Genomic DNA, 72,089 nt, shown 5'->3' on the forward strand with positions numbered 1-72,089 from the left:
TGTGTATATTGTGTGTAATCCTCTCATAGTCTACACTAAGAAGAAATAATGCCACATTTCAACAAGTATCATCAGTTAAACCAACCTGCAGGTCTGAGGGTTGTGGACGGAAGCTGCAGAAAACCCAGAACACACACACACACACACACACACACACACACACACACACACACACACACACACACACACACACACACACACACACACACACACACACACACACACACACATCCTGTGATGTTTTGTCTTCATGTTAAGACCCTCGGTTCCTGTTGTTGTGGACTCAGTCTTGTGTTGAGTCTTGAACTTGATGATGGATCGTCAGGCATCAATCTTCTTCCTCTGTTTAGGTGAGTTTCTGGTTTGCGCAATAAATGGAGAGGAAAATGTTGAACTTTATGAACATTTTCTCCTACTTTACACTCAGACTGTTTTCTGAAATAAACGAGTCAATAGAAGCTTCAGAAGTTACATCAAGTCGAATAAACAGCGAGAAAAGCAGGATGTTTCATTAAAGGCAGCAGAGGAGATATTTCTGTTGTTGTTTCCTTTACAAAGAGGCTGCAGTCATGTTTTATCTATTTATGGTGGGAATCAGAAGGATGAATTATTCAATAAGTCTTTAAGTGATATAGGTGTATTAATAAATTTTGTTTGAAAAGGAAATATTTGTGTTTATGTGTTAATCATTCCCATATCATTCTTTGTAGACCATAAAGACTGATTTTTTAATAAAATGTTAAAATATATATTTTTTTTTAAGAAAAATGTATGTATAAATAGACCAATGAGTGAATGCAAAAATGTATCAAATGTAAAAAAAAAAAACCCAACAACAAACAAAACCAAAACATCCCCACTTTTACATTTTTTTATACATAGTTCATTCATTTTATTTTTAATTTCTCCACATAGTTACACAAATAAAACACACAAACAAACATTTTCAGTTTCAGGGTTAAAGAAGATCGCTGATGTTCAAATGAGTTTTTTCTCATCTGTGAGGTAAAAACAAACCTAAAGAATAAACCAAAGCAAACATGGTTCCAGAGTGTTCTCCTGTTTTCTACTGTGCAAAAACTAAATAGTTCTTGTTTTCTACTGTGCAAAAACTGGATAGTTCCTGTTTGTCTCATCAGACTGAAAGTGTTTCCAGGAGAGAACTTAAAACCTCATTTTAAGGAAACGCAGAGAATCACAACAGAATCGGTTTAAATCGTTTCTACTGACAGTCTGAAAGAACAACAACAAAAAAAGCTTGCTCACTCTTGTTATTCATGATCTTATGCTGTACTAAAATGTGTTTGTCCATTTGCTTTTCACTTGTTTCCAATGTACTAAAATTTAGATCAAATGTGTGTGACATGATTCCTGTAGATAAAGTGATGTGTGAGGTTTTGCTAACAGAAAGAGGTTGATGATCTTCCTGCTGTGAAGGATTCAGGTTCTTCAGGTATCTTCACTCAGAGAGAGCAGGCAGACAGAAACAGACTGAAATGGATCATATTTATAAGTTCACCTCCTCTGATGGAGGATTTTCTTCTCTCAGACATGAAGAAAGTTCTTTGCTCCACTTTGACCTGCAGAAGTTTCCAGGCTGATGGAGCTTTTCTGACAGTCTGATTCACTTCTGGTTAGACTGCAGCTAATGTTCCTTCTGATGGGTGAATGTGTTTTTATTCCACAGTGATAATCTCTGCTGCTGCTGATCCACTGAAGACCCTGAGAGCCTCTGTAGGAGGAAACATCACTCTGCCCGACCCTGTGGAGGAGAAAGGATTTCTGATATATGAAAGAAAGAATTTAGCTCAGGTGGATGAGAAGAAACTGTTTAAGATATATGGAGAAAATTACAAGGAGAGACTTCACTGGAACCAGAACACAGGATTTTTTACTCTCACCAGGCTGCAGAAAAGTGACTCTGGGATCTACACAGTTGACTCGAAGAAAGGAAGACGTGTTTTTGTGAAATACAAAATGATCGTGTACGGTACGTTGGATCTGTTTTCACTCCTGTGTTCAGCTTTTCTTAAAAACTTTTTGGGAATTTTCAGTTTTATCCATACACATACAATTAAACAATCAGAGGAGACTGTATAGAAATGTGTAACAGCACAAAGGAACTCATGAACAGGCTGAACTCACCTCAGTCTGTGGTCCATGGCAGCAGAGCGAGTCACTGTCTGGCAAGAGATTGAGATTTCCAGTTTGCCAGAAGATTGTTGTTTTCTAATGAGAATATAATGAGAAAAATTACTCCAGATCTCGAGAAAACCACTGAAATTGCCTCATTACGGCAAAACGGATGAAATAAAAACGTATTTAACCATATCCTTTTAGTAAGCACCAGTAACATGTTGAATAATGTAAAGTAAATGATATTTTGTGAGAAGAACCTGGAGGCAGAGTAGAGGGATTCAAATCTGCTCCTTCTGGGTTGATTTCACTATTTAACAACCAGCTCTCTCTGGTTATGGATTAGATGAGCCTGGGTCAGTCTTTCATCCTGGATGTATGAATCCTACTTTGGACAATACTTTGGAAAACACAAAATAAAATTGAAAAAAAAATAGAAATAAAACAACAACAAAACATATATGTGGACATACACGTACACACAAATGTACCTACATAATATACAACACATATATACACATTGATGCATCTACATACACATACATAGAAGATAAACTCTTGCTGCGGCCTGTGTGCATCAAGTCAGAGCGAACTCTTTGATGAAGCACAGCTGACTGTGATCCAGGAGTGGACTTTGGCTTGTGCCGTTGGGTTTCATGGTGAAAGCAGACCCTGTCCTGGTTTTCTCTGCTGCTGGGGCTCGATGCTGGTAGCTAGCTTCTGTTCTGTGCGGTGGATCAGGGGTGTATTCAGACATCCAGGATGAATGACTGATCCTGACTCATCCAGTCCAGAACCAGAGGGTTCAGACTCACTTATTTACACAAGAGACCAATCCAGGATCAGCGCACATGTTTACTTAAAGAGACCTCCACGATCAATCACAGATTCATGGATTCACCATGACAACCAGAGTGGCGTCCTTCTCTCCACCGGAACAGGAAGTTCTCATGGAGGCAGATGAGCTGGAGCTCCACAGTCTCCTCTGCTAATATGCTGTTTGGAGCAGCTATGCTCCATTTCATTTGGAGACCAGAAAAGGAAGAAAGAAATAAGACAAAGACAGGCGCCAAGTCTATGTGGCTGGATACCTGAATGACACTGCATCAATAATGACATTGTGTTAATATTGACATTGTTTCCTGACTGTGATGTGATTCTGTGTCGTTGCTCTACAGACTCTGTAGCGACTCCTACAGTCAGCGTGTTGAACAGAAGCTCTGAGAGCTGCTCTCTGAGCTGCTCTGTGGACTCAGCTCAGGAGGACACCACGCTGCTGTGGTCCAAAGACCAGGAGATCCTGAAGAAGAACCGCTCTGCTGCTTCTCTGTCTCTGACTTTATTCCACTGGCAGGACCTGGACTCTCCTCTTCAATGTGTGGCTGAAAACCCTGCAGAGAATAAAACAGTGTCAGTTGATGTGATGACAGTCTGTCCACTGAACCATAGAGGGAACACCAGCAGCTCCACAGGCAGGCATCGTGAGTGACCTCTGACCCTGACCTGGAACACAATAACTCATACTTTAAAGTCTGTTTGGTGAAGTGTGGTGTTTTTGTCATTTTAACAGATCTGATCCTCATCATCCCCATCGTGTGGAGTATCATCTTCATCCTCTCTGTTTCTGCCATCTGGAGGTTTTGTCATCAGAAGGATTCATCAGCAGAACAAACAGGCAGGTTCCTCATTTTTCTTCATCATAAAGTACACTGACAGAGCTTTCTCAACTTTCAATCTTTTGTCCTGTATGGAAGCAGCAGAATGGAGGTCTGGCTGCTGTAATGTGCCCGACAGATTTGCTCCAAGAGGAGCTTCTCAGGCTCTTCTTGATGACATGGTTTCTTGCTTCATCTTATTTATTTTGAGTACTGATACATGATATTGCTGGACCTGACAGGGAGCCAGAAGACAGGAAGAGAGACAGAGAGTGAAAGAAACAAACAAGAGAACAAATTAAAAAAAAGAGTGGAGAGAAGGAAGAGAATGCAAAGATACTGCACCTGCTTAAAGATATGACAGAGGACATCCTACAGACTGTTATTGGAGAACACAGCTGGTAGTGAACTGGGACGTGCAAGCTGAAGATCCAGGTATCAAATTTCACAAGAGCATCAGGAGAGACCTAATACAGATAACCATTAGTCTAACCCTCAATTCAGTGTGGAGTTCCACAAGGATCTGTTTTGGGTCCAAAACGTTTTATTTTATACATTAACAATAATAACAATAATAATAATAATAATAATAATAATAATAATAATAATAATAATAATAATGATAATAATAATAATAAACTTTATTTGTATAGCACCTTTCAAGATCATTGAGTCACAAAGTGCTTTACACATCATAAACAACAAAGGATAAAAAAACAGAACAAAAACAACACAAAACGGGAAAAGAAACAACAGAATCACAGAAAAGCAAGACTGTAGAGATGCGTCTTGAGCTGCTTTTTAAAGGAGTCAACAGTGTCCGCTGATCTTAGATTAACTGGGAGGGAGTTCCAAAGAGTGGGAGCCACTACCTCAAACGCGCGGTCACCTTTAGTTTTTAGTCTTGAGCGAGGGACTACCAGCAGGCCCTGATCGGAGGACCTCAGGGACCTGCTGGTAACATAAGGCTGTAACAGATCTGTGATGTAGAGCGGTGCCTGGCCGTGCAGAGCTCTGTACGTAACCACAAGGATTTTATATTGTATTCGAGACTTAATGGGGAGCCAGTGAAGAGCAGATAAGGTTGGAGTTATGTGGGACCTCCTGGGAGTCCTGGTCAGCAGTCTGGCAGCGGCGTTTTGGACCACTTGCATTCCATTAACGATCTCTGTGAATTTTCTAATGTGTTACGTTTTGTTCTTTTTGCCCATGATACAATTTTTTTTGCGTCTGGGAAGAACTTGAATATATTAATAAAAACAATAGAGGAAGAAATGATCCTGTTTCAGAGATGTTTTAATAAAAACAAGTTATCTTTAAATTGAACTCAAACCAAATGTATGTTATTTTCAAATAAAAAAAGCCCCAATCATGTTTCTTTGAATATAAATGGAAGTGTTCTTGAAAGAGTTTCTGAATTTAAATTTTTAGGAGTATTAATTGATGACAAACTTAAATGGAAGGAGCATATTGCTCACGTAAAAAAGAAAATTTGTAAAAATGTAGGTGTGTTGTCCAAAGTGAGGTATCTCTTAAATTGCAAGGCACTAAGAATACTATATTGCTCTTTAATTTTGCCGTATTTTATGTATTGTTGGGTGGTGTCGGGTAATTGCTATCTGACTCATCTAACGCCATTAGTCATTTTACAAAAAAGGGCCATCAGAATAATTAAGGAAGCAGCTCCAAGAGAGCCCACTACAAAACTGTTTCTGAAGTCAGGACTATTAAAATTAAAGGATTTAGTTGATCTACAAACATTATCATGTATAAGGCAAAGCAGTATCTGTTACCTCGTCAGTTGCAAATGTTTTTTTACATTAAACAGTGAAACAAGTAGAAGAACCTTGGACTTTAAACCTAGAGGTGTAAGGACAACTCTCAAAGAAATGTGTGTCTCAGTGATTGGTGCCACAAAGTGGAGTTTATTAGATAGGACATTAAAATGCTGTTCAAACAATCAATTTAAATGCAAATATAAAGAAAAGACATTTATCTTATATGAAAAGGAATAAAATGCGTAAGCAAGTCCATATATGTTTTGAATGCATGGAAGTATGTTCTTATTATTAGGGACCGATGCCTGGAGGGCAAGGTCTCTAATGTTATGTTATTCGTCCATTTCTCGTTCTCCTCTATTATACTAACGCCCAAATAAACGCCAATTTGACCCCCTAAACATGCACGAAAACTCACCAAATTTGGCACGCACATCATGACTGGCGAAAAATTTCATAAAATAGAAAATTTTTCCCAATCTGCTCTCTAGCGCCACCTAGAAACAGTAAAATAGGCGCTGTGGCCCGTAGGAATGTCGCAGAGAGATCAAACCAACGTTGACCGGTTCGTCTCATCGAGATCTAAAATTTACGCGCTGACACCCCAGACCGAAATCCAACAGGAAGTCCGCGATTTCCCTTTCAAAGTAAAATTTTGCTCAAAATCATTCCTCACGAAAAAATTATCTCCTCCGAGACTGTTTGTCTTACAGACATCAGAGTCACGTGACGTTATAGAGGACAAATTTCTCGACAAAAGTTGTGAACAACTTTTTCAAAAGTCTAACGGTGTGGATTTTATTAGCGTTCAAACCATAGGTGAAAGTAAGCCGGAACGCACAGGAACGCCGTGCCGGTAAGAAATATACTGGCCTCTTCTACTGGAACGCCCCGGAACGCCTCTGAAAAGCAACTTTCCCTCATGCATACAAAGCGAGCCCTTTTTTTTCCAAGCAAATTTTACCGAAATAAGTGTAAAATTGATGAATACATAAAACTAATCTCCAGACTAAATCTTCTGTGACGTGCTGAACAAGGTTAATGCGCCTGATGAGCACTGGAGTACTCGCTTACCGTGATAAGTTGCAGCTTGTAGCGGCAGTCACTCGCTGTAGCGTAACGTTAATCCAATGTCCACTGTTGTGTGTTTTTTGCAGACAACAGGGTAGTCATTTTTGCAAAATAAAAAAAACATAAATCCACAAGTAATAAATTGTGAGGGTTCACGCATCATAAAATATTCTCCATCTGTCTGTCATGCAAGCAGCATCACTCCTTCCGCAAACAAGCACACGTGGAAGTGAGGTAAACTCAATGCGTTCTTTTCATTGGATGGCTGGTTGCCTAGGTGATGTAAGGACACTCCCCCCGTCCCCGTCTCAAGAGACAACCAGGACAGGTCAAAAATGCAAAGAAAAAAAATTTAACTAAAATTTAACTAAAAACAACATGTGTATATATACATACATATATATATGTATATATATATATATATATATATATATATATATATATATATATATATATATATATATATATATATATATATATATATATATAGATATATATGTATATATATTATTGTTGCGGCGGAAGGCGCCCTTGGGGGCCGCCATACTGTTTGGTGCCGCAAAGCATCGTGGGAGGGGATTGTTTCAACATGTATTTTGTGTTAAAATTGTTAAAATGTACTTCGTTTTGTTGTAGGTGTGTTAAGTTATTGTTTTTCTATGTGTTGATGCAGTTTTTCCGGTCTTTTTATGTTAAGTTTCATTTACGTTATGTTGGACCAACAGTGAGAAGGGTCGGTGTGAGATTGACTTGGCCTCTGTGCAGTCTTGGGCATGTTAACATGGACCACGTATAAGTAGATTGTCTAGCGGATTGTAAAATGTGTTATGTAAACGACCGAGTGGATCCACTTCACTCGGAACGGATTGTAATTTGGAGCCGATTGGGAGATGGTCTATGCAGATCGACAATCCGCTCCGTGTCCCTTATAAACTAATCTGACAGCGAGCGGATTGTACTGGGGGAGTGTTTGTTCTGCGCATGCATGTAGTGACGTGCCAGTAAAAGGGAAGCAGCACAGTCAAAAAAACCAGCAGAGAACACCACGGTGGTTGAAAAACACTTTTTTAGTAAAAAAAAAAACCCGACAGAAAAAACATTGGAGAGGCGAGATGGAACCAAATCGCGCAATAGGAGTTGTATAAAGAGCTCTATAGCAGAATACAAGCGATCGCCGGCTGGTGTTATGGATTAACTGGTTCCCGTGTTAACGAATAACGGCGGAGGTCTATGTAAACACATTTTGATTACAGCAGTTGTTAAAGTAAGACTCACAAATGATTTTAAACGTATACACTCACTGTAACTGTCGATAACCGACGTTCGCAAGAACGACTACATTTTTCAATCATGTATTGGTCACAAGTTAACACGGGCACCAGTTAATTCGAAACATCGACACGCGGAGCAGAGGCAGAGCCTACAACGAGACATGCCGCTCGGTGCAGCGGTGCTGCAGCCAGGGGAGCAGCCGCTCCTTCAGCAGCGTATCATGGACTTTTGGGACATTATTTGAGCAGATGTCAGCAGATAAAAACTCTCTGCTCGGCGCTGAGGACTGCTGCTGCGGAGCTAAAGACCTGCAAGTTCCTCGTGAGACTTTGTGCGCATGTCACAGGACGCTGTATAATCCGCTTCACCAAGGGTCCTTGTAAACGAGGATTCATCGTGGATCACTTCATGAATACACTCCGTTTAATACGATTGTTTACAATCCGATTGAAAAAAACACCCATGTAAACTGGGCCATTGTTAGGTGTGAGTAACATGCTCCCAGTATATACTTGTTGTTATAACAACAAAAGCCTTGGTTGAGCAACAGGGCTGCAGTCCTCGTCAATTGTCGCCTCCATCATGAAGAGGCCGCCATCTCAATATGTATTATATTGACACATTCAAAATAAAATTGAAACGCTTTGCGCGCAAACTAAAACATTTTTTTGAGTTGCACAGTTCCTGCAAGAATCTTATCTTACTTTCACCCCTGGTTCTGAAATCCTGCCTGCTCCTGCCCTCCTCAGAAATTATTTAAATTTTCGTTCAATTTCAGTAACCACTAACCAGATGGCGATGTGACAGGCTAGCTCAGCAGGAGGCATCAGGGCTAATGCCGAGGCATTCGCCGGAGTTCTTGCCCAGCGCGGTGAGACATTTTGGGCCAGTCCTCACCGCCACCCGGTCAAAGTCATGGTTCTCTGACTTTTCAGTGTCAAGGGGGGGATGCTCTGGAGGTGTGTGGCCGCCCATGGTACATCCTCCCCTGTCACAGAGTGAGCCCCCACCCGGTCAAAAATCATGGTTCTCTGACTTTTTTTCAAAGTGTCAATGGGGGATGCCAGGGAAAATGAAAACAAGATTTTGACCAGGTGGTGGCGCTCTTCAAGGCCTGGGGCATGTTAGGTAGTGGCTGTATGTTATCTACCTGTGCATCAATACATGCAGAATGTTGAGTCAAAGTTGTAATTTTCTCAGGAAATGACACTGGATTGATTGCAAAAATAAAAGGGGATTTATTAACATACAAAACATGAAAAGAAATAAACAATGGATGCTGAAATCTGAGGAACTGGTGTCATGGAGCTGAGGAAAGAAATCAAGCAGCAGGGAAGGAGCCAGCCCACAGCCTTATGCAGGTTTACACAATCACACAATTCAGATTAACTTTATTGTCCTAAAAGAAATGTCTTGGACAAAGTGCCACATCAGATCACATCACTGCAATTTCAACAACAGCAGTTCATTCCATTTAAATGATTTATCAATAAAAATGCCTAAATACTTAAAGAACAGACCTGTTTAATTGAAAAATCATTTATTGCTACCAGTTCATGCATACAATCACATTTAGGATCGAATATCATCTCTTTTGTTTTCCTTGTATTCAAAGTAGGATGACAGTTATCACACCAAGCCTTAAAGGTTTTGATTTCATTGTGGTACATTGATGGGCACTCACTGACACGTAAAAGACTTAAAATTGCAATATCATCTGAAAATGAAGTTATTAGATTGAGTGCTTCTATAATCATGTGTACAAAGTAAAAAGAAGAGAAATAACAGCTCCTTGAGGAACCCCAGTACTGTAGTTCTTAACTGTAGAAAGAACGCCGTTCACATTCACCTGTTGTGACCTATCAGTCAACAAAGAAAATAGTCATTTAATTATTAAGGGATTAACTTCTCATATCAAAAGTTTTTGTACCAGCAGATGGGGACAAACTGTGTGAAATGGGATTAATAACAGATATAAAATAAAATTTAAAAAATAAAATAAAAATAGCCCAGACTGCACAACTGACTGATTTTAGCACATTTGGCTGCAGAAGTGACTGCAGTAGCCTGGGTTCCTCTCCTCTGAATAGAAGGCTAGCACTTCTCCTCTTTTCCCTCTGCCAACATATCCTGTAGAAAAAACAGAACAGAAGAATGGCCTCTGAGCGCTATTTTCTTCAGTGAGATTTTCAGTATCTGTAATGACACAAATATAAGATTATACAGTTAGCATACCTCGTGGCATTTCTTTGTATTGCTCTCCACATTCTTGGCAGATCTCGATGGTGTACATTCTCCAGTACTCCTTTCTGTAATTTTCAGAGAATCTGCTCCATGTGCAAACACCTGTGGAAAGGGAAAAAACAAAACAAAAACAAAAACACATACATGCAGCTAGTGAAAAATATGTGACAACAGCAAAAAGTAACTGAATTTATAATTGTATTATTTAATGAAGTACTTACTGTGAAGCCACTTAAAGTGCGCTCGCCTCCTGAAATGTTCAGTAGACACAAGGTCTCTCAAAGTGGAGCACACCAGAGCCAGTCTGCAGATTGCGGCGTCACCTTCACTGAGGACAACTTCTTGAAATATGTCCATTAGGACACATGTTGGCAACTGTAAAATGTAGATGAGCCGACGATGATGATACAAAATTTGTACATTAAGTTCCAGAAATGTACACACTGAAAATGCGAAATGTACTGAATTGTGTGTTTCACAACAATTACTTCACGCACTACACAATAATGCTGCTTTCTGCCCTGATGGAGCTGCCTGTGACTGTACTTACTAATTCAGTTACTTCCAGTTATGTGTTTCAAGAAAAAGGAAAATTAAAAACATTACCTCCAACAAGAAGCACCTGTCAGCCTCAGCCTTTAAAGGAAAACATGAAAATCACATTACAAGGACACCATCCATCCAAAACTATATAGCAACAAATAGTCCCACCATCAACATTGTGTGGTTACATTTCTACAAATGGTTACCTCATTGTTGTCCTCTTCCACCTGTTCCGCTGGACTTGGCAAAGGCTTGGAAGAGGTTGCCTTCGGCACCCTGAAGACAGGCTGGAGAGTTCCCTTGAGGAGAAGGGATGCTTCCTCTGTCCAGAAGGCAAATCGATGCCCATGCCTATAAAAAGTAATATCATTGTGAATGCACTCCACTTGTATACTACCTCTCTGTTCAGACCGTCCAGTCACAGGGTGATCGATACAGATGACTACAGTGAGCAACGTTCACTTGCAACTGTGACTATGATGCCAGCAGGGCTAGCTTGTCTTTAGCACCAACCATACCCTTCTGTGCAGAATCTCTCCATCAGCTGGATGCACCACCACAGCCGAATTGCTGGCATTTCCCACTAAAGAAGAATACAATATAACCTCAATCAAAAATTGGACATTGGAATTGGTATTTTGGTGGTACACTCTAAAACAGCTTACCTCTGTGAATGTCAGCGGAGACGAGGTGCAGATGCAGAGAGCGTACTGTAAAATAAAAATAAACCTTTAACAAGTTGAGACATTATATTCAAGCAAGGGCAAAAAAAAAAAAAAATGCTCACCATCAGCATGAAGATGCCACAGCAATTTCCAGAGGACTGATGAGGAAACAACTAAAAAAAGAAAGGCGTCCTTAATGAAGACAGCCCACATAAACTTGCATTTTATTTTACATTAATATGTACCTGATGTGCTTGCAAAATTTTAGATTAAAAGCATACCTCGAGGTCTCTTCCCATTTTTTCGGTCTAGGATCCGGGGTCAATGAAGGCCGCTACCGATCTGGCATTGTAGATAATACATATAAGACAAAAATCTAATGTGTGCACGAAAAAACAAGGCGCCTAAGAACAAGACTCACTGCTGATCTTTAAGCCTGAGAACGAAGCTCATTGCTGATCTTTTAGCCTGAGAACGAGGCTCTCTGATGTTCTTTTAGGACAATCTAGCCAAAGAACCCACTTGGCCATTGAACAAGGCCAGAACAATTTTTCTTTTTTTTAGTGTCAACCTAAACACGACTCGGTAGAGATCATCTCCAAACCCATCAGGGCGAAGTGAGTCCAGAAAGAGTATCTGTCTCTCAGCTACCAATATAGCCTGTAATAGACAGTTGTTGTTGTCGTTATCATCCATGAAAACACATCACATCAATCTCGGTTATTTTCTATCAGATAAAGAAACAGGGTTAGAAAGACCAAGTGCACTCACACAGAGCAGATAGTGGTCAGTTCCACCCGCCTGCCTGCTCCAAGCTGGAAACAGCAGGATGTCTTTGGACCTAAAGTCATCCTACAGGTATTGGCAGAAATAAGTACACATGCATATACACAGGAGCACAAACAAAAAGAAACATACAGGCAAGCAGCGCAGCAGGTCGACTTGTTGATCCTTCCAGGTGGCCACAGCATAGAGGTCAGCAATGTGAACATCTTTTCCCTAAAGATAACACAGTTAAAGATAATCAATAGATATCCACCATTATGGTTAAAAGTTAGAAAAAGGTGTACTGGTACTAGGGCTGGGCGATATGGTAAAAAAAATGATCACGATTTTTTTTTTCATATCATTCAATCTCGATTATAATCACAATATGCTATATTGTTTTTAAACCAGTTTTAAAGCATCTGCACTGAAAACTAGAACTATAGAATAGTTTAACATTTTATTAACAAACCAAGTAAATAGCAATGCAAATTAAATAACATAAACATAGAAAAATATAAGAACAATCGAGTAAATGGAAAAAAAAAATCCAGCACCAAGATAATAAAATCTTGCGATGCACTGTTTTTTTCAGTAAAAGAGAAGAACTGAACGATCGTTAGTTAAAGTGTGACAGTTTACAGCCCTGAGGATTTTTGTTGCTATAAAAGATTAAAAAACTGAAGAAACCGCCTGGAGATAATGAAGGTGCTTTAGAATGGAAACATTATTTTGAAGTTCTGATGCTGAATATGCTGCTGCCATCATTAATGCTTGCATCAAATGTACAAAATTTAAATAAACTAGACTGGACAGATTAGATTTAAAATGTAACAGTACAAAACTACAATAGTACAAAAAAACAGACAAAATTAATCATTTTTCTCCTCTCAGAATGTTGCTCGTATGGTGCAGTGGCCTAAAAAGACGACACTGGCTGCGTTTACGTGCAGTCAATATTCGTGTTAAGATAAATATTCTGGTTTTTGAAACATTTGGAATAACCCCAGGGAGATCCTCATTCAGACCACGGCCACAGGCGACGCCATGGCTGCATTTGCACTTCATGCCACTAGGTGTGCTGTTTGCATGTTCAACCTTATTTTACACAGACACCACAGAAGAAGAACGGCGCTGCCGTGCTGCAGGCTCTCTCGGCATGTTGTTAGAAGAAGAGCGTTAGCGGCAAGAAGTGGTAAAATGTTCAATGATGCGATGCATCGTTTTTTCAGTAAAAGAGAAGAACTGAACGATCGTGAGTTAAACTTTATCACCAGTAGTTCCTGGACTCAAAAGACCAGATTCTTTGCGGATCGGTGTGCTAGCAGCGGTGCGGGTGGAGCAGCCTGTCCTGTCAGAAGCAGCCTCATCTTCAGAGGATAACGCCGAGGCATGGCTGACTTCATCTGCTTCGCTGCCCTCGGCTCCACGTTCAGCTCCATCTCTGTTTACTTCTCAGACAACTTGCAGGCGGAAGTTGACCAGGAAAAAGTCTACTGTGTCACGCACATTTCTGCCGTGTCTGATCGAGTAAATGTGCTCACAGCTGATCACCGTGATCGACGGGAAATTAATCGCGATCACCAATCACGATCATATAATCGCCCAGGCCTAACTGGTACTATAGATCACATGTCTTTTTGCAGCTTCCCCCACAATCTTCAGACAAGCATTCCCAATCTGAAATAAATAGAAAAAAGCAATAGAATATGGTTTAAAATGGCATTTTCAGAATCCTGCATTACAACATGTTTTCTTTGAAATGCATTAGACTACACAACAAGACACACTCACAGTGGATTCCATGCATTGCGCCAAACCCAGGCTCCAGAAGTCCTCCCGAGTGAGGCAGGTATTGCCCTCCTTCACTAAGAGCTCCCCTGGAGGACGGTTTTGGTCCAAGACATACTCCAGCTAAGTGAAAAGAGTATTTCATGTCATTATACTTGCGTTAGTTGTGAAATAAAATGAAGACACAGATGAAAAGTGTCACTACAAAGTTAATTACAAAGTTCTCATCCCTTAGCAGTTCTAAAACTATCATTAACTTTGTCCTATTAAGGTTTAACATGACCACAAAGAAAGATACTTTACCAGACTGGACTGAAGAGGGTCCAAGTCTTTGTGCCACTTTGCTCCACGACTGGCATAAAGATGATCCATCTCCCATTCAGAAGTCACATATGCGTGGTCCAGGGGAAACTTCCTCTCCGTTGATGGATCTGATAAAATGCATATACGTGACATGACTTACAAACCTGTATCCATCTTTTTTAATACAACTTGATATTTCATTCTAAATATTTATTTGTTCTAATCATCTTACTCTTTGATCGGTGGTAGTTCCTCAGCCTGGACATGTTGACCCTCTGGCAAGTTGATCCCTTCACAATAGTGGCCACCCCCTTCGGTGTGATGCTGGCCACAGTGTATGGTCCTTGGTGCTGGTTTGATAATGTGTCCCCTGTGCGTCTCCGTTTTGGATCTCCTGACAGAAGAACCTCATCACCTGCCTGAATGAAGCACTCTCTTATGCGTTTTCGTTTCCGTGTTCCAAAGGCCTTCTTCTGACTGTCTTGAGCCCTCTCAATGTTGCGACAAACCTAATAAAAAATTAGATGATAAGAAAAGACAGAGAAAGGCAAAATAATTAACTATGTTGCCAAACAAGACAAAGGGAATGTGGTTCTCCAGCTTCTTCCATTAGAGAAACCAAACCAAACCTCCCTTCAATTGTATGTACCGTTTCATTGAGAAATGTCATCTCCTGAACTCTGGTGTCAATGTCCTCTTCGGGGTTGGCAACCACAAAGTCATCTTTCATGGGGCAGGCATTCATCACAGCAGGAAGACGCGGATGTCGGTGGAAGAGAAGGAAGTATGGAGTGTGGCGGGTGGAGCGCTGATCACAGAGATACTCTCCATTAATTAATTTCTTGTCAATAACTGTTTTTAAAACTTATTTTGAAATAGATTCTTAAAAACTGTGCACTGAGAAGCATCTTACAACTAATACAAAATGTCATATATAAAATGTGAAAGCAAGAACAACCTGCTTTGAAGTGTTGATGCCGTACACCACAGCAGGGAGGTGGACGTCCCAGTCATCATGGTTCTGGTTGACGTACTTTCTCAGAGTACGTTTGATATTCTGGTTGGTCCTTTCATCCTTTTAATTGGATTGTATTGTGAAACAGAAATAATCGGGACCAATATCAATGGCATTGCTCAAGGGCAGATATCCAAATACTTACCTGTCCATTGGTCTGGGGGTGGTAGGCACTGGAGACAGCATGTTTAATGTTGAGGGTGGTGAAAATGCTGTCATTCAGCTGCAGTGACATGAGCAGACGCAGCTTAAATACAGCATATCATATCGATGTATGAAAAAAAGAGAGCAAAACTTTACCTTGTTCACAAACTCCTTTCCTTGGTCAGTTATGATTTTCCTGACCATGCCAAACGTGTACAGCTTGGAGATCATGATTGCGGAGACCTCAGCTGCAGTCTTGGACTTCAGAGGTTCTGCAATTACCCACTTGGTGTACAAGTCAGTCATGGTCAGGATATACTGGTTCCCTCGACCTGTTTCCGGGAGCGGTCCAATTAAATCCATCCCTAGCACCTCCCAAGGTTCTTTAACCTGCAGATCAGAGAAATTATCAAATATAAATTTAAAGCTAGCGCCCCCAACTGCAGCACACAAACTCGTTATTAGCATGACAATTAAAATTAGTCAAGAGGTTTTAAGATGTACCTTGATGGGATGTAAAGCTGGTGCTATGGTCTTAATTGGGTCATTCATCTGGCAGCGATGACAACATCTGACCTAAAATACAAATGAAGATGTATTTTAAGCAATATGTCCAGGATACTGAAAAAAACAGTTGTCGTGAACTGAAAAGAACAGTGAAACAGAAAAAGAAAACTAGTGTGTAAGTAAACGCACTCATGCATAATTATAAATAAATGTTCAGATTAAGGCTGAACCCTAGCAGGCCTTACCCATTCATTGGTGTCCTTGATCATGGTTGGCCAGTAGTAGCCAGCAACAACCCTGTTTCGGGTACTTCTGGCACCATTATGATTCCCAGTACCAGGGTTGTTGTGGCACTCCATTAGCACAGCCTTCTTCTCCTCCTCTGAAAACACGACCAGGCGCATATACTGCATGCTGGGGCCAGTATAGAAGAGTCTGTTGTCTGTTATAGGATGAAAATGATAAAGGTAAGAGTGTTGCTGCCCGAAGTACCATGAAATATGCATATGTTATAGAGATTAGACAAGCAGAGGAGTTTAAAGATGAACTAATATGGTACAATTAACTACATGTGGACAAAAAACAATATGCAACTTGATGATGATGTTTTATGACTAGTGAGGTGCTGCTATTTTGTTCTGCAAGGACTGACAACACTGACTAGTGATTAAGGGCCAATCCCAATTCTACCCCTTACCCCTACCCCTTAGCCCTTAGCCCTACCCCTATCACTCTCCTACCCCTTTTAGAATAGGGCTGAGGGGAAGGGCTATCTTTGCAGCACTATGAATTGGGATACCCCTTGGCCCTTTAAGCCCCGCCGCGCTCCTATAACAACAAAAATTTATGGATATTAGAAATGATAGAAATTACATTAGAAATTACTTTTATTTTTTAATAATGGTATTATTATTTACCTTATATTTCTTTTTGAGGTTCTCCCACTTTTTTGAAGCTTGCTGGGCTGTAACTTCCCCTTCCAAGCCATTTTCTTTTATGAATTTCCTAAAGTAATACAGATATATTTACATAAACACGTTTTATTACTGACATATTATAGCTTAGACGAATAATATAATTTACTCCCAATGTGTTTTGGCGCTGTATTTTGATTTCAAAAACTTTTCTTCCTTTTTAACCTCTAAACCAGGGGTCCTGAAATACAAATCTTGAAGATCCACATTTGCTTTTTATATACAAGCATGGGTCCGGACTTCAGCGCCCTGTGGGGTGGGGGGGGGGGGGGGGGGGGGGGGGGGGGCAGCAATACCGAGGACGGAGCACGCTGGATTACACCACACGCAGAGCGGCGCGGTGCAGAACGGTGCTCACACGGAACATGGAGCGTTTAAAGAAAGATTTTTTTTCTTTTCCATACATTTGCCCTGGGGCAGCAGCGAGGTGTGCCGCGGTCCGGTCGTGGACCGCGGTCCGCTAATTGAGGAACCCGGCTCTAAACTGAATCAGCAGTCGGGTTTCATCGGGGGTCCCTGTGTCTAACATATTACGTTAAAAACATGATAAAGGATGACGTTAATTCAGTGATTAGTGCTCTAAAGAAGTTACAAATTCACGATTGGAAACAGTGCTGCGCAGCGCTAAAACGTTAATCCATGACTGGGACACTGTCACGCGAGTTTATCTATAAATTCAGTGAAGCAAATACACTTTTTATAGCTTTTTAAATAGTATACAGAAAGCAATCTTACATTTGTGCGACTCCGTGGTGGGCGCCATGTTGTTTTTTTCTGGCCAATGTGAAACTCCGCCTACCCCTATTGAGAATAGGGAGCATCGATGCAGACTTCCCTGAAAGGGGTGAAATAGCCCTTCCCCTTACCCCTACCCCTATTCAAAAAGGAGAATTGGGATAGCCCTTAAGCCTCGTGAACGCGCATATCATAGGGGTAGGGGTAAGGGGTAGAATTGGGATTGGCCCTAAGTGTAAAAGTCCCAGAAGAGAACAAGACAAAAATCAAAGAACAGAACACCAAAGCAGTCAGCAAGGACCACACTTAAAAAAAAATAAGCAGTATCAGTGGAAAAGAAAACAGTTTGAGTATCCATGGTAAGAAATACAGCTTGCAAACAAGGACAGAAGCTATTTTCAAGTCTACCACAATGCATAAAAAAGATTAAGAGCCACAAAATGAGCCATAATAACCGACAAGTTACGCTTCTACTCAGTAGTATTCAGTTCCATTGGTGGATTTTTTTTTCATTACCATTTGGTTGATTAAAACAGGGATATGTTGAGCATTAATGCCTGATCTATCAAATTATACAAACTAAATCTCACATTTAAAGAAAATGTTTATTCATAGGCTCCTATTACAAAAACTAGAATTTTCTGTCAATTACTTAATGACATAGTGAGGATAACGCGGTGAGAATGGATGGATGGATAGCAGTACGAACCTTTAGTAGTGAAACTGCCCACATAGCAAAATTAGTATGGCCCAGTAGTGGCCCACACTTCTCACTTACACTTGGCCCACATACCGCAATGAATTACGGCACTTGGGAGGGCCACCTCTGGTTGCCACATATTGCCCATGATTGTGCCATGTCTCAGCCACCTATTTAGCCATATGTGGCCCTGTCCTGGCCCAGTGTTGGGCGAGGTAAGTTTTAGTTTTTCTCCCAGACGTCAACCACCTGTATGACCACAGCTGGCCCGAAGGAGGACCAGACAAGTTTCAGAACTGGTTCCAGATGTCAGCCTCAACTAAACCGTAACCGGGCCACTTCTTTAATACACTCACTTGCCATATTTGGCCCAGAAAACAAAATGCTCCAACAATGACAGTTTCAAATATTTATTTATTGATACAATTACAATATCATCTTAAAACAGTATATAAAATTAACAAGTTTAATACTATACATTTTTAAAAGCAAAGCAAAAGTTTTATACAACATATATACCACACTGAATACAAATGCCCCCCAAAAGTGAGATATGTAGTTGAAAACAGTAATGAAGCAGCAGAAATAAAGTTTGGGGTAAGTGGAAAACTTGTGAAGGACTGGACAAAGCAGAAGTTACTCTTACTGAAATGAATACAACAGAACAATTCGATGTAGTATAGTGTATAGTGGTAGTATAGAGTATAGTGGATGTTGAGCACATACAGAAGTCCAAACAGCATAGCAGTGTGAGTGTCCTTGATGCCATGCAGGATGATCTGATCCTCCAGCACCACAGCCAGGTCCGTCAGATCCTCCCCTTCTGGTATTCTGAGGATTCCCACGTTCAGTCCTCTCGTCATGTCGTCCTCCATATCTGTGGGCTCCTCAAAGATAAAAAGAAAAACAAAAAAAGCACTGTTAGAGTTTTTACTTGTCTGCAAGTTCCAAAAAAGACATTTAACTCTAAAGTCCACTGGTTTGATCCTGCTAAATCCATGTTGTCTCACATGGGCTTGGAGAGACTTTTGAGACTTGAAAAAACACACAATCACTGTAAATGCAAAGGAGAGCTAAACTTCTTCCATCATGACCATGGCTGGTTCTGTAGTGTTCAAGTGTTCTTCTGGGTTTCCCGTGACAGAAGTGCAAAACTTACCTGTCCATCTCATCCAAGACGCAGCCAGGTGGAGCAAATACGATGAGCTACAACAGAAAATCTCATATTAGTACAGTGACAATGGTTACAGTACACTCAACAATCATAACTGTTTTGATTTTCTAGAGGCATGCACATACACTTGCCTACTAGTGCACTGATAATATAGTTTTTGTGTCAAATTCAACAATTTGCAGGATTTAAAAGTTGAAAAATATTTTAGGTGGGCTGAGGGCAGCAGCATTGTACTGTTTATTCCTCAACTAAATTGAAGACTTGGACCTTTAATTTAATAAAAATAGTGAACACCATTTTCACTTAAAACTGAAAAATGCTTGTTTTTTGAATTAGCCTTTTAATGTCAATAACATGCATGGAATCTGTTCTGACAGATGTACAAGATTGACAGATTTAATCCTCCCGCCTGCACGCACTCTGCTCCTGCACCCCCACCCGCGTGCCCCACGTGACTCCCCCATCCGCGCACTCCTCTCCGTGCACACCCCAAGCACACAAACCGACTGTCTGCCACGCCATCTCCCCCGCACCCACAAACGTCGTCAAACGTTGTCTGCTTTAATTCAATTGGCGTTTTCATGGTGCAGTGTGCACAGAGCAGACTGGATTCATGTCATTCACTGGGACAAGTTGTGAATTGACATGTTTAAAAACGCAAAGAGTGTCCCGCTCGTTGTCTTGAGAAGCTCCAGTTAGCATAGCTAAAAGTTAGCTAAAAGTCTCACGTTTAGCCTTCTAATAACTTAACAATTTAAAGGCAAGAAAAAACATCTGGGTAGTATTCATATCATACGGTGACTTACCTTTTCTGAATATGTGAGCGTGACTGAGCCCAGACTGAAGGAATACGTCGCGTGCAGCTGCAGAAACTGGCGGACAGCAGAACCGCCGGGGCTGTTTGAATGCACGTTCAACGTGCTGACGTCATCAGAAATGTCCAATGAGGAAAAGTATCATCGGTTCAAATTCCTAATTCCACAGGAATCATTTTAATAAGTTTGGAAAGTTTTCTTTAGTGAACACAACATAAACATAACATCTTGAGTTATCACAACTGTTTCAATAATTTGAAGTCCTGCTGACTAAAATTCTTAATTTATCATGACTAATTGGTAGAATTATTTTTAACGGTGTACAATTTTAAAAGAAGAAATTTATATAAGGACCAAGCAAGTAAAACTTGTTTATGGAAGTTTGAAAGATGAACAGGATTTTTTTCAATGTTATAGTTACACTCCAGAGGAAATTTTAGGCCTCCAACCAGATAGCATGGCTAGAAATAAAAATCCACATTTTTTTCACAACACTTTGACACATTTAATCTTAAATTTTTTGTTTAGAGTATCGAAGTCTATGAAGTTGAATCCTTCATTCTCATATGTATTCACGACAACAGGTTTTTTCCAAAAATATTTAAAAAGCATCTTATCCATGCACTAGATGGTTTTATTATCAACATATAAAAAAGGGCTGCGTAGGTGAGTCTAGAGACTCCCTCTGCTTTTGATTTAAGTATTCTTGATTTTCAATGATGCTGTGGCTAATGCGTCACTTTATAAAATAGTCATGAATGTTGTACTTTTTTCGGATTTAAGTTTGAATAGCAAAAAATATATTATAATCAAATAGTAGGCTACAGCAGTAACAAATCTGTAATTTTGAAGTTATATGTATTATGTATGCTATATGCTAGAATGAAAATAAGTGGTTTTAATGATAGTAAATGGGCCCAAAATCTTCTCCAGGAAAAAGTGTGATTTTTATTTGTCTATGATGTTATTGAAATGTCAACATACATTAAAAACAATTAAAATCTTTGTCAGATTTCACAGAATGAACGACATGAATGAGAGCACAAATAAATTGATCAGCCTCTAGAAGTAGGCCAAAAATATTGTGCATTAAGAGAGGCCAATTAAAGTTAATGGTATTTCACACCTGAAATTTAAGTTTTATTGCATTTGGTACAAACAATAATATCGGTCATTGTGAGCTTATCTTTACATGAAGAACAGACCCGGGCCGCATGTGGCCCACAGTTCAAATTTGATATGTGGGCCACATACTAAACTTAACATCTGGCCCACATCTTTTTTTCCACCTTAAAGTGATACCAACTGAATGCCACCTGTGGCCCACCGCTCTTTTTTGACACGTGGGCCACATATTAAACTCAACATCTGGCCCACATTCGGTTTGCCACCTTAAAGACGGCACCACCTCCGCCACATCTGGGCCATGTTTGGTTCACATGCTGCATGCCAGTGCCGACCGAATGCCACCTGTGCCAGCTTCCAGCCAGATGTGGCCCAAGTGTCTCTGCTATGTGGGTGGGTGCCATCCTCCTCACTCTACGGCGATCTGCTTCTGTCGGAGGAAGCACTCCGTTCAGGAGAAAAGTTTGTAGCTGCATGCACAGTGTAGCATCCATGCTGAAGCTGTGTAAAAGAGTCGAAGTACACGCCAAAAAGAACGATTGTACTGTTAAAGCTGTGTCGTGTCGAAGAGTCGAAGCTGAAGAGTCAAAGCTGTCGCAAAAAGAACGATTTGCCGAGCTGTCGCAAAAATGGCGGGTGGCGGAAGTGACGCACTTTCCGCACATGCGCAGTACAAATCAGGTTTCCGGTACGGATCGGGTACCCACACTCTCTTTTCATCACTCCACTCGCTCTCTGGTCAGTGATACTTTGGCTCCATCTAGCGGCGCGGATGCGTATTGACCATCTACCGTAAGTCCGTGATTATAACACGACCCCACTTTTGAGGATGCAATTTCTGGAAAAAAAACATCGTCTTATATTCGGGCCAATACGGTAGTCGCGTTTTTTCAGCACCTCGAACAACTGGAGATTGTGGTTATACCGTGACTCCTATCAACAAACCGAGAACACGTAAAGCCTGACCAGGTTCTCCTGAACAAGTTGATGTAACACAAGTGGAGAAAATTTCATGTTACATGTATGTTTTCACAGGTATAAGTAGGTGTGCGCTCTGCATTTTTTTGCTCTTAGTTATAATGGAGCCGGATGGGGTAAAATCTCGCGCTTCTCGCAAACTGAGGCCTCTACGGACCAAACGAAAAGTCTGACTGCTCCAAAAGCCTCACCAAGTGAAAGACAACGAATTTTCCTGTCTAACGTGGTATTTTTTGTTCAGTTTTACCAAACAGGAATGGAACAAGGAGCAGTTGTTTCCCAAACAGAAGCTTTAATTTTCTCCTCTCTCCGCTCTAACTCACATGACCATATATGGGCATACGGTGCAGTTACACAGCTGACAGCAGCTGTCAATCAAACTCTGAGGCTGTGTTCGAAATGGCATACTGCCTCCTACATCCTTACATACTCATACTATCCATCCTGCATCCTGCTTACTCAGTCCATTAAACAGTATGCGAAGCGTTTACACTACAGCATACTACATAATAACCCACAATGCATTGCACTTCTTCCATGAGCAGAAATCGATCTGCTAAAGCTGATTTCACTTTAGCTCTAAACTCTTGAAATGTATAACTTCATCGAGATTTTTTTGTAAATTAGGCAACAAAGTGGTCGTTTAGAGCCCGAGTGTGTCGTTTATTTGTCCGAATACCAGCCGTTTATGATTTTGTTGGGACGAATTCGGCGAAATTCAAGCCAAACGCAGTGAGCAACGCACTTCCGGTTATTTTCACCAAAATAAATCACCCCTTTCCCTTTCTCATGCAAAAAAACCTCAGTGATAAATCTGTGCTTTTACTTTGAAAACAAGAAGCCAACCTTTCAGCAACATCGCTTAACATTGCCGTTTGGACCCATAGATATCATATAAAAATTAAAGCCGCAAGCGGCATTGGACGGGACCGAGCCCTCTGGCAAGGTGGCCCCACTGAGGCCGTCCTTGTCCCTGGATAACCGAAGTCCAGGTCACTGGGACCCTTGCTCCTCCATAGACATCCATTTTCATGACTTGACCTCATTTTCTGTTGTAAATGGCTTTTATTTTGAAGGAATTTTGGGCTTTTATTTTGGAAGAGTCGTACATGCTTCCACTAACACTGCTTAACCCGAAGTTATGAACTTACTCTGTTAAAAGTGTAATTTTTTGCAATAATGTGACTTTTATTTTGAAGTAGTGTGAGGCTTTTATTTTGACAGTCATGTCTGCTCCACTTTAGCAAAGAGTGAAAGTCGAAGTCTCCCTATGCACAAGTCCATTAGGCGGCACCTATCTCTGTTTCGTAACCCCAGGCCACACAGCTATTGTGAGTTGTGAGAGCTACAGTGGGGGGGGGGGGGGGGGGGGTTACACCTGTGGTCGAAACCCCACCCCATTCTATATATGCTGAGCAACTGGTTAGAAGTCAGTAGGTACCTTATTACAGGTGTTTGGTATGACCCGGCCGGGACGCGAACCCACGACCTTCCGGTTGTGAGGCGGATGCTCTGCCACTCAACCATCGCTTCGGTAGAGCACTGCATGTTTCCACTAACACTGTTATTCCAATACAATCCACTTCATTTCCATAGCACATTTAACCAACAGATGTTTCCAAAGTGCTGCACAGACGAATAAAAACTACAATGGGATATAAATCAGAGAGATAAATGCATCAGAACAATAAAAAAATTAAAAAAGAAAAAAGTAGAAAAAAAAAGAAAAGAAAAAAAAACCTGTTGAACCTGAAATTATGAACATGCTTTGTTAAAAATGTCATTTCTTGCAAAAATGTAACTTTTATTTTGAAGGGGTGTGAGGCTCTTATTTTGACAGTGATGTCTGCTCCACTTTAGTAAACACAAATATATACATTTGAATGTCAATTCATCCATCCATCCATCCATCCATCCATGTGAGGACTGAGGGGCTTCACTCATGTGTGATTTTTGGTCACGGTGCGGCATCTACTGTGGAAACCAGGTACAACATGCAGAGTGTTTTACAGCAGGTCTCAGATCAGTGAAGAGGCTCTTTGCCCATATATGGTTTAAGTAGGTCACATGATGTTAGAGTGTGACTCGGCAGACACACAGTTTCTCTTTGGTCAAAACAGCTGGGGAAATGCATTTCCGTGGACCAAAGTGAGCAAACAATGTCAGAAAGTGATAGGAAATTTAGTTGTCTTTCCCTGTAGAGCTTTTCAGAGCAGTCAGACTTATAGTTTTGAAACGGGAGGCTTAATTGATGAAGAAGGTGAGAATTTTGAGCAAAATTTGAGCAAAATTTTGAGCAGAAAGTGTGAATAACGGACTTCCTGTTGGATTTAGGTCATGGGCACGAGTGAGAAAGTTGTAGATCTCGATGAGACGAACGCGTGCATATGTTTTTGTTCTCTGTACGACACTGTGAAGGGTGAAACAGTCCATATTAGTGGTGTTGGAGTGAAAAGTGTTTTGAGGCACATTTGATTTGACAGGAAATCGCGGACTTCCTGTTGGATTTAGGTATAGGTATGTCTCTGGGTAAATTGTAGAACTCGAAGAGACGAATGCATCCACGCTAATTTCATTTCTCTACGACATTGGTGTGGGACGCATTGTCCACTGGAGTGTTTGAAGTGCGTTTTCAGACTTCATACTTTAAGGGTTAATAAAATCCACTCCCTGAGACTTTTGAAAAAGTTTTTAACAACTTTTAGAGAGAAACTTGTCCTCTATTATTTGGCACCACTCTGACATCTCGACGACAAGCGGTCTCGGAGGAGATAATTTTTAAATGAGGAGTCATTTTTTGCCAAATTTTACACTGAAAGTGAAATACCGGACTTCCTGTGCGATTTAGGTCAAAAATAAATCAAATCAAATCAAATCAGATTTTATTTATATAGCACTTTTCATATTAATAAAAACAACGCAAAGTGCTGAACATTAAAAACAGTCATAAAAACAAAAAGAATAAAAACCGCGCCATCAAACAGTATGCACCACACACACACTCACACTCTACCATTAATTCGCACAGAACAGAGGAGACATGGCATGGCACTGAGCATCTTAGGGAAAACGCCACCAGTGGGGCCCCCCCACACCAAGGGAAGTCGAGGGTCAATTAAAACTGGGGCTCCAGCGCCCGACCCCCGACCCCGACAGACCATGGGAACTCGCACACCAAAGTGTGGAGCCCCCAGGCCAGCCAGGACCAGAGTACCCGGGCACAGTAACCCCAGCATTGGACCAGCACCAACTCCCGGTGTGAAGGACCCCCCTGAGGAAACACTGGAATTAAACAGCTAAAACATAATAAAATATGACACGGAATTAAAATAAGATAATAAGATAGGATTATAAAGTAAAAAAAAAGTAAAACAAGTTGAATGTGCATAATAAAATAGAATAAAATTACATAAATAAGAATGGAATAAGAGGACTATAAAAGGTCAGTTAAAAGCCTGATTAAAAAGGTGTGTTTTCAACCTCCCTTTAAAAATATCAACGGTCTCTGCGGTCCTGAGGTTCTCTGGCAGGCTGTTCCACAGGCGGGGGCCATAATGGCCAAAAGCCGCCTCACCATGAGTCTTGGTTCTGGCTTTAGGAACACACAATAAGGCACTGCCAGAGGACCTCAGGGCCCGCGAGGGTCGATAGGGTAAAAACAGATCAGCTAAATAAGAAGGCGCAAGGCCGTTAAGACATTTACAAACTAATAAGAGAACCTTAAAATCGATCCTGAAGCGGACAGGGAGCCAATGCAGCGACTGTAAAACCGGTGTAATGTGGGCCCGCCCCCTGGTCCTCGTCAGCACGCGTGCGGCTGCGTTTTGTAATAGCTGTAAGTTTGAAATATTCTTTTTGGGAAGACCAGAGAGCAAGGCATTACAGTAGTCTAATCTACAGGAGATAAAAGCATGCATTAGCACCTCTGTGCTGGCCTGAGAGAGAAACGGGCAGACTCTAGCTATGTTCTTACGATGACAAAATCCAATCTTAGTTATGTTTTTTATGTGTGGAATAAAATTTAGCTCAGAGTCAAAAATCACGCCCAGGTTCTTAACTGATTGTGCTGGTTTAAAATCCCGTAATTTTGGTAAAATCTTCTCTCTCTGACCTTCAGGACCGATAACTAAAACCTCAGTCTTGTCCTGGTTGAGCTGTAGGAAATTCACTGCCATCCATGACTTGATGTCTGAAATACAGTTAAAAAGGGTTTCTATTGGCCCTGAGTCATCAGGAGACACGGCGATGTACAGCTGAGTGTCGTCAGCGTAACTATGGAAACTGATGCCGTGTCTCCTGATGACGTCCCCAAGTGGAAGCATGTAGAGATTAAAAAGTATGGGACCTAAAATTGAACCTTGGGGAACCCCACACCTAATTTCATGGGTTCCTGAGGAACAAGTATCCAAACTTACATAAAAACATCGATCTGTGAGATAAGAACTGAACCAGTTAAGAACAGTACCAGAGAGGCCCACCAGGTGACTCAGTCTATTTATTAAAATGTGGTGGTCTACTGTATCAAATGCAGCACTCAGGTCCAGTAGAACCATCACTGTGAGCTTTTTATTATCTAAATTCCACCTGATATCATTTAAAATCTTTAAAAGGGCCGTCTAGGTACTGTGGTTCACTCTAAAACCAGACTGATGTCTTTCTAAAATGTTATTAATCATTAAAAAGTCATTGACTTGGTTAAAAACCAGTCTTTCTAAAACTTTACTTAAAAATGGTAAGTTGGATACTGGTCTGTAGTTATTAAAAACATCGGGGTCTAAATTGCTCTTCTTCAGAAGGGGCTTCACCACTGCCGTTTTAAAGGCAGTGGGGAAGACACCCGTCTGAAGAGAGCTGTTCATGATATTTAAAATCTGTTCCTCAAGGAATCCATAAAGTGATTTAAAAAGTGGTGTGGGGATGGGATCTAAAAGGCAGGTTGTTGATTTTACTTGGGAGAAAACTCGACCAAGAGTCCTCGCATCAACCAGGTCAAAACTGTCCAGTGTTTCCTCAGGCATGGACAACGGTTCAGCTGTGTTCACTGATAAAACCTGTTGGGGTAAAAGACTGGACCTGATGTCCATGATTTTAGTTCTGAAGTGGTCTGCAAAGTCTTCACAGAGAGCGTCTGTTGGCTCCTTAAAAGCTTTATTAAAATTAGTGCCAGTTAAAATGTTGAAGGTGGAGAAGAGGAACCGGGGGTTGTCTTTATTGTCTGAAATAAGTTTAGAGAAGTGGGAAGTTCGGGCCTGTTTAACTGCATTATTGTAAATTTTGAGTTGTTGACGTAGAATCTGGTGATGTACAGTCAACTTGGATTTTCTCCACCTTCTTTCAGCACTCCTGCAGTTTCTTTTCAGTTTGATGACAATACCATTTCTCCTCCACGGGGGTTTGGAATGGCCCTTGATTGTTTTAGTTAAAAGTGGAGCGACTGAATCCAGACTGGACTTCAGTTTACTGTTAAAATCGTCAACAATAAAATCACAAGATGCAGGTAAAATCACTGCAGGAGTGCTCTGTAAAATCTCTATAAAATCTGCAGCCACTTCAGAAGTAAGGTAGCGTCTCCTCACTGTTCTCACCGGGGCTTCCTGCTGGTTAAAACTGGTGATGTTAAAAAACACACAGTAGTGGTCAGACACAGCCAGGTCAACAACAGAGGACACACTGATGGACAGACCGTGGGTTATAACCAGGTCCAGGGTGTGTCCTCTGTTGTGAGTTGGCTGTGCGACATGCTGTTTAAAATCTAAACAGTTTAAAAGGTTTAAGAATTCTCTGGACATAGAGTCCGAGTTGTCATCAAGGTGTAAGTTAAAATCACCAGTTATTAAAATTCTACTATATTTAGAATGAATTATTGTTAAAAGTTCTGAAAATTCACAAATAAAAAGACTAGAGTATTGAGGGGGTCTGTACACTGTTAAACACAGGATCGGGGGACTGCTAAAAATAAAGGCGTGGTGCTCAAAGGATGTAAAACTGTTAAAAGCTACTGCACACGCACTAAATGAAGTTTTTAAAATGGAAGCAGTCCCTCCACCCCTCTTACCCTGTCTGGTTGAAAATAAAAAGTTAAAACTCGGTGGGGAAGCCTCAGTGAGGATAACAGGTGCATCGGTGCCAAGCCATGTCTCAGTTAAAAGCAGACTGTCCAAGTTATTATCTAAAATAAGATCATTAATAATAAAGGATTTGTTTAAAAGAGAGCGCACATTCAGCAGGGCCATGTTAATGGTGGTAGGCGGACTGGATGTGCGCTTTCGGTGAAGTTTCACTGTTAAAAGAGTCTTTTTGTGTTTAAGAACAGTCCGGGGGATGTGGTGTCTGCACGAGGTGATAACTGGGATGCTGTGGATAGTGTGTGGTGTGTCCGGGGGCAGTGAAGGTGTGTGAGGGGTGTGTGTGGCGTGTGGTGGATGGGGGGGGCTTGCAGGTAGTCAGTCAGTGGGGGATGTGTGGACTGTATGCTGAATAAAAATAACAATAAAAATAAATAAAAATAACAGATCATTATTTTTAGATCTCGAGGAGACGAACGCGTGAGCGTTGGTTTGATCTCTCTACGACATTCCTGCGAGTAAAGGCAGCTATTCTACTGTTTGTAGGTGGCGCTAGAGAGCAGATGGTGTCATGGGGTAAATGTTTGCATTTTATCAAATGTTTCGCGAGTCCGGATGTGCCTGCAAAATTTGGTGAGTTTTCGTGCATGTTTAGGGGGTCAAATTTGGCGTTGAAGCGGCGTAGGAATAATAATAAGAAACGAACGAAGAACAATAGAGGCCTTGCCCTCAGGCAAGGTGGAATCAGTTGAGGCCACCTCGCCCTCGGGCTCGGTCCCTAACTAGATGCCTTAAGGCGGAGTCAGCAACGTCGTTCACTGGCGGCCATCTTAGGACAGTGGACCACTCTGGGGCGCTCTGTGTAATCTAAGGCAGGGGTGAAAGTAAGATAAGATTCTTGCAGGAACTGTGCAACTCAAAAAAATGTTTTAGTTTGCGCGCAAAGCGTTTCAATTTTATTTTGGATGTGTCAATATAATACATATTGAGATGGCGGCCTCTTCATGATAGAGGCGACAATTGACGAGGACTGCAGCCCTGTTGCTCAACCAAGGCTTTTGTTGTTATAACAACAAGTATATACTGGGAGCATGTTACTCACACCTAACAATGGCCCAGTTTACATGGGTGTTTTTTTCAATCGGATTGTAAACAATCGTATTAAATGGAGTGTATTCATGAAGTGATCCACAATGAATCCTCGTTTACAAGGACCCTTGGTGAAGCGGATTATACAGCGTCCTGTGACATGCGCACAAAGTCTCACGAGGAACTTGCAGGTCTTTAGCTCCGCAGCAGCAGTCCTCAGCGCTGAGCAGAGAGTTTTTATCTGCTGACATCTGCTCAAATAATGTCCCAAAAGTCCATGATACGCTGCTGAAGGAGCGGCTGCTCCCCTGGCTGCAGCACCGCTGCACCGAGCGGCACGTCTCGTTGTAGGCTCTGCCTCTGCTCCGCGTGTCGATGTTTCGAATTAACTGGTGCCCGTGTTAACTTGTGACCAATACATGATTGAAAAATGTAGTCGTTCTTGCGAACGTCGGTTATCGACAGTTACAGTGAGTGTATACGTTTAAAATCATTTGTGAGTCTTACTTTAACAACTGCTGTAATCAAAATGTGTTTACATAGACCTCCGCCGTCATTCGTTAACACGGGAACCAGGTAATCCATAACACCAGCCGGCGATCGCTTGTATTCTGCTATAGAGCTCTTTATACAACTCCTATTGCGCGATTTGGTTCCATCTGGCCACTCCAATGTTTTTTCTGTCGGGTTTTTTTTTTACTAAAAAAGTGTTTTTCAACCACCGTGGTGTTCTCTGCTGGTTTTTTGACTGTGCTGCTTCCCTTTTACTGGCACGTCACTACATGCATGCGCAGAACAAACACTCCCCCAGTACAATCCGCTCGCTGTCAGATTCGTTTATAAGGGACACGGAGCGGATTGTCGATCTGCGTAGACCATCTCGCCCAATCGGCTTGAAATTACAATCCGTTACAAGTGAAACGGATCCACTCGGTCATTTACATGACACATTTTACAATCCGCTCCATGTACAATCCGCTTGTGCGTGGTCCATGTAAACGTGCCCAATGTCTACACAGAGGCCAGGTCAATCTCACACCGACCCTTCTCACTGTTGGTCCAACATAACGTAAATGAAACTTAACATAAAAAGACCGGAAAAACTGCATCAACACATAGAAAAAACAATAACTTAACACACCTACAACAAAACGAAGTACATTTTAACAAATTTTAACACAAAATACATCTTGAAACAATCCCCTCCCATGATGCTTTGCGGCACCAAACAGTATGGCGGCCCCCAGCGGCGCCTTCCGCCGCAACAATAATATATATATATACACATGTTGTTTTTCGTTAAATTTTAGTTACATTTTTTTTCTTTGCATTTTTGACCTGTCCTGGTTGTCTCTTGAGACGGGGACGGGGGGAGTGTCCTTACATCACCTAGGCAACCAGCCATCCAATGAAAAGAACGCATTGAGTTTACCTCACTTCCACGTGTGCTTGTTTGCGGAAGGAGTGATGCTGCTTGCATGACAGAGAGATGGAGAATATTTTATGATGCGTGAACCCTCACAATTTATTACTTGTGGATTTATGTTTTTTTTATTTTGCAAAAATGACTACTCTGTTGTCTGCAAAAAACACACAACAGTGGACATTGGATTAACGTTACGCTACAGCGAGTGACTGCCGCTACAAGCTGCAACTTATCACGGTAAGCGAGTACTCCAGTGCTCATCAGGCGCATTAACCTTGTTCAGCACGTCACAGAAGATTTAGTCTGGAGATGAGTTTTATGTAATCATCAATTTTACACTTATTTCGGTAAAATTTGCTTGGAAAAAAAAGGGCTCGCTTTGTATGCATGAGGGAAAGTTGCTTTTCAGAGGCGTTCTGGGGCGTTCCAGTAGAAGAGGCCAGTATATTTCTTACCGGCACGGCGTTCCTGTGCGTTCCGGCTTACTTTCACCTATGATCTAAGGGAAAGTGAGTGATTTACACTAATTCAAATACTCAACTCACTGAATTCTTCATGGATTTACAGACAGTTTGATTCATTACTAACGTTACGTTGCTATGATGCAGACTAAATTTTAATATCACAACTTTTCTTTTTGCATGCAGTTAAATGCCTACATGTCTGACGTTTATAACAAACCAAGTCGTTTGAAAATCGATTGAAAATTGAGCAATCTATAGCTATTTCAAAGTTGATGCTCAATTGACATTAATGTGATGAGTGAGTGAGCGGCCCTGTACCAAGATGGCCGCCATGTGACGACGTTAGTCCCCATTGGGTTACAGCGCGCATGAGCCATCTAGTGTTTCTATATATATCTATGTTTGGACCGGTGTCCCATTGACAAACCAGTTATGATGCCAATTATGATGCTTTACCGACGGAGAGTTTTTTCGGCTCTTCAACGAAGATCGGCTCGCCGTCTTCGGTACATCATGGTCGCTTTCAGCATGGACTTGTCAGATGTAAGTGTTTTTTTTTTTATATATATATTTTTAATCAATGTAAATTAGAGTTGCCAACTGTTCCTTGAAAAACGGAATTGTTCCGTATTTGAATGTAAAAGTGTGCGTTCCGTATTGAGCTGAAAAGGAACGCACTTTGTTCCGTATTTTTGTGAGAGTCAAAACGTGAGCAATGGAACTTGCGCTTGTTTTTGAAAACTTACGGTAAATTGTTCACCGGCTCTCTGACGTTCTGTGACCAATGAGCTAACAAACATGGCTTGACAACACATCTCATTGGTCAAAAAAAGACCGTTCCGAGTAGGCTTCAGCAGTTCATTGGCCAATAGTCAGTTTCGTCACAGAGCGCATGGGAAGAAGTAAATCACAACATTAAAGCAGCGCAGCATGGCTTCCAGAGACACGTAAGTTTGTGTCGTTTCCATATCGGATATATCATTGATTTGTGTCTGCTGCTGCAGACTGTGGTGTGTTTTCAGTTTAGAAATGGAACCTTGTTGGTTTTTCTGTTCAGAAGGTTTTTCAGTTTTGATTTTACACTTTTTTAGTTGAAAATATAAAAAAGAACATGTTAAAATCCAGAAGAGACAGCAGCTGTTTGATGTTATTTTGCACATTTAGCAATAAATATAGAATAGAATAGGAATAGAAGACTTTATTAATCTCACAGTGGAGAAATTTACAGGTGTATAGGCTCATAGAACCCACAGCAGGGTGCAAAAGTAATGAATGATGCAATAATTAACAAGTTATAGTGCAAATCATAGTAGGATTGATGATAGAAGCTCAAGACAATGAAGATCAAACTGTATGTACAACCTGAATCTTAAAAATATAACAGGAAATATATAATATATACAATATATACAATACAATATGCAATATATGATGCAATATATAACTATACAGTATGATATAATATGTACAATATGTTTTAGCAGAGTGAATGGATACAGCAGAGTGAATGGATGATAAAGTGTCGCTGAATTTCTGAAAGGGGGGGGGGGGGGGGGGGGTGCAGGATATTATAATGTCCAGAATTGTTGCTACACAGTAGAATTGTACAGTCTGACAGCGGTGGGGATGAGAGACCTGTGATATCACTCGTTCCTGCACTGAGGGCGTCTCAGTCAGCCTCTGAAGGAGCTACTGAGCTCCTCTACCGTCCGGTGCAGTGGCTGAGAGCTGCTGTCCATGATGGATGATACTTGAATGATAACTGTCTCACTGTAGGCCTCAAATACAAACTGATTATGAGTTATTGCAATCTTGCTACTGTAGGTGTAATGCAGTAGCCTAATGTGTTTTTATAGTCTGTAATAGGTATAACTGTGGCAAAATGCTGTTATATATGCGTTTTTGACCCCCCAAAAACCCAGTTTTTTTTTCAGCTGCCCACGAGAGGTGTTCCTTATTTCAATCTCTGGGAGTTGGCAACCCTAATGTAAATCCAATCAGAAATCTCGTAACATAACATACCTACGAGCACAAAAATAGGAGGGAAAATTATATCTATAACCATACTCAGCTTGCTAAATGTACGTCATTAAGAAACAGTCATTGTGAACTGAATAAAGTTTATTCAAATGTCCATCGCGTTGTATCTTGGGCAATTTCAGTATGAGTAGTGAACTCACGATGTCTACTCAATATTTCTGGCGAATGCAGTATGCATCCGGGAACTTCTCGCCTACTCAAAATGGCATACTGCCAGTGTAAACGCACTGCATACTCAATAAGTTAGTATGAGTAGTAGGTTAAGTACGTGGTTTTGAACACAGCCTGACACTCAGTGCCTTCATTCAGTGACTGTCAAAAGCAGATGGGAGATGTTAACAATTCCATGTTAGTGGAAGGGAGATGTTAACAACTCCATGTTAGTGGATGACAGATGCTAACAGCTACATGTTAGTGGATGGGAGATGCTAACAGCTCCATGTTAGTGGATGAGAGATGCGAACAGCTACATGTTAGTGGATGAGAGATGCTAACATCTACATGTTAGTAGATGACAGATGCTAACAGCTCCATGTTGGTGGATGGGACATGCTAACAACTCCATGTTAGTGGATGACAGATGATAACAGCTCCATGTTAGTGGACTGGGCATGCTAACAACTCCATGTTAGTGGATGACAGATGCTAACTGCTCCATGTTAGTGGATGAACGTCTCAGTCACGGGCTGGCGAGGAGGCTCGGTCTCGACCAATGCCGCTTGCGGCTTTAATATATTTTAGTAGTTACTTATGCTTTATGCTTGAGGTCATCGAAGAGAAATTAACTGATTTTCTAAAAAGAAAGGGGTAGGAATAATCTAATAAGACTGGGTCTTCACCCTACCCCTGTTCTTATCATGGTATGTATGTGCACTTTGCAAAATGTAACTACTTGTAATTGTTGCTTTCATGTACTACCATGGAGAAAGAATAAATGAAATGAACCCTCCATAAAACAACATGGTGACCGAGTCCACATGTAGAATATGAAGAGTGGAATATGAAGAGTAGAATATAAACATCAGCGTGATCATGAAATGTGACAGTGATCATGCATATATGACCTCTGACCCCTGACCAGAAGCAGGCTAGAGACGCCCTCAGGGCCCAGACGACCGGCGACCATCCCACAGCAGAGTTTAAAACTTTAAAGTTTAAATCTAAAGTGTAAATCTAATCTATCAGCTCAGAGCACAATGGAACCCAGGTTAGAAACCCCTCGTTCAGCAATCAGCACATGTATTACAGTGAGCAGCTCTCTGCTTCTTCATCAGATGCTCATTTTTCTCATGGGTTGTTCAAGACGATGCAGAATGAAGCTCAAAGGTATCAGATCTCTGCTATTCCAGCTTAGGTGAGGGGACAGCAGGAGAGAAAAGCAGAGGACAAATCTCCGACATTCCCAGTTGGAAGTTCCCATGTTCCCATTTGAACGTGAAAATGACAAAGTGAGCAATCAGAACAGAGACTGACAGTTTTTCATCAGCATGCTTCCTTCTTTTGCTCCAATCACAGTCCAGCAGCCTTTTTATTTACTTTTTTGACGGCAGCATTTTTCAGCCTGTTTAGAAAAAAATCTTCTTGAAGTTTAAAGTTGGTCCCCTTCTGTCTCTGCAGTGGTCGAGTACACCAAAATCAACATCACCTCTCAGGTGAGCACTCCCTGTAACTCCTTCAGGTGAAATGAGGTGATTAACCTGAGTCACCATGAAGCTGAACCACTGTCATTAACTGCTGTTTCTTTTAACTCTCATAAAATCAACACATCACCTCTGCTACTCACACACACACACAGGGCCGGCGATTAGGCTGGGCATCCGGGGCACTTGCCCAGGGCGCCGAGCCATAGGGGGTGCTTGATGAGGTCGTGAGGCGCCGCTGTGACGGCCGTTTGAGCAGCGCACTGCTTGGTTCGCTCACGCCTCTCGACAACTATTGCCGACTGACAACTCCCGCGGCGCGACTACCATGTGGTGCTCATGTCGGGCTTGCCCAGGGTGCCTGAGAAGCCCGCGCCGGCCGTGTGCGTGTGCGCGCGCGCGCGCACACACACACACACACACACACACACACACACACACACACACACATTCTCAGAATGCCCTGATGTGCTTTGCAGGAAATTGCCTTCTGCACAGTTAATGGAAGCTGTTTTAGTTGATTTTAATTTAACTCCTCCACAGGAAGCGATCTCCCAGGAACCATCAGAATGTGGAAACCCCATCCTGACCTCCGTCTACTACGAGGTGACAGTCAGTTGCACAGTCGGTGAAACGTGTGTGACGTTAACCTGCAGCTGATGACAGAGAACCACAGACGGAGCTCTGATCCCAGCAGAAGGAAATCAGTCTCTTCTAAAAACTGATAAGACTGTGTGAAGGTGTCTTGGGGCTGTTTGGCATTTCTCTGCAGTAGAATACTGTTGCTGCTGGTTTGGTTGCTCACCACTGTTCCAGGTGTTTTCTGATCTGGATATCCTGAAGGCGTCAGTGGTTCTTTCCTGTTCTGCTTCTCTTTGCAGCTCCTTAAGTTCAAAGTCAGTTCTCTCAGCTGTTGGCTCAACAGGCCACCATACTGATGGCTTGTCCTACTTTCTGCACTTTGCTTCCCCCTGGTGCCAACATGCAGGTTTACTGACACCTCAGTGCTCAGGGCTGAAGGGAAGACAAGCCTGGACCCTGTCAGTCACAGTGCCTTGTACACAGTGAGAAATGCTCATGTAGAGGGTAGAGCGGAGCATCTGTGTGTAAAATCAACAACCACAATGATTAAATTACAAATAAATAGAAGTTTGAATGGAAAACGTGGTTTTCTTTTGACTTGTGGCTCACCAAAATGTTAAAATGATCAACTTGTGGTCTTTCTTTGGTTATTTTTTAACACACGTAACATAACAACACAGCCCTTCTGCTTGAATTTCTAAACAGCCTGTATGATATGCTTGTCCGACCTGATCATGACAGCGGGTCAACTATGTGACAACTTGGGACAATGTAAGCTTCCAAAAGGCTGCCCAGGTGCATGAGTGGTTTAAGGACCACCCAGTTTTCTGTTCTATACCTTCCACCTTATTCCCCCCCCTTCCGAAATCCCATTCTCAGCCTGGAGGTGGAAAGTGTATGAAAGGAACCCACAGAGCCAAGTCCCACTGCTTCCCATGATGCTTATGCTTGCATGGGGTGTGGGGGGAAACATTTAAAAATAAAATGTTTTGTCTGAAAATTTGTGATGTTATGTTTGTCTATGAGAGAAGGGGGCATTGTCATTAATTCAGTGTTTTCCATTTCTATAATTGTTTTCAGTATTGCTCTACAGTGTTCTGTACGTGCTTGGTAGTGTTCAGCCAAAAGCTTATTGTGTTTATTCAATGAATGGTATGTGTGTGTCATGTGAAAATATGGCTGTTTACACCAAATGAAAACACAAGTTCTGTTTTGTGAACATGTTAAGAGATTTGACGGCAGAGCTGTTTTGCAAGGGGATGTAAGGGTTTAGCAATTTCTGTGTGATGTTTGGAGTTTTGTGTGTGCAGTTTTGAAAAATGTGTTTTAGCAATCGAAAAAAAACTGTAACACTGTTCAAGTATGTGAATGCATCAACAGCTGCTCAAAAAAAGAAACGACCAAACGATCTACAGAACCCAGCTTTTTCCTTGCAACAGGGTCCTGCTCTGCAATCTCACTGAGAGACGTGGGCCTTTGTTCACAATGGAAGGATCCAGTGTGTGTGAAATCAAACTGTAGAGAGGTGGAAGAAGATGCACAGTTCACAGAAATCTACTGCTTCAGTGCGACAGCTTTCCTGTAGAAAAATAAACAGAGAGAAGACAGCAGGAAACAAGAGAAAGAGGGTCAAGATACAGATGTGGAAAGTGGGGATGAGGATGAAGGTGAAGTCTTTGAATTGAACTGAATTGAATGGAAAGTTCTTTATTTGTTCCACAGGGGGAAATTGCAGTGTTCCAGCAGCACAGGGAAAAGAAATATAAATAGAAATGTGAAATGTGAAAATTTACAAAGCCCAATCATATATAGAAAATTAAATATAATTTAAATATGAATTTAGGACAGATATAATTAAATGACAGATATAAACTAACAGATATAAATTAAATATAATTTACATAAAAATCTAAGACAGATATCATTAAATAATTAAATGAATAAGAGATAAAGACTAACAGATATAAATTAAATATAATTTAAATATAAATCTGAGACAGACACATTTGTACAGTATAATAGAAAAATGTGAGAAACACAAAAAGATACACAGGAGTTTCACAGAGCTGAATGGACGATGGATGATTGCACATGATAAATGAGGGTAGGGAGGGGTACCGAATTTCGGTAATTTTTTGGTACCGACCGAATTCCCGCTGAAGTACCGAGTATCGATTCACGGGAAATCCGTCGGTACCACATTTCGGTACCTGAACGCACCTTTTTTTTTTTTTTTTTTTTGACCCTGAACGCACCTTGACATTATGCATCGGCAAGAGCGGAGGACACGGTGACGCGGTTACGTGGGTCCAAAATCTTCGGAGTATTTTGACTCGCAGACCGGGATCAAATATATAATATACCGGGAGAGCGGACACGCACACGGCCGTGAGAGCGGGCGGGCGTTCGGGAAACCTCCCGATGGCCACCCCATAGACATATGGGCCACCCCGCCCCTGTTCGGAGTTGTTCGCGGGAGGAACAAGCCGCTTCTGCGGCTTCTGCTTCTGCGATGGTCGCTTCCGCTGCATGTCAATTCCTAAACAATGTTCTGCGCATGCGCAGCTCGAAACAAGAGCGCGCATCGAGGCGACGACTCGACATGATAGGTCATCACGCAAAAGCGGTCCCACGTGGCTTTTGATTGCCATTATGACTGCCCAATCACGAGTTGGAACCATACAATTCTGATCCTCCAGTATACCTTTGAGTGTTTGTTTACTGTAGAGGGGCCTGGTGCTGCTAATGTGAAACATTTTATACAGTTATTTATTCTGAAAGTTGTTTGTTACTGTATGGGCAGCAGGTGCAAATGTGAAACATTTCATACAGCTATTTATTTTGAGTCTATTTTTATTATGTTATTTATTATTGTTATTTATTAATTTTTTTTACTTTAACCCCACACACATTTTTCTCAAGTTCTATGTTGGAGTTATTTCAGTTGATGTTATTGAAGCATAAATGTTGAAAATTCCGAAGTTTTGACAATTTTTTTAAATATACAAAATAACTTTAATTACCAAATGCATATCTCCCCCCCCCCAAAAAAAAAAAAAAAAAAAAAAAAAATCGAAAACAGGTACCGAAAAGGTACCGAAAAATACCGGTATCGATTCGCAGGTACTGAGTATCAGTATCGTATCGATTCAGATGTGAAAGGTACCCATCCCTAAATGAGGGTGAGATTGTCTTGACATTGAGGAGAGTGTGTGGTGTGTGCTGGTTGTAGAGTCTGATGGCAGCAGGGAGGAAGGACCTGCGGTAACGCTCCCTCACACACCTGGGGGGACGCAGCCTGTCCCTCACAGAGCTCTCCAGGGCCGTGTCCTGCATGGGGTGGGAGACCACTGCCACTGTGGAGGTGTCATGTGGAGGTTTTCACACCAGACAGGTAAAGTTGAGGCTCCAGCTTTTGAGAGTGAAGCCTCTGAACATGTGGTGAGAGAACTGCAGGCAACAGACAATGAACCAGAGCTGCAGGATGTAGGAGGAGAGAAGGAGCTGGAGCTATAAGCGTCTCAAGACCATCAGGACCCCCAGGAGCAACCAAGAGAGCAAACATCTGATGAGGAGGGGCAACGCCAGCAAGAGGGAGACTGAAGCACACCCAGAATCATCACCTCATCCGTCCTCAGAGAGAGTGACGGCAGCCGAGGACGCCTAAGTTTGACAGCTGGGGCAAACGACACTCAGACAAACTGGGATGAGCAGCACTGAGGTGAGCAAATCAGGACACTGTTTCCGGTAACACTTGAAGCACCTGGTATAACACATTATAAGTACATTTATAAAGCATTATAATGCCATTATAGCACATGTAGCTACAGTTGTAAACACTCATAAATGATCACAATGCCAGGACCTAACCCTAACCCTATGCTGTATAGTGGGTTATAAAGCATTGTGCTCATTTATGAGTGTTTATAACTACTTATAATGTGTTATACAGGGTGCTTCAAGCAAAATGTCACCCTGTCTCCAGAGGCTGTAGAGACAATGGATGCCTACAGACAAGCACATGTGCAAGAGACTAAAACAACAAACTATTAACAGGCCACAGACTGAGATTTGAAACTTGGAAACAACAGGACAGCGTGGGAACAGACCCGAGTAAAATGTTGGTTTGAGATTGGGTCTGCTTATTCACTCAAAACACCTTGAAGAAAAGCTCCAAAGACAGCAGGAATCAACCCTTTTTGTTAAGAAACAGTAATCTGGATTCATCATGACACAAAAACTGAATTTTTTTCAGGATGGCTTTAGATGAAACCACTGCGCTGTAACTGCACTGACTAAACAAGAGCTCACAGAAACCACGGAGAGAACCAAAGTCAGCAAGCATGAACTCTCCCAACTCTGCTTCTCTGCTGGACTGAATTGATTGTTTCAGTGTCTGTCCGGTCTGCGGGCTGCGTGATGCCCTCACATGACGCTTTTTAGTTTTGATAAGTGAATATTAGATCAGGGTTCGTGGAAATTTCCAGTTCCACTTTCTGGAGGACACATTTAGAAGTGACAAAAGTTGAGGTAAAGCTGCTGGATCACGGTCAGTTGGGTTCAGCTGGTCAGATCAAGAGTCTGAAAACACATGATAAAAGGTGAGCTGTGTAAGCTTTGAAACGTGAGATGTGGGAGTGCATGGTGGAGTAGGTGGAGTGGGAACAGCAGAACTCGATGTTCTGCAGGTGGAGCTGATGTTCCTCATCTTCTTTGTCTCTGCTGATGGAAGCTGTGGTCGGATCTGACTCATTTAGGCTCATGGAAAACAAGTTTTCCATGAGTCCAGAATTTATAGAATCCCAAATGTAAAGTAACTTATCTTAAAGTAACATCAACATTTCCTGATGCTTTTTATGCTGACAGAAGAAAACACAGAACACGATAATAAGTGGAGTGTTCTTTTATTACTGTTGTTTCTCTGCAAGACACTCTGGGCTGAACCTGTTCCACTGTTATCTTTGACAGAGAAACACTGAATCAAATCAAATCAACATTGTTCCAGCTCAAGTTACCACAGAGACCTAAACCACATCCTGAACCAAGAACAGTTCAACAACCAGGTTAACATGAACAGTGTTTACTCAACCTACACAAGCAGACAATTTTTACAATTTAGACATTTAAAATTTTACTTTTTTTTTTTGAAATGAAGGATGCATGAATGCTCTGCTTCAAATGGGAGACACACACAAACAAATTCATTTTTTCTCCTCTCTATCACTGCAGATCAGATTCACACCGATTTGTTGTCATTATTACAAGGATACCATGAAGTTTCATCAATAAACATCATCATGAGGAGTGTGTTAAATAAAACATGAGCCATTATGAAACAGAACTGAAATCATCACCCATCCATTTGATATTTCTACTCTAATCTTATTGATTTTTTTTAAAGAGCAATTTTGTGTTCTTGATTTGCAGTTTTCTGCATGTTTTGAGCAGTACATGTGCAGGTCCTCTGACATCCACCAGGAGGCGCTGCAGCAGCTTCAGCATTTGCTGCTTCCTTCAGCTTGATCAAACAAAAACTTGACACACAGCAGTTAATTGAGTCAGAATCATCTCAGGTGTTTCACCTCAGTGAGGCTTGAAAAGAAAAATGCTCAAATAGAAACACAATGATAATAAAGATATTTAGAAATGATGAAAAAACCTTCAAAAGGTCCAAAATACTTGAAACCCTGAGCATGACTGATCCCTCAGTCTGAGCGTTGCTGTCTGCTTGTCAGTTCTGGCCCGCAGACCATATGTTTGATACCCAGACTCCTTCATAACACGTGCATCACTGCATCACTTAAAGAATTCGTGAAATGCAATTTCTTGGTATAATACTGGATGCAAACAGATCAACTGCAGCATCATAAAGCAAAAAACATCGGAAACTGCTTAAAATGAAACTCTTTTAAATGAATGATATGAATAAAAGAAATGTAGAGACTACAGCTGCTGGGACCAGAGCTCTGAGCTCTGTGTGGTTCTTTCATCAGCTACAAGAACTGGACCTTCTGCTGCTCTTTCCTCCACTGAGTCAGTAATTTGTAAACTTCTAAAAACATTAAGTAAAACAATCAACAAAAAATTGGGGACATACAGATACTCAGACATCAAATCTTTTGAATCTAAATACCTTGAAAATAAATTGAAATGACTGACATAGAAATCAATTATTCCGTCAACTAATGACTTGTCAGGAAATGTAAAAGAAGGGAGTTTTTCTTTTCCACCATGCAGTAAGAATTTTGGCCACATCTCTCATCACTATTAAGAAAACCAATGTTAGACATAATCCAATGTCAGAAAGTGATGCAGATCTCAAAATTATCAGCAGAGCTCAGTCTGTCAAACCTGAAGCAGTGATTGTAGGATATTTATGAGCCAGTGGTTCAATCATTCAAACCTGAAAAAATGAACAGCATTCTGAAATCACGACATTCAAATTATGCATACAAAACCGACAATACTGAGTCCTCGATACATCCATATAACTTACGAAAGCAAAATGTTGGCAAGAATTTTCACACCTTATCGGTAATTTAATTCGACTTGCTTGCACACTGCACTTTTGAGAGCGAGCAAAACACATGGATGTTGTGCAATTAATAGAAGCTTCTCTTTTGGGGGTGCTTTCGGCCAAAATGAACACTGACCAGACAGGTAGAAGAAAAAATCCGGCTCATTTGATTGGTGGGGATTGGGAGATCTGCAGCAATATATTTAACAGGACTTTCAAAGAAATGTATATCAAGAAAAGAACGGATGAACAGGCGCATAATAATGCAGACCTTTCTAAAGCTGTAGCAACAAATCTTTTTTTTTCTTTTACTTGTTCCAATTGTATGAGTTGGTTTCACCAAATGCTCAAATAATCCTAAAAAAAAAAAGAAAAAAAGCTAACTGGACACTGGGGTCTGTTCACTTCCGGTAGAGGTAAGTACTTCACGTCTGTCCCCTGCCCAATCAGAACGCTTCACAGCATGCAGCGTTGAAGACGATTTAATCCTTAAAGCTAGGGTCGACGATCTTGGAAAACTAGCATGCAGCACGAATGTAGTATCTCCCCAAGGCTCCGCCCAGCTCCCACCCCATTGGAGGAGCTCCTGTCAGGAGCGAACACACTGGACGCGGAAGTGCCGCGCACACGCGCGCAGAAGCGCCACGCGCACGGAGTTTGTGATCGCCTCCAGTGTTATTAACCTTTCTGACTGCCCGCACACAACGCGCATAGGAGCGCAGCGCGCCCGCTCCCTTCCATTTTTCACGCGAACCGCGAGCGCCGAGAGCTCCTTGGCAAGGCGCACGCACTCTGAACCAGGGCCATTGCACGCCATTGAAATGTACGCGCAGGGGGCTGGTAGAACGGCGAAGGGATTTGATTGGTTCCTGAAGAGCGGTCCGCGCGATACGATTGGTCGGAGTTTTTACTGTCCTGTGGCCGCTACAGTGGTCAGATTTTTTCCGCACCTTTTTCCGTACACATAATGAATTGACTTCTCCCAGGGGGCAAGGAGCATTTCACTCAGTATGACAAAAAGTGCTTTTGGACAACATCGTCTACCCTAACTTTAATTTTTCCCATGTTAACACAAAGCTAATAAATGCAATTCAGAGTTATTTTATTTGGAAAAAAGTAACTCTGGATTAAAAACACCATGTAACCGTGGCCACTGTCCAGTGTTTGGTTCCTTTGTCAGTTTACCATCATACATGTTCAGCAGTCTGTGCGACTGAAGGTCAGCTCATCATGACCAGTCGTCAGAGCGAGGCGTTCAGATTCTGATGGTCCTCCTGAGGTCTGAGGAGGAGGAAGAGGAATTAAATTAAAACAGACAACTTGAGTTTGCTTTGGTAAAACGGTAGCATTGTGTGTGTGTGTGTGAGTGTGTGTCAATGAGACAATGTGCTCAGCAGATGTCTTTCTGTTGACTTTCTAGGCGGAGTGAAAATAAACAGAGCAGCTATAGACGGAGGTATCAGGCTCTTTGTTACATATTTACAAGGTAATGACCACAGTCACACATCCATCTGAAGGCGTTAGAGAAATCCCCACCTCAGTGTGTCCGTTGTCATGGATCTGGACGTCAGTGAAAGATGAGAGTTCAGTGTTCACTGCAGTCTGTAAATGAAGGTTCTCAGTATGAAATGTGACTGCTGGAGTTGAAGTCTGGAGCAGGTGAAGCTGGTGAATTAGCAACTAATGTGAAACCAGATGATGACTCTCAGATTAAAACCTCCACAATCTGTCTATGTTCCTGTCTGATTCATGTTTTCTTCCTTGAGTGAGGATGATGGAAATGTGAAGTAGATTTTTTCATGAAGCTGCAAACTTAAATGATTGAGTCCCTGATGAACAAGAAGTCCATCTATTGAAGCGAGTTAAATCAATGTGTCAATAATGTCAAACATATAAAGTTACTAAAGATCTGTCAGTGTTTTCTGCTGAAGAAAAAAGTGAAGAGTACCTGCCTTCTGTTTGTCTCACTGTCAACTTCTTTTGGTGACAAAACCTCCAGATGAAATAAACAGAGACTAACAAGATGAGAACACACACTGTGGGAATGATGATGGGGATCAAATCTGTTAAAACGACACATAAACACTATATTCAGTGGACAAGCTTTGAAAATATGAGTTATTGTTCCATGTCGGGGTCAGAGGTCACTCACGATGCCTGGAGTCTGTGGAGCTGCTGGTGTTCCCTCTATGGTTCAGTGGACAGACTGTCGTCACATCAACTGACTTTGTTTTATTCTCTGCAGGGTTTTTAGCCACACATTGAAAAGAAGAGTTCAGGTCCTGCCAGTAGAATAAAGTCAGAGACAGAGAAGCAGCAGAGCGGTTCTTCTTCAGGATCTCCTGGTCTTTGGACCACAGCAGCGTGGTGTCCTCCTGAGCTGAGTCCACAGAGCAGCTCAGAGAACAGCTCTCAGAGCACTTCTGAGGAAGGCTGCAGCTTGGCAGCCGAAACATGTCAAGGTAGGCAAAATAACCTCTGGCCTGTGTATATGAATCCAAACATGAATACAAAAAAAGGCCTAATGAACCTTATCGGACTACTAAGAACGAATCATGGACAAACCTGTGTCAAAGAGTTCCGCTGCATGGAACAGCTGGAACAGAAGAGAGCGCGTTTCCGGAATCACCTGAGATTCAACCTGCGGTGCCAAGACGAAGGCATCATACCATCAAGCCTGGATTTAAAGAACCCCATACCAACGCAGAACGCGGACAGAATCGTGAGGAGAGTGCAAAGTGCATTGCTACAGGAAAGGATCCGCTGCACGGCAAACAAGGTAAAAGAAATCAACTTGTCATTAGCACAAAAAACAGCACATTTCAGACAGACATACAATATGGACAAGGACACATACAAGCTGATAGAAACACATCTGAAGCACGCACACGAATGGCAGTTCGCAGAAGCCAAACATCGCCAAGTTAGGAAATTAGAAACACTAATCCAAAATAAACAAGACAGGGAACGTAACACGCACGACGTAGCATCCAGGAAGTGGGTGCACAACATCTCCAGTCGCTCTTTAACCACCACGGAGCAAAGCGTTTTAGCCCGGGGTCTCAACTATGCCATCCCACCCGTTAAAATTCCGTACGACGATTATATTTTAGCTACTGAAATAGCGTGCAAATCAATAGAAGACCAGGGGGAAAAGTCAGAACTACGAAACGAAATAGCAGGCATTTTAAAATCCGCAAAGCTGCCACCAGCCAATATGACTAAGGAGGAGGTGAAAGCAGCACAAACACTCGCTAAAGACAAGAGCATCACCATATTACCAGCAGACAAGGGGAGAGCCACAGTAATAATGAACATGGAGCATTATGAAAAGCAAATGGATACTATGTTACAAGATTCCAATACATATGAAATTCTAAAGAAAGACCCAACTGAAGACAAAAAGAAGGCCCTGAAATCACTACTCAAACCCCTTCTCAATGAAGAAAAAATAAGTAAGGAGACATACAATCATCTCATCCCCACAGCATGCATCACCCCTAGAATTTATGGAACCCCCAAGATACACAAACCTGGAACACCGCTTAGACCCATTGTGGATAGCATCGGGTCCGTGACATACAATCTGTCCAAAGCCCTGGTTGACCTCATAAAACCACTCCTTGGCCTCACAGATCAACACTGTAAAAATGCCAAGCAATTGGCCCAGGAACTGAAGGATATAACAATTCAAAAAGATGAAATATTTATCTCACATGATGTGGTTTCTTTATTCACGAAAACTCCCATAAACGTCACAATACACATCGTGCATAATCGCCTCAAGGAGGACAAATCATTAAAAAGAAGGACCCCACTCACTGTCGAGGACATCACAAGGCTCCTGGAATTCGTCTCCACCTCCACCTACTTCCAATATCGGGGTACCATCTACAGGCAGAAAGAGGGGTTTGCAATGGGGGATCCGCTGTCTGCCATAATGAGCGGCTTCTTCATGGAAGACCTTGAAGCCCGGGCCCTCAGATAGAGGTCTGCTGATACATCGATTATTAGATTAATCGTGATGCGACACATAATGATTCGATTACGATTCATAAATATTTAAAATCGATTATTTTTCATAATAACTAGACACCAGGAGCACGGACGCCACTTGCAAAGTATTGTTCCTGCGCACCACCCGGACATCTGTAGTGACGGACCGGTTAATATGGCGACAGCTAGCTCTTTAGCTACAGTAACAGAGTGTGAGATTCATTCTTCTGGATTAAAAGCTAGTGCTAAATGCCAACGCTGCTTTTGCTAAAGAGAAAATCATTCAAAGTTCTCGTCCACAACATATTCATCCAATAGATATTCGTCCATTTTACGCTACACTGGAACAAAAAGCACCGAGTAGCCTCATGTAGCCCCGGAAACAATGAGCCGTACTGCGCATGGCGCGGCGCCGTAAACAAAGCTTTCAGTTCAGAGGTAAACAAAACAACCAAAACATTTATCTCTGTAATATGCCTGAAAGAAGTCCAGAGGCGTTTGGCAGCATGACGATGTTTATTCCAAGAGCAGGGATCAGAAACATGCGTTAGCATCGGCAGTCGAAAAAACACGCACACAACAACACTGCAGCTCCCGTAGCTCCCGCTGACGTCACACTACCGCCTAGTCATATAGACATAGATATCTAGATGTAGGTGTCTAGATATGCTGCACGCCAAGTAGTAAATTCAAATTGAACATATATCTGCATATATGACATATCTGCTATTGTTTGCACTTAAGGGAGGTAACTGTTGATCTTTTGTCAACAGGGGCAGCCTTTTGTTGTATTGGCTCTTTAGGCCACAGCTACAGGCACAAAGTTTATGCCATGGTTGCTGACGGACCACTTGACATCAATAAAAAATACTTTTTTTGGATTTGAATTTGTTTGATTACTATTTATTTATGTATACCGAGAAACAGCTGTACATTGTTTCAAAGTATGAAACAATGTACAGCTAACATTAAAATCTGTTCGGATAGTAAAAGGCTACAATCATACAATATTGCACGCCCCAGCTGCCGAACAGGACAAGGGAAAAAAAAAAAAAAAGATTTATGTATACCGAGAAACAGCTGTACATTGTTTCAAAGTATGAAGTGGGCACTAAGTGAGGGGGAAAAAATGCACAAAAAATCATGATAATCGTTTTTATCATTAATATCGTGATAATCGTTGAATAATCGAATCGTAGCACCCTGAATCGTAATCGAATCGAATCGTGAGGTGCCTTAGATGGCACACCCCTACCCTCAGAACAGTACCACCACACTGTGGCCTTTCCCTCTGGAAGAGGTACGTGGATGACATTTTGGAAATAACAAGGCAAGGACATACACAAGAACTCACGGATCATCTCAACACACTGGATGACACAAACAACATCAAGTTCACCCACGAAGAGGAAACAGACAGCACCATATATTTCCTAGACCTGGACATAAAGCACCTGGAAGATGGCAGCATTAAAATTCACATATATCGGAAACCCACTCACACAGACCAATACCTCCTTTGGATGTCAGAACATCCCATTAACCACAAACTTTCAGTCGTAAGAACCCTTTTCGAACGCACAAAACTAATCACACAGGAAGAAGACAGAAAAGAGGAGGAACAACACATCATAAAAGCACTACGAAAGTGCAACTATCCGATATGGGCCATAAACAAAGGCCGCCAACAAGCAAAACAAAACAAAGACACAAAAAAGAGAACAACAACTAAACAAACTGAGAAACAAAACAGGGCCATGGTGACACTTCCATACATCAGAGGGATCACAGAGAGAATACAACGGGCCATGAATAAGCACAACATCAGCACCCCAGTAAAACCACACATAAAACTACGGCAGTTACTAGTACATCCCAAGGACAAAATAGAGCCACAACACAAATGCAATATCATTTACGAAATACCTTGTTTGTCGTGCAACAAATCCTACGTCGGGGAGACTGGCAGAGCCTTCAACATCAGGACAAAAGAATATCGCACTGAATGTGAAAAAGAAACATCTAAAGCATGCACACGCTCCTCCAAACGACAGGCAGAGCAGGAACAGCTAAAGTCTGCCATTTCCGAACACTGCAAGAGGGAAAACCACCTCATGGACTGGGATCATGCCCAGATCATCGGCACGGAAAGCAACAAGTACCATCGCTGGATCAGGGAGGCCATCGAGATCCGGAAACGCGCCCCCCAGACTGTGAACCGGGCAGAGGGGGCGTATCAACTTTCCCATACCTGGGACATAGTTCTGAAGAAGTTGGACTGCAGATGGCGCTGTCGTCCTACTGCACCCAGTAGGAAGCTGGCGCCAAAACCTGTATAAATCAGCCGACCAGACAGCATCACGTGACACTTCTGAGGAAGGCTGCAGCTTGGCAGCCGAAACATGTCAAGGTAGGTAAAATAACCTCTGGCCTGTGTATATGAATCCAAACATGAGCTCTCAGAGCTTCTGTTCAATATGCTGACATTAGGAGTCTGTACAGCGTCTGTAGAGCAACGACACAGAATCACATCACAGTCAGGAAACGATGAGAACAACGATACAACTTTGAACTCTTTCCTCTCAGCTGGAAGACAGTGCCAAACAAATTCACCTAACTCCTATCAACTGTTTCTCAGAGATATTCTCCCACATCTTCATGATGAGAGTTTAACAGCGAGTTCTGTAGATTTCTCTTTTGCACCCTGTGAGCAGTTCACTGTTTAGTCTACATGGTTTTACTTTTCTTTGGAATGCAGTTTTGATCCATTTAACTTGTCTCACTGTATTGTGAGAATCTTGTTATTTATGTAACATGATAACCGTGCACTTTTAGATTTTTCTTCCCTTGTTCAGCTCTTTGGTTCACTGTGGTGTTTTTTAGTACTTTAGAAATAAAGTTGCTCACTTGTTCATCAGGAACAATGATCAGACTTAAGGAGTGACGTGAGCATGTGTGCAACATTCTCTCTGATTATCTTTTCATCTTTATCTGAAGATAAATGCTGTGTACCCAGCACGGTACTGTCGTAGAGAGAGAGCAGCATCAGCATGTCTCATCACAGAGGACTTCTGCTGGGCCTAAAACACTGCATCACTGTACAGGAAGGCTCATTTGTGTCTTTATTTCGTCTACAAGCTGAGAAGAGCTGGAGCAGTGACCCCATCATGAGGACCCTTCAACAGAGACACTGTGGAGAGCGTCCACACCTGCTGCATCCCTGAATACAGTGAGGAACAGCTCCTGTGATGTATCCTGAAGAAAAACCCTCCAGCAGAGCCGCTGAGAGCACCCACTTCACCAACAAGGCGCTCTGCATGGCAAAGGATCCCACACCTTCTTCAAGCCCATTCTCCCACCAACAGCAGCCTTCTGACACTTAAATGTGGCAGCAAGTTCTAACTGAACCTCAGTTTGATTCTCTGTTATCCAGCAAGATCACAGTTTAAAAAAAAACAAACTTGGCACTTAATATTTTTGTATTTTCAAGCACATCCATTATGAGGCCTGCTGTTGACACAGCAACAACAAAATGAAAACTGCATCATTTTCATTTTTTCGTTTCAAAAACAGATTCTCATTCAGATGGAACCAATCCCCCAAACTGTGTATGTTCAGAAGGAAACACCAGGAATTGTGAAAATGTTAAGAATTTCATGTCAGCCCACTAATAAGTATTGTGTTTTTTTTGCCTAGAAACTATAAAAAGACATCATGTCACACAGACCTCTGAGAGCAAAGGACCAACAGAGCCTCTCAGCAGAGTCTAACATTTAGTTTTGACTCACTGAATCAGTTAATAGCATGTTAGAAAATAGTGCGGACCTAAATTACTTCAGAGCTTCTTCCAGTTGCAGAGCTGCTGTCTCTCTCGCTATGCTACTGTCTCAGCTCTATTATTATTTAGCTAAACTCCTGTTTACTGAAGGAAGAGCCTCATCTATCCTGAACTCACTCAGTCCTCCTGACAACAACATGAAACAGTCCTGCTAGAAATAGCATTAGTCTCTATCCACAGTAACTATAATCAGCATTAGCATGCTTACATAGCTTCCCTTCCTCAGAGGTGGCACATGCCAGCAGTTTATCTCTGCTGTTTTTTATTCTGTTGCTCCTTCTTATTGTCCTTAGTTCATAAATATTTTTGTCCTCATGAAACACTGACATCCAAATTTTAAAGCATCTTCTTCTCACTACCTCGAACTAATGTAACTTCAGCTGAACTTCCTGAGTGAATCAGTTCTCAGACTGACCCACAGTGCTGACAGCTCAGTGAATGATAATTCTAACACTACACTAATACAGACATGTGCACACACTGAACACACAGATCAAAGTTAAGAAATGCAACGTACCGCACACCATCAGTGTATAATTTACTGAAGCACCTCCTCCTTCCTTCGAGTCAACTGTGTAGATCCCAGAGTCATTTTTCTGCAGCCCGGTGAGAGTAAAACATCCTGTGTTCTGGTTCCAGTGAATTCTATGCTTGTAATTTTCTTCAAGTATCTCCAGTTTGTTCTCGCGCACCTGAGCTACATTCTTTCCTTCATGTAACAGAAATCCTTCCTTCTTCACGGCGAGGGGCAGAGTGATGTTTCCTCCTACAGAGGCTGTCAGTGGATCAGCAGCAGCAGAGATTATCACTGTGGAATAAAAACAGAAGGAACATTAGCTGCAAGCTAACGAGAACTGAATCAGACTGTCAGAAAAGCTCCATCAGCCTGGAAACTTCTGCAGACTAAAGATATTTCTTCATGTCTGAGAGAAGAAAATCCTCCATCAGAGGAGGTGAACTTATAAATATGATCCATTTCAGTCTGTTTCTGTCTGCCTGCTCTCTCTGAGTGAAGATACCTGAAGAACCTGAATCCTTCACAGCAGGAAGATCATCAACCTCTTTCTGTTAGTAAAACCTCACACATCACTTTATCTGCAGGAATCATGTCACAAACATTTTATCTAAGTTCAAGGACAATAAAGGGGTTGTATCATGCAAAATTCACTTTTTGTATGTTTTAACCTTGTCATATAGTTATGCACTCACCAAAAACACCCCCAAAGGGTTTTTTTCCTTCGTGCCTGCGTGTTTGAGCTTTCTTCAGTGTTGTGCTGCTCAGAGAGGCAACCCCTCCTGCACCCGTGAAAACGCTCTGTTTCCCATGTTCACGTCACACGGTGAAGATGGCTCCCCTGAGCGCCAAAAATAAACTATTACCATGTTAATGCCATTTCTAGGGTTTGGACTAGCTAAAAAAGAATGATACAGCCCCTTTAAAAACAAGTGAAAAACTAAAAGGAGAAAGTGATTCCTGAAAAACATAAGACTAAAGTAATTCACATAATTCAAGTAATTCACTACAAAATAGATAACATTATTTCTGACTCCAGATGCAATATACATCAGACAAACAGGGACACAGATGTGAAAAACCCACACAGTCCACGATAGAATTCACTCCAACTCAGCAAAGGAGGAATGCTGCTGATAATACAAAGGTGGAGGAAGGCGAGATTCAGCTGGACGGGAAAAGAACAAACTCCCAACCAGTCCTCCAGGCCATTAAGGATTCAAAGGTCACAGCCGTCATTGAAGGAAGGAGAAATGAAGTTGGCGAATACATGGAATGCCTTATTCTGAACACGATTAAAGACAGGTTGTGGTTAAGCCAGGGGTTAAAGAAAAAATTTTCTTTTAACAGAAATTTGTTTTGTCGCAGATATTAATTCTAACGCACCGGGGTCACAGATTGCACACATATTTAGACTGCTGTTGAGCATTTTGTTAACATTTTAGCTTTGAAACACAGTGAAAATGAGAAAAAAAGACTTTTTTCCACAAAATTCATAGAAGTTATAAGGAAAAGCTGAGGGGAGGGATTGTAGATGTGATTTCCTGCATTCTGCTTGATTTTAAATGAGGACAAATGTTTCTGACTGATCCTTCCATTGTCAAAAATGAGTCACTTTTGCTTAAAACTAATAGTTATTTAAATTATTCTGTTTTCATTGTATATTTCGTGCATTTTTGTGTCTGCTGTTCAGATTTAATATACTGCCAACTGAAGATATCAAAGTTATTCTTTTACATTTATAGTTATACTATTTATTTGATGTGGGTTAAATTAGGCAGTAAAGTGTGGAGACGATAAATAAAACCAGGTGTTTCTTCACAGACACTGCTCTGAGTTAGCACATTTTTGGAAGTCAAATTTTGGACATTCTGCTGAATGTCAATGGGTACAATGCAGGCCTGGAGTGGCTCATCAGGAGGACCAGGACAATTCCTGGTGGGCCGCTCTGATGCTTGGGCCGCAAGGGCCTCTGCTCACTTTTTTACTTTTTGTTTTTTTAGACATGGGACTGGGTTGTCCCTGGGCCGCCTCCCTCCACTGACAGCACCTCTGTGCTCCATCCACAATGTTTGAAAGATGGACAGAAAAAGCAACGGTGGCGCAGAGAAAGCCAGAGTTACAAAGAGGAAAGCTCCAGAAACAGATGCAACAAAATGTGCCAAGATTGGCAACTTTTCCTCTAAAACTAATTCACGGTCAGAGCAACAAATTAGGATAATGAAATGGGGAAGATGTTTAAAGTGGACCTATTATGCTATTTTTCAGTCACGTCATATAGGTCACAGACACCTAAAAACATAGTATAGAAGTTTGTTTGCCCCATATTCGTCCTATGTTCGTAGTTTGAGCATTCTAAAAAGTGGCTCTGAGGAGCCTTCTTCAGAACAGCCTGTTTTTGACAGCCTATTTTCCGTGATGAACTTGAACGCATCTGGCCACGCCCACCTCATAATTTCAATGTCGTTAAGAAAGCACCTTACAGGAAGTGACACCGGAAGTTTCAAATAAAACACAATGCACGACCTCACGGACGTAAAATTTTTCCTATATGTTGTTATTACGCCGCCTCGGGACGCACGAGAATCAGTTCAACAGGGTCCCAGACAGTAGCAAACGCGGAAATTACCGTTTTTACATAGAATGAACCATACAAAAGGAATTATTGGATAAATAAAAGCACTCATTTGAGATCAAAACAAACCATTCTTGCTGGAAGTCTATAAATTACAGATCGATGTGGCTGGACGAGCAGAGCGGCCTTACAGAAGCGAAATGATGTGTTTTTTTTTTTATTTTCTGTTTATATCATGTGTTGTTCATGTGATATCGAGAGCAGAGAGCCTCTCAGGGGAGCAGCCCTCTTCATCCGGACGGCGCTGCCGGTGTGTGTCGACTTTGCGCCCCGCGTGCAGTGCGCTTCCATCGGGCACCGGGCTTAGCAGCCTCCCAGCGAGGAGAGGAGCGGCCCAGCGGCCGCGCGCGAGCCGTGCGTCTCCGCCGGCTTCGGGACCAGCTTCCGTGGAGCAGCTCCGGGCCGTTTACCCAATCGGCCTCAACTCGGCCCCTGGAAGCCCGAGTGTATCTATCTGCGGCCTGCAAGACGGAGGCGTGTCGTGTAGTGGGCGTGTCGTGTAGTGACGTCACTACACGACACGCCCACTACACAACACGCCTCTCTCTTGCAGGCCGGTTTCGCTTGTGCATTCTTTGCCCTGTAATGAATGTTTTCAAAAGCGTACAAATGTCGTTGTTGTTATTATTATTATTATCTAAGTGGGAAAAGATTTTTTAAGGCAGGATTTAATGAATTTTAAAGCAGCAAAATAGCCTAAAAAAGTTTGCATTACTTCAGACTCAGAAAAATTTAATTTCCATAATCAATAAGGATTGAGGTGGGAAATTTTCTTCGACTTTGTTACGAGAAAAACACTCAGGACAAGAATTAATGAGCTAAATAATAAATAATGTCAGCGCTTGTGCTAAGAGCATAATGTGTAGATTTATTGAAAAAGGGGGGGCTGTGTTAGACTATATGAATGTGACAGTAGTAAATTAATAAGTAAAAGAATGTGTGATGACAGTAATTTTATTCATCTTAATGGGGAATTCATTTGTGAATTCTCCATTTTGTAGGCTACTGAGGAGAGAGCAGTGTGACACCCCCTTGCTCCCATGCTTCATCTCTTGACATCGGCAGGGTCGTCAGCAGCATCGGCACAACCTGGGCTCTGGAAGCTGTGGGCCTCTCCTGGAGCTCAGTTGCTGGTCCCTCTCTCTTACCTGCAACTAGGGCTGGGTTGAACGATTATTTTTGTAATCGATTAATCTAGGAATTAGTTCTTCGATGCATCGACTAATCTAACGATTCATTTTCCTCTCCGCCTCCGTGTTTATGCGGCGGGTCCCCGCGCGCTCCGTGTCGGCTGCGGAGCGCGTCTCCGCCCGGGAGCAGAGATCCGGAGCTCTCCCATCAGCCTCCGTGGGGCAGCTCCACTCGGCCCGTGGAAGCCGCGGCCTGCTTCACCCGCCTCGTGGAGCAAGCCGCGACGCGGCAGCTCCGGATCTCCGCTCCCGGGCGGAGACGCGCCGGCCGCGGAGCACGCGGGGACCCACCACATAACCACGGAGGCGCGTGAAGCAGGCCTCGGCTGCTGGAGCTTTCCCGTCGCCGCCGTGGAGCAGCTCTGGGCCGTTTACCCAATCGGCCCCAACTCGGCCCCTGGAAGTCAGGCACCCAGGCATCGTGACAGCCGAGGCTGACTCAAAGTGCTTCTCTGCTGGGGAGAGGAGCTCCAACATTATCCACATCTATTACGGGATCTTTTCTTCTCCCCCGACTTGTTGCTACTCGATGCCGCCGCCATTTTTTTTAATTCTGAGACGACGCATCGACGTGCAGTTTTTGCGTCGACGTATTTTTTGCGCCGACTATGGAAAGCCAAAGGAGTCACAATGGGGTATTTTCACAGCTCCACTACTCCTGAAATTAACTGTGCACATTCATTTCCTATCTTGCATTATTGGCCAACTGATTAATCCAGGTGTGTCTGGTTTAGACTGCTGCAACAAGAAACACCTGGATTAATCATTTTGGCCAATAATGCAAGATAGGAAATGAATGTGCCACAGTTAATTTCAGGAAGTAGTGGAGCGGTGAAAATGGCCCATTCGCCACTAATCCAACGCGTCTGATCCTTAAGACGCCGTAAAAAACACCCGTTTTTAAATTAAACGCCGTAAAAAACGCGCGTTTAGACAAATTAAACACGTGTATTTTACGCGCTCTTACCGAAGGCTGTAGAACGCCGTAAAAAACGCCCATTTTTAAATTAAACGCCGTAAAAAACGCGCGTTTTAAACCAGCAAACCGGCGTTTTTTACGGCGTTTTATAAGATGTTAATGAGCTCTGCCCTCTGAAAAACACAGCCAATAAGTTTAATTTTTCTGAAGCCATCAGCAGAGAGCACAGCGAGGCCACAGCAATGGATCCAAAGACACTTCAGCTCCTCTGCTAGAGGAAATGACTTGAAATTCAGAGGGTTATAAATGTGGATCTGCACGAATTAAAACATCTATTTTGAGATGCTAATCATTATAATCATAAATAAAATACGCTGACACTTACAGTCTGCATACGGTCCGCCATTTTTCTTTTTTACCTTCATTTCTGCTTTGAGGCGTGTCAGGTAGCGCGGTGTAGTGGGCGTGTCGTGTAGTGACGTCACTACACGACACGCCCACTACACGACACGCCTCCGTCTTGCAGGCTGCAGACAGACCCTTCTCTGGAAGTCAGACGCGCCGGGCGCTGTCACAGCCGCGGGCCGACTCAAAGTGCCTCTCTGCTGGGGAGAGGAGCTCCACTACGTTCCCATCCGAGCTGATTGTGGCTAAGTTAGCAAAAACTGTCAGCTCGTCAGCTGACTCGCCTGAAGACGGGTGGATGAGCCTATTTTATGTAACACTGGCATGGATGAGAAAATACAGCCGGAATGAGCAACCTATCCGGGGGCCGGCCAAAGGCTAGATTCTCTTCCGGGGGGGGGGGGGGGGGGGGGGGGGGGGGGGGGGGGAGTGGTGTTCTTCTTCATGACGTCGAGAAGAGGACGATTTCAGAACCGCATGTTTGAGTGTATTTTCTTGAAAGTGGAGCGCACAATTGAGGGAGGTGACTGAATTTTTCACTTCTGGGGGATCATACAGAGGCTCTGGGAGGCAATATGACTGTAAAGACACCTTTTAAAGTGAATTTTGCATAATATGACTCCTTTAATTTGCCTGCAAACCACAGTTCAATTTAATTACCAAGTGAGTAAATTGTGACATTGAGTCATAGGACATGGTATATGAATTAAATGATGAGACACTTCATAACTGGAAAACCCTGTTTTTTGCCCTCAGAAAAGATCCAGCACCGAGCAGCAGTCCAGAGTGGCCAAGTGGGACTGATCATAACATCAGTCATATTATTGTATTGAATATAAGAAGATAGGTGTTGGGAAGGTAAAATATACTTTCACAGACCATTGCTGTGGAACCATTGACATGTCAGTAAGATATTACTGATCCACTGATGAAGAATACATTGTCGATCTGCTCCAGGTGAAAAATGCCCTGGAAATACTTGATGGTTCAGCTCTACATTAGTAAAAACTAATTAACTAACTAAACTAAACTAAAGTAAACCAAACCAAACCAACCAAACCAAATTACACTAAACTGTACTAACTAAATACTAGTTTAAACAGTAAAGTTGAAATCTGCCGCTGAAATCTGCGCAATAACTCCATTCTCAAAAAACCTGGTTCTGACCCCAATAACTTCAATAACCTTCGTCCCATTTCTAATCTGCCATTTCTCTCAAAAATTCTGGAAAAAACAGTTGTTTCTCAAATCCACTCTCATCTTCCAATAACAGCCTCTTGAGCAATTTCAATCTGGTTTTCGTCCCCACCACAGCACAGAAACCGCTCTACTTAAAATAACCAACGACTCCTGATGGCAGCAGATTCCGGACTTTTATCCTCTATCCTCCTTGACCTGAGTGCAGCTTTTGACACCATCTCTCATTCCATCCTTCTCCATAGACTGGCAACTATTGGTTATCTGGCACACCCCTGGACTGGTTTACATCATATCTTCGGCCGCACCCAGTTCATTCAGTTAAAAACATTCACTTCCCATTCTGTGCCCCTCTTCTGGTGTTCCCCAAGGCTCTGTTCTTGGTCCCCTCCTTTTCATCATTTATCTTTTCCCCTTGGTCAGATATTTCGGAAATATAACATACAGTTTCATTGCTACGCGGACGACACCCAGCTCTACCTCTCTTCCAAGCCCACCACCACCCTCACCCCCACCTCCCTCTGTGTGCCTCCAGAAAATCAAATCCTGGTCTCCTCTAATTTTCTCAAACTGAATAGCGACAAAACTGAGGTTCTCTCACTGGTCCAAATCAGTTCTCACCAAAACCAATAGCTTCACCATCCATGATAACTCCACCTTTTCTCCCTCCCCGCAGGTCAAGAGTTTGGGTGTCGTCCTTGATGGCACTCTGTCATTAAAACTCACATCAACAACATCACCCGATCTGCTTACTTCCATCTTCGCAACATTAATTGTCTCCGTCCCCCCTCACTCCTGCCAGCACCGCCTTCTGGTCCACTCTCTTGTCCTCCCGTCTTGACTATTGTAATTCACTTCTCTCCGGTCTTCCACTTAAATCCCTCATAAACTCCAAATGGTTCAAAATGCATCAGCCCGGATTATCACCAGGACTCCCTCTTTTCACCATATCACCCCAGTTCTCCAGCAGCTTCACTGGCTTCCAGTTACTCACCAATTCATTTACAAAACCATTCTGTTAACATTCAAGGCCCTCCATAACCTCGCCCCTCGTACCTCACTGATCTACTCACATAAAACACACCCAGCGGTCGTTAAGATCTTCCTCATCTCTCAGTCTCACCCCCCCTGCCCGCATGACCACCATGGGCTCCAGAGCTTTAGTTGTGCTGCTCCCGCCTCTGGAACTCCCTCCCTCCTGACATCAGAAACATCAACTCATGACCCACTTTCAAATCCACTCTAAAAACCCACCTGTTCAGACAAGCTTACTTACTCTGATCTCCAGTCCAGTCGGTAAACCTGTATTTGTATATTCATTTTAATACTTTTATGTTTTAACCTATGTATTGAAACTGTTTTTATCTTGTTTCCTTGTGCGGGACCTTGAGTGTCTTGAAAGGCGCCTATAAATAAAATGTATTATCATTATCATTATTATTATTAAAGTATCCACAAAGCTGCCCTAGGAGCTAGAATGCTGTGGGAAGTACGGTGCACTGAGCCTGTCCTCTAATGTCTGAATGTTCTTCCCTTTAGTCGTTCATTGATTTTCACCTGTTGTCCCCCCTTCGAGGGGGAGTCTTCTCCAGTTTCAGTTGCTGACTCCACTATACGAGGGCCTATGAACAAGCTCGGCCGGACCGGGAGGACACTCCCGTCGGTGCTGCCCGCGAACTGGCTTCGGTTCTACTGCTGGGATCCGTAGTTCTGTGCTGGACCGTCCAACGGACTGTACTCAACATTGTCCTAGGCTTTACTTCTATTGTGTCACGCTAGCTGTTGCCAAAGCTGTCCGTCCCTGGGAGAGGGATCCCTCCATACTGTGGTTTCCCCAAGATTCTTCTTTTCCTACTGGGTTTTTGGAGTTTTTTCTTGCCGGATGTGAGGGTCTAAGGCGGGTGGTTGCTTCGTTCTGTCTCGTTACTGTAAATATGACATATTAACATTATGCTTATTCACCGTTTTTATTTTTACCGACCAATGTAACATCTTGAAGCCCTCTGAGGCAACTGTTGTTGTGATACTGGGCTATACAAAAATAAACTGATTGATTGATTAGTGAAACTGACCCAAACTGATCAGAACGCACTGCAAAAAGTGGAGATTTGTGCTGAGAATTTAGAGCATAAGGCGATTTAGTGTCAGAAGCAGAGCAGGAGCCAGTGGTGATGAGGGATTGATCTGTTAGTATGGAAGGAACAGCTGAGCTGTCAGAACAAGCCAGCATTACTTCTTTTTTTTTTAACTTTGTTAATTGAATTTGTCCAACAGGTCATGATCAATTACATAAGCATTAGGGCCCAACCGATATGGCTTTTTTTGAGGCCGATGCCGATTCCGATATTTGACAGAAAAAAATTCCGTATATCGGCCGATAAATTAAAAAATTATTTAATGAATAAAATAACTTTTTGGTCCCTAAACACTTACAACAGTAAAATATAAATTGCAGGCAGAATATTTTACTGTTTTACAACACTTTGTCCTTTAGTATTTGTTTAACTTTACAACAGAGAGGAATTTTCAAGTACAAAAACATGTCTTTGACAGACTTGCATTTTGAAATATAATGATCACAAATAGTCCAACATAATATTACTGCATAACAACACACACAGTGAGATGTTGTTACAGCCAGTCACGTTGTAGTAGTTTCTGCCAAAGTAAAACTAACAGTGACACGACATCGTGACGGTTGCTGAACACAGACAGTAATGATAATCATTATTAACCCTCCCCCCAGTGAATACACCCACCAGGAATCTACAGAGAAAAAGTTTAGATTCTGCATTAAAATCCAGGGAAGGTCCGTGAATCCGCAGACAGACATGATGATTTCCGCGAAAAATTCTGCAATCACGGAATCGCGGATGCCTGGAGGGTCTAATTGAATGACAACAACATAACTAGACCAGGGGTCGGCAATTAGCGGCCCCGGGCCAAATGTGGCCCGCCGAACCGTTCAATCCGGCCCGCGAGAGGATTCCAACACGCGCGCGCACAAACCCACACATTCCGGCCCTCCAGCGCACGCACGCACCATGTTGGAGTGCGATATCGTCATTGTGTGCAATAGACAATCTTTGAAAGATATGTTGTTTAGTTGTGGTTTCCGGTTGTCACTGAAAAATAAAGAGGAGTGGCACCTGTCTGGTGAACATAGAGCGCCCCCCCACCCCCCCCCACCCCCCCCCCCCCCCCCCCCCCCCCGCCCGCTCTCCAGTCCGCTAGCGGGGACCCTTGGCCCGCGATTGAAGTGCCCCCCAAAAAAGTGGCCCGCCGCCAAATGTAATTGCCGACCCTGACATAGACTAACTCCGTTCGCCTGAAATGCGCGGGGGTAGAAACGAGCGCTCCCGCCGACACTCTGTTGGTTAATCATTCAGGAAAAAAAACATCATTTAAACTACTGAATGACTACATGTGGACAACTTAACAGGCAAGAATGAACCAACATCATCCTCCCAAATGAGGAAGGCTGGCACCGCACGGCATGACAGGCACGCATAGAAAAGCGCACAGATCACAGCTGACAGGGAACATGCATCTGCTGGGTGGATGGTACTCACGTTCGTCGTTCTGGGAAAACGAGGCATCAACAATAAACATGCACATCCGCTCTTTAAGGCTAAAGTAATGTTTGCAATGTTTCCTGGTTGTAGCTAGCTTAGCTTTCTCAGCTTAGCTGTGAAAACACAGTAGGACTAAGGATGTGAATGGAGTCAGAGCCCCCCTCTGGGGACAAAACGGTGTGCAAGGACATTATTCTGCATGACTCCCGACACTTCATTCACCATTTACTGCTTTATGAGAAATTAAGCGTATATCGGCGTTCTATCGGAAAAAAACCCGGCGATGATGAATATTTTGAAAAGGGCTCATATCAAGGCCTCAAAAAAAGCCATATCGGTCGGGCCCTAATACTCATTAAAAGAAAGATGGTAAAAAACATAAAGCCCATAATTGAAAAGGGAACAGAATGAAAGTAATGTCATTTGTGTTCACCTCATTCTCTCTCAGTACAATCTGCTTACTGATGCCTACCGACTGGACTGGCCTACAGTTTTCTATTACCACTGTACATCACACGAGCAGCCTGTGAGAAAAGTTTCTCAACAGTAAAATTAATTAAAACAGACTCAGGGGCCCTTTGAACCAGAAAAAAACTTGAGGAATTCATGTTCATGTGCACTGAGAATAAAATCCTCATGTCTTTGGACAATGATAAACAAAGTGGCGAGACCAGAGCACTGCTCAGGGCCTTATTTTTAGGGTTGACTTTTAAAACAGATGATAGTGATATGAGAAAGTACTTCTTTTTCCCAATTCAACATTTTTTTTATTTCACTTTTAAGGTTTGGATATAGAACATTTATTTGAAATACAGTGTTCAGATCTTTGTTGTTTGAGCCTCCGAAAGGCTTGCCAGGACGCACATGTGATGTACAGTGGTAATAGAAAACTGCACATGACTCATGCTTATCTTTGTTTTTGTTTATTTAACCCAAATGACCACAGGTCATAAACCTGAAACGCAATAAAATAAACCATCAAAATACAACTACTTGACTGTAATCATTATTCAAGCAAAAAAAAAAGCCTGTAACATAACCTAAATAACGGTCGGCTGAAGTCAATCAAAAACTACATTTACCAGAATGCCTTGGGCCTACAGGGCATGCGCAGTTCAAGCCCCGCAGCCACGAGTCTCCTCACATGTAAACAAACCTCACGTTACAAAGTAAATAAAAACTCACATCACTGAAGCGCAAGACCCAAGAGACCGATACCGTACACCACGCCGCCGCCAGTGCTGTCAGTCGCAGAGTGATGGCAATAAACAGGTTCGGGCCAGCCGAATGCTAACGCCGCTGAACGCCCACAACTCCCAGGTTTTTTTTTTACCCCACTACACGCTGCAACGCTCAAGCGACAATCAACACTGGCCCGGTGAGGCACAGGTCGAAGCACATAAACACATTAACGTTGCTCCCAGCGCTGGCGGAGATGAAGCCCCTTTCAAAATAAACCAACCCGAAGTCCAACACAAAGCATGTTCAACACAAGTGCACCGCATCAAGATGCAACACTTTTTTGTAATAATTTCAGAATCTATATGTGAGACTTTGGGTCGCTAAAAGAAAAAAAAATAATTAATGGGGTGGATAATTTTGTTTATATTACATTGTTGAATAAAAAAATAGAAGTAAGTGATGGGAAATGAGGAGGTAAACAAGTTCTTTGAATAGATTTTCTATTTAGTGTGGCAATATTCTTGCAGACGGAGTCGAGTCATAGGTCATGTGACTGCCCAATAGCAACTGTCCTCAAGGGGAAAAAACTACAGCCTCATGCAGTTCATTGTGCCTTGTGCTTTGCGATTTTAGGTGTATGTAGTGTAATTTTACATTTGTTCAGTGCGTGGAAGATCTTGTCAGCTATAGATGGCCTACACATACTACGACGAGCTTTTGGGGACAGTATGGCCCGATATAGGACAAAATTGGACATTGGACATTGGACAAAAAGTGTGCCCCTTCAGACTCCTGCTGACGAGATGACGGTATGTGGGAATTTTTTAGCAATTCTGTGAAGCGGCACTGTCTGAACAGCCCTGTCTGCTCCGGTCCGTCTGTGTGTATAATTACCTCGTGTAACAAAGTAGTATCATAGTATTGTGTACAAAGCGCCGGTCAATTTAAGTTCACGTGTAATTTTGCTATTAAAAAAACAGTGAACACGGCACATTTTCATGTAAAGACACTTTACTCTGTCTAAGCGAGCGGAGACGACGGCTTTCCCCTTTGCACGAGTTGCTATGGGCGACGGACCCAGATGTTGGCCAAATGCCCGGATGAGTGAGACCCGCTCCAGCCCTGGTGCAACGCCTTCTTTCACAGTAGACTGGGCTGTAAATTCAGAATCATGTGACCCTGTAGGCTTTTTGAGGAAAAGTGGGCAACCAGCATTTTTTGAAAGTTCAAGGTGTCCCAAACAAGAATCCACCGGTTGCCCTTCAAATAAGGCCCCTGATTTTCTATATTTCCTCCTCCAAGTTATCCCCCTTCCATGGTAATTTGGATGTTAGACACTGTTGCCTATCCTGGCTTAGGCTCATAGTTAGGGCACTTCCCAATGTTCAATAATGTTGTGTTTGGTGTTATTTTAAAGAGGACATTTTTAGCTTTCATTTAAATCCAATTATCAACCTTCCTGGCACACATGGTGGTCACTTGAGCTCCTCAAACCACAAAGAACATATTTGTTTTCACAAATTCCGCCTAAGTTATTTTCTTTGTTTTAGCCTCCACCATCATGAATGCAGAAATGTTTTTCTGTAAACTATATGGTGCAAACAACACAAACAGCATCAATGAAGTCCGTTGGGTATGTTTGTTAAAGGCATGACCATAGAGAGACTGCCACCCACCAGAGACACTCCGAAATTTCACATCCAGCGTGTTCACTTCCAGACTTTGGTTGGCGGCAGGCCCACTTGCAGTACCTGGTGCTGCCACCCCCTGAAAATATGGGGGAAGATGGAGAACAATGTGCTTGTTCCTGAACTCATGTCGTTGCCTGCAGTTCCAGATGTCTGTGAGGAGCTAGTGACCTGTGGCTGCACAACTGGATGGAAGACAGCCCGGTGCGGCTGTAAGCCAAACCCATGCACTGCATCTTGTCAGTGCCGAAAGTCAAGTGATGATGCATGAATATGTAATGCACTGAAGGAAAAAAAATATAATCACAAAGAACCTGTAATGCCGTTTTGATTTAATCATTGCTATTTATATTTGTAATGAGTTCCCATCTTCAGTGAATTTTACTGATTACAAGGATGGAAAATGTCTGCTTGGCCTTTGATTATCATTGCATTAATATTAGTAATAATATCATTACATGTAAACAATTGGTGTGGGTTTTTTTGTTTACATAATGCTGGTGCAAAGAATGAATAGAGGTGAATGGGCCTGAGCCGGTTACTGCTATTTTAAAGGGCAACTTCGGTTTTTTGACATCTGGACCTTATTTCTAGGTGTGTGCATGCTCATATACTCACTCAGACACACATTGTGCAGCACGGAGTCCTTCAGAAGTTATTAGTTCCAACCGATTTAGCGCACTTGGCTGGGGCCAAGGCAGGGGAGCTTCAGGGCGGGACATAATCTCTGCAAAGTCGCTCATTTCGGTTATATTTTTCATCCATCGCCAGTGTTATAAAGTCAGCTCGTCTACCGTGCAGTTTTCACTAACTTAGCCACAATTAGCTCGGATGGAACGTCGCGGAGCCCTCTCCCAGCAGAGAGGCACTTTGGCTGGGCCTCGACTGTCACGTCGCGACTTCCAGGGCCGAGTTGGTCCGAGTCGGGGCCGAGGTGGGTAAACGGCCGGGAGCTTGCTCCACGGAGTCTCCAGGGGTCTTCAGGCCGGCCTGGCCGCGGTGCGCGCGGGTACCCGCCGCGTTCCGCCTGGATGTCTCTCCTCACCGAGGGTCTGCGGAGGTCTCCAAGCTATGGGGCCGCGATGCGCACGGGCCGCGGTGCGCCCAGGCCGACCTCCAAGTTCCCCCAGCGAGGGGAGGAGACCCAGCAGCCGCCAGCACAGACATCCAGTCGGAAAGCGGCAGGTCCCCGCGCGCATCGCGGCCAATCTACCGGAGCTGACAACGAGTTTGTATCGAGCAAACAAACAAAAAACTTGAAAAAAAAACTCACCTGAACAGAGGCAGAACATCCATTTCCGGAGATTCATTGTTAAAGAAGCGCAGTCTCCCAGTGGCTGAACAGTAACCCAAGTTACCTCAACACCGCGGCAGAAGGCTTTAAGTGTCGCGCGTCAAGACCTGATTGGTTCGTCGTTGTGCATACCCCAATGACGTATAGAATTACGCCATGGCAAATCGGCGCTGACTTCCGGTAGTGGCAAGAAGCTGTGGTGCGCTATGTAATCCAGTGCAAATACACAGACTTCGAGGCTTGCTTGTCATCACTGATGGGACAGTATGTGTTATGTTATGGCTTTTACTGTTAGCAGACAGTAAAATATCTGTCCTAGGCACGTTGTCATGGCGATCACAGCGCTGTTTAGCCCTCACAGACAAGAAAAAACAATGCATGTTTGTAGTTGACAGATACGGACTTTCGGTCTCAATAACTCTTTAACAAAACGTCAGTGACATACAAAGGGCGCCTCCATCCCATCGTTGTGAGCTGGACTACATGCTACAAGCTCATTTTTATTAAAAGTACGTGTCTATCAAGCATCAGAAACAATATTGATTTCTATAAGCAGCCGGTCCTGCTGTGGGGTTAAGGGACCGTCTACAATTTACAAGACGCTGCAACAGTGAAGACAAACACCAAAAAAAAAAAAAAAACTAACAAAAAAAAAAAAAAACGTAATACCACCACTGGGATTCACTGCAGTGTCACCATAATCACCACAACCTTCATTTGTCTCCTATCAGATTTATTTCTGCCAGAACAGAAAAAATGCCAAATAAAAAGTTAATGTTTTAAACAATTTTTCTCCAATCCAAATGATTCAGTTGGACTTTCACAGCTGCTCAGACCCACATACCTTGGAATGGTTGCTTTTTTCCTCCCACAAAAATGGCGATAAAAAGTTTCTGGAGGAGCAATTCTTGCAGTCAGAACATGCACAGTATTTATGTAATATATTTATGTACAATGCTTTAATGCTCATAAAGAACTGAACTGAACTGAATACCTGAACATACACAGAGGTTTTTCAGAGCAAAATGTAAGAAATAAAGTAGTGTATAAAAATGGACAGCAGAGTGAATGGATGATAAAGTGTCGCTGAATTTCTGAAGGGGAGCGGGTGCAGGATATTATAATGTCCAAGATTATTGCACATATTCTACACAGTAGAATTGTACAGTCTGACAGCGGTGGGGATGAGAGACCTGTGGTAGCTCCTTCCTGCACTGAGGGTCTTAGTCGCCACTGAAGGAGCTGCTGAGCTCCTCTACCGTCCGGTGCAGTGGCTGAGAGCTGTTGTCCACGATGATGGATGATACTTGAATGATAACTGTCTCACTGTAGGCCTCAAATACAAACAGATCAAGCTGATCATGAGTTATTACAGTCTTGCTACTGTAGGTGTAATGCAGTAGCCTAATGTGTTTTATAGTCTGTAATAGGTATAATTGTGGCAAAATGCTGTTATATATGCGTTTTTGACCCCCCAAAAACCCAGGATTTTTTTCAGCTGCCTGCGAGAGGTGTTCCTTATTTCTTTTTTTTTTTTTTTTTTTTTTTCCTTGTCCTGTTCGGTAGCTGGGGCGTGCAATATTGTATGATTGTAGCCTTTTACTATCCGAACAGATTTTAATATTAGCAGCAGGATGAGACTGAGTCTCCTCCTGCTGCTGCCTTTATTTAAAGCTGGCATCCGGCATGGCTACCGGACAGGACCGGGACGGAAACGCTCAGAGAGCAGGGACAGAAAGAGAGAAAGATAAAGAGAGGGAGAACGGAAGGGGGGGGGGGGGGGCACAACCTATGAAAAAGTCACAATAAAAAACAGTGTTTTCGACGCACCACACGCAACCAAAAACAATCCCAAACCCCCAATCTAAACAACACCAAAACAGAGCCGACAACCAACACAGAAAATTACAGAACCATACATACTTTTTTTTTTTTTTTTTCCCCCTTTTTTCCAAACCATATTAGTGAACAGACCAGGCCACAAAAATAAAAGGAGGTGTAGGGGAGGAGGGAAATGCAAGGACACCACAAACCGTATTTTTTTTTTTTTTTTTTTTTGAATATAGCTAGTCGTAACTAGTAGTAAACTCGGGGCGTGCATCAAGAGAGGTCTGCTACAGATCACCATTAGTCTAACCACCACAAGAAGACAAGGTAACCCAGTATGTAAAGAGTGATTAAAGATCAACGTGATCATGTGAATATGATGGTGACAGTGATGGTGATAGTGATCATGCATATATGACCTCTGACCTCTGAGAAGGCCAGAAGAACAGGCCAGAGAGGCCCTCAGAGCCCAGACAGCCGGCGGACATCACAGAGCCCGGATCCAAGCCGCCCCCCCAGGCAGACGCCCACGCTCCAGTCCAGCAGAAACGGGGCAGAGGAAAGCCCCGGCCGGGGACCCGGCAGTCCCGGGGCCCGGGCCCCGCGGAGCCATGACCGGCAGGAGCCGGTCCACCCCGGGCGCCGGACGCCCGGGGCGGGCAGGGCCGAGAGCCCAAGGCCCAAGAGCCCAGGAGCCAACCCCCACCCAGGCGAAGGGGCTAGACCCACCCGGGAGAGAACCAGCCCACACGGGCGGACCCACCCGGGCCAGTACACCCCCAGCGCCCTGCCGGCCACGCACCCGAGATCCACGGGCATCCCACCCCTCCAACATCACCCCCCCCCAACCCACCCCACCCCCCCCCCCCCCCCCCCCACCCCACTCCACCCCCCCCCCCCCCACCCACCCCACCCCACCCCCCACCCCACGACCCCCACCGGAACCCACCCCCCGCCCGTCCCCCGCCCGGCCCACCCCTCCCCCCCTGTCCTCTCCCGCCTCACTCCCCCCCGCCCCAACCCAACACTCATACCCACTCACTCATAGACACACACACATGCACACACGCACACACACAACCATCATCCAAACCAAACGCACACACACACACACTCACATTCCAACACACTCACCCTCTCACGCACACGCACACGCTCACAAGCACGCGCACGCACATACACACACACACACACACACCACACACACACAGACACACAGACACACACACACACACACGCACACACAGTCCATCCTACCCCAAACACACTCACATTCCCGCGTCATCCAACTGTCACATCCTGTGGGAGACACCCCGGAAGGCAAGGGAACACCGAACCCCACATCCAGAACCCCCCGCCACCCACAACTGCCGCCCCCACCCCCCCCCCGCCGCAGACAGGTATGCACCCCCCTGAGCCAGCAGCCCCCCAAACCACAGCCGCTCCAAACCCCGTATATATACATATATATGTATATAATATATATATTATATACATATATTCGTGTTGTGACATAATTGGGGCTCAGGGAATAGCACAAATTGCTGCACAAAGTCAAACAAATATCAGTTACAGTTTTTCACAATTGCTAAAACACATTTCTTGAAACCTCCATCCATTTTCTCAAAACCTTAAACACAAATCCAAAAATCCACACTGCATTCACAAAAACCTCAGACATTTCTGTCAAAACCGAATTATCACCTCAAAACCAGTTCTCTTGTGATCAAAACCACACTATGCGTTCAGATCTTACACAGCAGGTAAAACATGTTCACCTCAGATCGTTCATTAGACACTACATGAAATAACTGAGGACACAGCAAGCAGTCCACACTTTTAAACCTGCTGGGTTATTTTCCCAACACATTTCCTGGGTAGCCCTAGATTTTGTGCAAATTTGGTCACTTTTACCCAAAATTAGATGAATTGTGTCGACCCAGCAGAGTGAGTTGATGATTTGAAAAATCACCATTTTGAACACTCCTGCAACTCCTTCTCCTTCTTGCATCTGGAGACTTCTAACAACATACGCAACAGAAAACTGGAGTCCTGTGTTCTCACAGAGGATTATTGAAATGGCTAAGAAGGAAAAGACATATGAGACATCCCTCTCCCTATGGATGTGTGGCTGTGGCTCAGTTGGCAGAGTGGTTGTCTTGTAATTGTGAGGTTGTTAGTTCAAATCTTTTCCTTACATGTCAATGAACTGCACTGAACCCAGCTGGCTTCCAGTGGAGGCTTTGACAGCCTTGCATGGCAGAGGGCACGTGTATCTGAATTCTAAGGGTTTACATTTTCACAGTAAAGTAAATCTAAAGTAAATCTTGACCCAGCATCAGGGTCAACTCTTCAACCCAAATGGCTGGGTAGAAATAACCCAGCATTGGCTCGGTCCCTTTTGGGCCCAGCGCTGGGTCAGCAATTCCACCCAATGTGGTTTTTACAGTAACCAGCAGTTTTCAGAGTGTGTAGTGCACAGAAAATTTTTATTTACATATTGAAAATGCATTTAGGAAAAAAAAAAAAGCATCTAAGTCAAAGTGATATCTAAATTCACAGTCATAACAAAAAATAAATACATACGTAACAAAAGCAGACTACTGCATGGTCATGGTCATGGAGATTCGGTCTCCAGCATCTTGTCTCTGTGCACACTTGGTCTGATCACATCATTAGAAATATGTGTGTTCAGTTTTGAGTTGTTGTGTGTAAAAGATGACAGCTGTGTTGGAGTTGTGTTCACATTTTGCTGCCAGTGAGTACAATTTAGCAAAAATGTTGTGAAATGTGTTTAGTGACTGAGAATGTGTCTAAGGTTTTGCAAAAAAGAGCAGATCGGTTTTGAAAATTGAGCATAGGACCTGAACAGTGTTTAAGTTTTTGCCAAAAGAGTGTTTGATTCGAAAAATGAGTTTAGGCCACTGAGAGTTTGGTTCAGGCAATGGGGTTTAGTGTTTTAGCAATTGTGAAAAACTGTAAAACAGGACCTTTGTCACTCAGGACAGAATTTCAGAGCAACAAAGCTGCAGCACCTGTGGCTTCATGCTGTCCACTGCATTTTCTGCCACCAGCGATTTGTTTCTTCCTGTTCTCTTGATTTCTATCATTGGGACAGAAGCACTTGTGCTTATTTTAGCCGTTCAAAACCTTGATGTTTCTGTTGCCTCAGGTTCTGGGTTGACCACACTGATCATAACCTGTTAACTTTTATGCATTCACTCCAAAATCCTAATCAGTGACTGATGCATTCAACAACCTTATATCTGCATCCTTATTTAGATAAACAGCATATTAAACGACAGGGAAGTGTAGAGGCAGATGCCTTGTCTCTTCAGCTGAGGAAGTCTTTTATTTAGAATTACCAATCTTTCATTTCAGCTGCAGTCATGAGACACAGAAGAGTAAACTGAACACTGAAAGCTCTCAGAACAAACTGCACGTAGTTTCTTGTTTCTTGCTGGTGACAGATGCACTGCTCTCTGTGGAACCACAACATACTTTATACCACCGTGGGTCGAAAACTGCTCTTGGTGTTCCATTACGGAGAAGCAGACCTGCACGTCTTGGTCTCGAACTTCACCACAAGGCAACAGAGACGAGTCGTCAGAACCTTCAACCCACAGCTTCTCCCCAAACCAGCAGCAGTTTCTACCAGAGCCCACCGCAGAGCAGGATTCTCATGCTCATCATGGAGTCAAACCTGCTGCTGTAAATAAATGCTGGTTTGTTCCTTCTCAGGTTTTTATCTTTATATCCATTCTGGAGAGTCAGGCCACCTTTCCCCCAATAAAAACAAAGAAATCAAAATGGTGAAACAATCTGCTACAACCTTTGAGTCTCAAAGGTTGTAGCAGATTGTTTCACCATGCCCTCAAAGTTTGAGAGCATTCACGTTTAGTGACCACTGGGATGAAAAGAAGGGTTACAGTTTATAAAGCTTCCTCTTTCAGTTTGACTTTGAATCGATGCAGCCATCAGGAAAGGTAAATCATTTGTCGTTAATCTGCTCAAATATTATTCCCTAAAACACACCCACCCTCATCTTGCCGTCTTTCTACAAGGTATTATTCTTTTTAGATGCCATCTCACATTATCTAGCATCAGTTTGGAAATCTCCTTCCAGAATTACATTTTAAAATCACATGTTGATTCCCAAACGCGCAGGCATGTAAAAATCATGTTAATTATCAGATTCACACGCTCACCTTCACAGATCTAAATTTTAGACATGAAGAAATGATGTGTTTTCTCCTTTAATATACTAAATCTGTTTGACTATTCCCTCAGGCCATGTCTTGTGCCAACAAAGTGGTGTCCTATGAGATCGTCCTCGCCATCACCAGGCTGATCAAGAAGTGTGGAAAGGAGCTGCAGGTGGTCATATGGGACATCCCAGGGCCAGCTCTCGGCATCCGTGTTCCGTGTGAGCGCGCCACCATGCTGCACCCCGCCCTCCCAATATCTGGAGCATGGACATACCTGTCAACCTGTCATCATGACAACAGGGACCACTTCCACTTCAGTTCTGTTCCATGTGCACACTGAACTTTCTGTTTGATGAATTACAGATGATGGTTATGTTCAAGGCAAAAAAAAAAGTACTACCAACAGATCTACAAAAGACATTTTCCCTTATAGAGAAAGAAGGAAGAAGGAAAGGGCACTTTAGGTGTCAAATTGCAAGGATAGCATAAAACAAATGTTTACTTCAGTAGTGAAAAAATATTCTGGTTAAAAAAGTATTTAAAGAGAAAAATCAGGGTGTTTTTCTATTACTGGAAATGGGGGTGGGGGCTGTGGTTCAGTGGGGAGAGCAGGCATCTTGCAATCGGGAGGTTGTTAGTTTGATTCCTGTCTCCCCCTGTCTGCATGTCGAAGTGTCCTTGGGCAAGACACTGAACCCTGAATTGCCCCAGTGGATGGACTGCGCGCCTTGCACGGCTGCCGCCCACTGGTGTGTGAATGTGAGTGTGAATGGGTAGATGTGATAATGCAGTGTAAAGCGCTTTGGGTTCTGTTCATGTAGAGGAAAAACGCTATTTAAGTGTAGTCCATTTACCATTCACTGTCTTGTTCTGTTGTAGATGGGAGTCATCCACCTCATCTGATAATTAAGCCAACCGGTGTTGGCAGGTGTTGCTTTGGCTGGTTGTTTAGTATTTATGTTTATTTATGTAGCTATCAGAAAGAGAAATGGAAAGATAATCACTGTTTGAGCCCCCATTTTTACTGCTTAAGTTAGTTTATTCAGCAAGAAAGGTTTCCTTTGACCAGAAACAACACAGATGTATCCCAAAAGACAATAAGACGATGTACAAGAAGCATCATTGCGGGGGGAAAATTCTCAGCTTTTATTTACACTGGAACAAAAGTAGGATGTCTAAAATGATACATAGCTTCTAAAAACTGTTGCAGTCTATGGGAAGTTCTGAAACACTCCAGGTCCAAGCTGTTCTAAAGCATCCCAATTACCTATAACTTCCGGTAGAAACATCTCGAGTCCAGTGGACACTGCAGATCAGGAGGACAGACCCTCTCCAGATAAGGCACACGAAAATGGACAAAGAAGACTTCTGGTCTTCTGCTTTATGATCAGATGATACTCCCAGGCTG

The 72,089-nt window shown here is 42.7% G+C and overlaps 4 long non-coding RNA genes across 5 annotated transcripts; all 4 read right to left on the bottom strand.

Moving 5' to 3' along the window:
• Positions 1-9,216: 9,216 nt before the first annotated feature.
• Positions 9,217-11,020, bottom strand: LOC115389697 (uncharacterized). The gene is made up of 5 exons (XR_003931619.1): positions 10,906-11,020; positions 10,763-10,792; positions 10,378-10,531; positions 10,148-10,258; positions 9,217-10,042 (listed from the first exon to the last, which is right to left on the bottom strand). It is a non-coding gene; the product is annotated as an uncharacterized LOC115389697 (long non-coding RNA).
• A 241-nt stretch (positions 11,021-11,261) lies between these two features.
• Positions 11,262-14,658, bottom strand: LOC115389696 (uncharacterized). 2 transcript variants are annotated; one of them, XR_003931617.1, is made up of 10 exons: positions 14,456-14,658; positions 14,224-14,351; positions 13,924-14,043; positions 13,762-13,809; positions 12,283-12,363; positions 12,136-12,216; positions 11,646-11,706; positions 11,487-11,537; positions 11,365-11,409; positions 11,262-11,282 (listed from the first exon to the last, which is right to left on the bottom strand). It is a non-coding gene; the product is annotated as an uncharacterized LOC115389696 (long non-coding RNA). The 2 variants fall into 2 exon arrangements; XR_003931618.1 differs by having other exon boundaries at positions 13,752-13,809.
• A 1,004-nt stretch (positions 14,659-15,662) lies between these two features.
• Positions 15,663-16,544, bottom strand: LOC115389698 (uncharacterized). The gene is made up of 3 exons (XR_003931620.1): positions 16,135-16,544; positions 15,887-15,958; positions 15,663-15,772 (listed from the first exon to the last, which is right to left on the bottom strand). It is a non-coding gene; the product is annotated as an uncharacterized LOC115389698 (long non-coding RNA).
• A 27,627-nt stretch (positions 16,545-44,171) lies between these two features.
• On the bottom strand, positions 44,172-50,844 carry LOC115389703 (uncharacterized). The gene is made up of 3 exons (XR_003931624.1): positions 50,565-50,844; positions 44,366-44,452; positions 44,172-44,276 (listed from the first exon to the last, which is right to left on the bottom strand). It is a non-coding gene; the product is annotated as an uncharacterized LOC115389703 (long non-coding RNA).
• Positions 50,845-72,089: the final 21,245 nt, after the last annotated feature.

The sequence above is a fragment of the Salarias fasciatus genome, chromosome 6 (assembly GCF_902148845.1).
Source record: "Salarias fasciatus chromosome 6, fSalaFa1.1, whole genome shotgun sequence".
In the NCBI taxonomy this organism is placed as follows: domain Eukaryota; kingdom Metazoa; phylum Chordata; class Actinopteri; order Blenniiformes; family Blenniidae; genus Salarias; species Salarias fasciatus.